Source organism: Pinus tabuliformis, chromosome 7, assembly GCF_031772625.1.
Source record: "Pinus tabuliformis cultivar Carrire ecotype Pingquan chromosome 7, CPIR1, whole genome shotgun sequence".
In the NCBI taxonomy this organism is placed as follows: Eukaryota; Viridiplantae; Streptophyta; class Pinopsida; order Pinales; family Pinaceae; genus Pinus; species Pinus tabuliformis.
Genome location: NC_142293.1, coordinates 1,931,423,114 through 1,931,495,202, shown reverse-complemented (window position 1 = coordinate 1,931,495,202; position 72,089 = coordinate 1,931,423,114). Strand labels below are relative to the sequence as shown.

Genomic DNA, 72,089 nt, shown 5'->3' with positions numbered 1-72,089 from the left:
ATGCAAATTTTATAGAAAACAACTTTCTTAGTAAAGACAATCAAAGAAACAATTCTCTTTATCTTTTCAAAACACACAACTCATGACCACTAATTATTCTACAAAATTTCGTTTTTCTCCCAAAAGTCTACAAATGCTACCAAAGCAAACTTTTTCCAAAAGAATTTTTGTGTTTTTTCTATGTTAATAAAGCATGTAAAACTATTTTATCAAATCGAATTTAACAAACCTAAGACAATCAAATCAAATTCACTCAAAAGCAAATTAAAAGGAAATTTACCTAAAAGCAAAAAATAATGAGGACAAAAGCCTACAAGGATGATTCCCGGATGTTTTACTTAGTCAAAATGCAACTAAGGATCAGTTCATGCAGAATCATAAACTAACCAAAAAACAAAATCGAAATCTTTTTGTTCTTTTTCTCAAGAATGGAATTCAAGGCTTTAACAAACAAACTTTTCGAGATTCGCAAAGAGAAGACACAAAGGTAGGTCTCTCACTAGGGTGACTTCTATGACAGGTCCGACTCCTAAGAGGACTGATCAAAACCAGGGAGATCCAAAGTTTGACAACCTCTAACGCCAAAGTCACTACAGGACCAGTTAAAAATCAAACCCTAAGACAAAATCCCTATGAATTCCACCAAAACCCTCGACACTAACGGGACAAGTTCAGGTGAAGATCTTTGACAGTAAACTGATGGATCTGGGCAGTAAAAACAAATTGAAAACAAAATCTAAAGAGAAAACAAGCAAAAAGTGAAATTTTCTCAAAATTGACAGGGGTACATAGATCATCTGTTTACACAGGCGCGGGTACGCACTGTGCACAAAGACGCAGTGCGTACAAGTACGCACTATGTTAAAACCAGAGACTGCGTACTGCTAGCAAAGCTAAGAAAAATAAAAAACTAAATTGACTCTAAGCTAACCCACCCAAATACATAGCTAGACAACCAAAAATCAGAAAACAAGCAATTTTTCTCAGACCAAAATATCAAATCAAAAAGAACTCAAACACATTAATGGAGTCCCCAGTGGAGTCGCCATTTTGTCAGGCGGAAAGAGTTGTTAGTGCGGACACAACCGACCTTCCTAGAAAGCCTAAGACTCTCTAATGACAAACAAGACAAATAAGAGCAATCCTTCCCTAAATATGCTTTTACAATATGAGAAATTAAGTGCTTAGATCCTACCTGTAATCCAACGCTGTTGTAGTAGTCCAGCTTCGTTGATCCGGATGAGCTTCTCCTTCCCTTCGAAACCTGCATTCACCAACAATCAAATGATTAAATAGCACCTGAATATCACATAAAATAAAACATATTTAACATATAGACCAAGGAGTACATGAAACAACTCATTAATAACAAATTGTTGAGAAGAATGGACTAATTTGTATTAAAAGGTAACAAAAGGAACCATTACAACCTGAGCCTTGGTGTTGTGCAAGCTCCTCCCAGGGTCCACAAGAGTTCTCCCTTACTCTGATCAGCTCACCCACCTCCCAATGGAAACAAGTAAAGATGGTAATCTCTCCTCACAAGCTTCTACTAGGAAGTCCTAATTCCAGCAGCATCTACCCTTAGGAATGTTCAGCTTTCAGCCTCCCCTCCCTTTGGCCCAATGCCTGTATTTATAGTGCTCTAGAGGAAGTTATTCAGGTCCACCATCAATGGGATAAGCCCCTCTTTGGATGGGATAGCTCCCCTATTGATGGGATAAGTTCCTCTATGGTAGGGATACATGAACCATCTGGAGGCGCTTCATACACGTCAAACATGCTTCTAGAAGACTCTAGAAATGACCACAAGTAACTTTTTTGGAGTGAAACTTGCGCCTTTTGACCTTTACAGGAGTACGCACCCATCCCTTTACATACAGAGCGTACAAGTACGCAGGTTTTGTGAACTTGGGTAGCGTACCCGCAGGTAAGGCTAAGAGAAACTGCGTACCAGAGATAATTGACTTTAAATGACTTTTCTCTCTTTCTTGAAGTTTGACATGGAGAGCAGAGGCATGAGACTTGCCAAGGAGGATAGTATGACAGTGGATGGAGCCATACTAACTACAAATAGTCATGGTGACATTTTTTAGTGTAACAAATACCTCAGGCTAGTACCTCGGACCAAATACCTCGGACTAATACCTTGGACCAAACCCTCGGACCAAAACCTTGGTTTTCCAACATGTACACTCTTTTCCTCCTGTGGGAGTGTGTGTATACGTATACACTCTTTTTGTTATGTGGAACAGCGTGTATACATTATTTTGACTAAGTGGACCTACATATACTTCTTAAACTGCTTTACATCAACCTTTTCCTTTACTTTCTTTATTCTTATCAATAGATCTAAGTTCCAGCTTCCTGTTCTTTTGTACCAATGTCCTGTTACTTCTGAATAGACTTGTTACACTGTAATTTGCCATATTACTTCTGAAATGATTCATTTGAACTGCCATGCATTCTATCACATCTCATATCTCTCCTATAGATTCATCTAGTTATGTAGATTCATCTAGTTACCATATACAAGTGAGTTGTTCTGCTACAAGTGGGTTTCCATCAAGTACAACACATGTATAATAATGCCAACAGAGAAGACCCAGGTGGAAGGTGAGGTTGGTCTGCTCTCTTTCTCTAAATGGAAAATCGATGCAAGTATAAAGAAGTGAGGCCTACGGCCCATGAGATACTATAGTACACAAATTCTCTTCAGTTTTACTCTCCCTATCCCTCCCAGCCACTCTTCTCATCTATGAAACGATGCACTTGAATAGAATGGAGATTCATTTCCCCCTAGTGGCCTAATTATAACATAACTTGATAGCCTGCTAATGGTTAGGTTTGGCTCCTTTAATAACTATGGTTATGATATCAAGTCTTATAAATTATTCTTCACCATGATCATGTGGCTATCCCCTTTTCTATGAGTAATGGGGGATGATATGGCATCCTCTCGAAATATGGTGGTCAAAACAGGAAGGCCAACTTCCGAGTGGCATAACTTTTGCATATGAAATATGATGGATGTGATTACTATGTCGTTGAGAAGGTCTTCACGTGTAGAATAGAAAATTAAGGTGTATATCTTAAGAAGCAAAGTTTTAACCCCCAATAAAATTTTGTCTGATGCCTTGAACTACTAGCAAAAAGTTTCATACCAAAATTTGTCAAACTAGGTCTCTCCCATAAAAATGGTCCTCTCAGTTGATTCACCCACTTTTTCCACTCTAAAACATCAAGATAGATGAAAATTTATATAATGATCCAATCTGGATCAATTTTCCAATATCATTTTTTATGACTATACTTCTATTGGAAGAATTTCCATTTCTTTTCTTCTCAATATGTGATTAATCGGCCTTATTGTCAATTTTCTATCTATAACGACAATCCTTGATTGATTTTTTTTGCCTTAAAGGTCTCCTATTGTAACACTCCCTCCCACCCCCTTGGATTAATCACAGATGAATTGGAGATCATACTTTTAATTAACCCAACCTCCATTGTCTCATCACAGAAATGGGATTACACATTTTCTCATTTCCTTGAATTTAACATAATTAACTTTTGACATCACCATCACATTGAGCTCGTTGAGATATTTTCAATGATATAAAATCTTCCTCAATCTGATGATCAGATCAAAAGTTATTCCCGTTTAAAGTTTTGCCCCGTTAACCTTGCCACATCAACATGGATAAACTATGTGGCACCTACAACGTCATAATGCCACAGTGCCATCACACCACTACTCCAACCTTTTAATAATGTTCTATTGCAAAACACCATGTCACGACGTAATTATTCTTGTCAATAGATGGAGAGATTCCCCATTTAGCGCTTCCATCAGGCCGCACCCTATCTCTTGACATACTTTATCCTGACCTCTGTAGTGCAATGTAAATACTCATGCTAGGTAACAGAGATAATCTCATTTTGTCTATCTACAAGTTTTGTTAACGTGATGGCTTACCATGAAATGGCACCACAAACTTCCTCTATGATCCCAAGCTCTACGAAGACATGGCCCCCAACGACATGTATCACCACGTAAGTACCATAAAGTGTCCTGAAGCTATGTGGCATCACAACCCACTACCATGTGTCATCTAGATGCCATGTCAGTCTAACCTCCACATCACCTTCTCATACTATGACATGCTGAATTCATGTTGATGTCAGGGTGATGTCATCCTTCCACTGGAATTCCTCGACGATGCCATGTGTCATCGAAAAGGGAACCCCTATAGTCATCCAAAAGGCTATATCTGCATGACATGTGTCATGCTATCATTGTTCCATGTTAGCAACTTAGCCCCGTCATTAGTACATGCCATCCATGTCTGATGTGGCATCTACCACCTCAGCTTGTGTTAGGGATCCCACCGAGTCCCAAACCTCTGAGAAAAGTGATGCTTTCTAATTTATGGATGGAGAGGGTGCCTGTGTTGCTCTCCATCAACAAAAATGATGCGTCCAATGTGGATGAACCCATCGTTACACCTCTGCAGCGTGGTGGAAAACTTAGTAGTAGGTGACAGGAATTTCCCCATCCTGTGCCTTTTGTTAACCACGCCAGTTCCCATTATAACCTTACGATGACCCTAGCGTGGTGGGATGTTAAATTCCTAGTTAAGTAACAATAATTTTCCCATCATCTTTGCACCTTTGTAGCTTTGTATCCCTTTCTTTATAACCTGTCAAGGCTCATTCAACCTGAATAAAAGACTATTCTCTGTGACCTTATACTTGAAGTCTCAAGGACTTCGTCAGCCTTGCATAGTCATTCCTGGCACATGGGATGCAATATCTTAGTGTTGGATCATGACTACAAAGAATAAATGGCCCATCGAAAATAACAGAAGTCCACACAAGCTCTTAGCATGATGTGAGCATCACTTTAACAATAGAGCTCATCAGTTCTAAGACATAGAGACTCCTTCTCCATTATAGCATATAACCCATGGATTTTACAAACACCACCATGATTTATTGGGTATTTTAATAGTTATACACAATATTAATCATAGATCTTCAACATTCTTTACACGACAATTGTTCAAGTTGCCCACGCATATCATATAATGGAAAATCATACACAACCATAGTTAGTTGGTCAAGTCAAAAAATCAAACATGAGCATATAAGGAACATTGCCATTCAGGAGTATGTCAACATCACAGGGATCTGCAAGCCCCTTACATCCATGGAAATCATTCATAAAGCATCACATTGCAACATACAATAATACATATCATTATTGGTAGGTTTGATACACCCATTATTATGTAATAGCATTATTCATCATTCATATTGCACCAACATGTAAAAGAGACAAGTAAGCAACTTATCTTAGTAGATGAATAATTGGCAACTCTCCTCCCAACCATAGTCTAAATACATTGTTATCCTTCCTTGCATTTAACCACCCATGAACGAGATTAAGATCTCGTGGAGTGAATTGCTCAAGGGATTTCACACTGGTCAAGTCACAACACATGGGAATCGATTACACACAATCTCTCCACCTGACAACCAGGAGTCCATAGAGAATTGTGTCTCCACCTAAACAATCACTTCCAAGAATCCAGAGCATGTAACACTCCACCCAATAATCACTATAGGAATCCATAACACACTCTGTCTCCACTCGATTTACACTATAGGAATCCAAATGCCACAACAACTCCCCTTGTAATCTGACAAGAATCCAAAGTACATCGTGCTTCCACTTGATAGCTTCCACTAGAATCTAGAGTCCATGTTTAGGTTCTTCACTTGTGAGAACACAAGTAGAATTCAAAGAGTGCATAATGTCTCCACCTACTAAGAAAGAGTCCAAATTCCACTATTGCTCAACTTTCTCAATCACTGCCACCTTGAATGCATTGCTAGAAATATTTCTTATTGCAGCACAACTGCCATGCTTTAATATTCTTGTGCTCTCCTCAACATGCCTACACTTTCTCTTTTCCACTCGGTAGATCTTCTCTTCTTTCCCATGTTGATTTACCCTTTGCAAGAGTGTCTCCTCCCATTTGAATTCCCTTCCTGATTTCCTCTTGTGCGTTGACCGACACCCTCATCCCATAAGCATGGATCGTCCTTTTATCAAGTGCCCATACACCAATTTTAATTCTTATACAACGTTTTTTACTGCAACAAGGATATAGGTGGAGATAAATTGAAACATTCAAAGTTTAGCTATTTCCCCAAGCCATTCTCAAACAAATTCTCCTCCCAAGCTCTAAATGTGTGTCCTCTCTCTTTGTCCAATTATTATTTATAATTTATATTGACTTACATGATCAATTCATATAATAATATTTACTTGAAGGGTGACAAAAAGGGTTGTTACACCTATGCTACTATGTATGGTCCATTTGAGCCTCATACTACTCCAGTAGGACAATTACATTTTTATTTTATCGTTTAAGTATCATGGATATTATGTAATGTTGTTTGAACAAATTGTATTTGATCCTGAACAATCAATTTGTATCATTCTTTTGAAAATTTCACAGATCTATTCTACAACTTATAGCTTTTGTGCCTTCTAATTTAATTTCATTAAAGAATGAGATCTCGAGTATGTGTCTCCTTTACATCTTAATGTGATTAATTGCATGAAACCATTTGAATTTCTCTATAAAGTATCATTGTCTTGCCTCCTATCTTATGTGCATTTCTTCAATATTTCCCATTTACTCAATTTATATTAGTGAATGGTCTTGCCTTTCGTATTATGATATACTTTAATACCTTTAGTATTAATGTTTATGTTAATAACTATAATGATGAAATGGATGAGTTATTATGTGTTCTCTAATTAAAACTTATTCTAATATTTTGGTCTTATGGCCCAATCCACTCTCGAGTATTGATGTTAAGAATGAAGAAATCAATTATTTAGAATAAAATATATTATATCATCTAAGTGCTAAAGGGGATTATCACATACAAGAAAAACGGTCTTTCCAATGTCATTGTGGGAGACTTATATGTTCCTTGCATCATTTTGATTATGTGGGTATATCTCTTAAGTAACCCTTTTTCAGGTAGACTTGACAATACAATAATTTAGGGTTTGTCTAAAAATACCCCTTTAAATCTACTGGTCATAGTGAGATAAAAGGAGAATAACACTTCAACAAAATATTTTGTGTTCCCATGGTTCAAACTTCCAAGGTGGCTAATTTGGAGAACCAACAATAGGACCCACCATATTAGAAGCAACAATAGATCCAACCTAGTCGATGCCAATAGTTAGAAACAAAGAGGCTAACATTGAGTCTACACTCTAAGTTATGAATGAAACAGTGACCAAACAGGGAGAAATCTTGAAAGTATTATGTGACCACTTGAATATCAATATATCATATTCAAACATTGATCCAAACAAGGATGAATTTACCACCTTGAAAGTCTAGGCCACACATATGATTTAGGATAATCACTACCCACACTTTTAGGATCATAATACATGGCACCAATTTCCAAAGATTGACATGAACAAATGGAACACTATTTATCCATCCATGGCATTCACTAATGAAAAAAAATGTGGGGGTATTATATTTGGATGTTGAATGTTTCCAATGTTGGCAATCATATATGAAGGCTTATAAAGGATACATTGCACATATCTGGTTTGCACTTATTCACGTTTTTAATGTGATGCTCCCCATTTGAGACGTTTGACAAAATTATACCAAATAGGCACAATTATGGAATATATTATTTCCTTTGAGTAAATGGAAATCCACATAGAGGTGTAGTCTGATTTATTTTCTAAAGAATGTTCATAAATGGTCTCAAGGAAGACATTAAATCAGAAGGCATGACACATTTCCTACAAACATGGTTGGAAGCCTATGATAGACTAAATAATCAAAGATAATGATCAATACACAAATCAAGAGACCTTTACTCACCACTCACCTACCCCACTTGCAACAAATACCCCTAGTTCTCCACAAGTTATCACCCAATGAGATGACAAAACATCAACACATCCATCTTTGATATAATTATGATGAATGATATTTCAAAGGGCACAAATGTAAATAATATAAATGATTTCAAATGGGTGTATCTCCACTTGATTGCTTAGAGGACATCCCCATTGAAGATAATATTTTACCAACTTTGGAATACAACATCAAACTCATGTAAGATGAATCCTCCTTGCAGGATTATTGTGAGGAACCCCAAATTTTTATCCATGACATATTAGTTTTCCCAACAACCCAATCCTTGAAATAAGTTGGCTACACTAATCATTGAAAAGTAATTGTGTTAATTAATAGTGGAAACACTCAACATTTTATCCATATACGAGTGGCAAAGGACACCCATAGTTATGTATGTTCAATATATAATTTTCAAGTTATAATCACTAATGTTGGTACAATGAAATGTGTGGCCACTATGAAAATGTGAAACTAAAAAATTGGTGGGTGGTTGTGATATAATTCTTGGGGTATAATGGTTATACACTTTGGGACTAGTCCCCATCGATTACAAAGAAATATACATGAGCATGATGTACGAATGGCATAAATATATCCTCTAGGGGCTTACATCTAGTTCTCTTAGAATCATAAACTATAATCATATGGAGAAGTTGTTGAAGAAAGGCCCCTTGAGTGTTTTCATATTTTAATTTCATACAAGTAGTCAAGACCACACCACAACAGATTCACCCAAATTTATAGTTGTTTTCCTCTAAGAATCAATAGGTACTTGAAATGCCACAAGGATTTCCATCTTCGCATAGGGAACATTCCCATGGTATTCCCCTTATTCTAGCTAGTCAACTACCCAATATGTATCCTTATCAACACTCTTTTCAATAGAAAAATGAAATAAAAAAGATCATACAAGAATTGTTAGATGTGGGAATCAGATGTCCAACTATTAGCTTGTACTCATCACCAATGGTCATGTTATTAAAGAAGGTATTTGTTGCATGTGTCCTAATTTATAGGATCTCAATAACTTTACCATTAAGAAAAAATTTCCTATCCCAATTCTTGATGACCTCTTGGATGAACTTCATGGAGCCATGTCTTTCACTAAACTTGACCTTTGTTTTAGCTACCACCAAATCAAGATGAAAGAGTTAGACACCCATAAGATGACTTTCCTTACACATGAAGGTCATTATTATTTTTTAGTGATGCATTTTCGCCTTTGTAATGCTCTGTCAAGCTTCTAGAACCTCATGAACAATATCCTTCACCCATTTCTATGCAATTTTATTATAGTATTATTTGATGATATTATGAGCTATAATAAAATATGGTAATACTTCATAGAACATGTTGAATCTAGAATTACAACTCCCCTATGATATCCAACTATTAATAAAAACACCGAAGTGTGCTTTTTAGGCTTCATAGGTTGAATACTTTGGTCACATTGTAATCCATGAGAGACTATGAGTTGATCATGAGAAATTTGTAGATGTGTATGATTGGCCAAACCAAAAACATCAAAGAACTTGCATGGATTCTTAGGGATTATAGGCTACTATAAGAGGTTTTTGAAAAAATATGGAAAAATTATTACTCCCTTAACTTCACAACCGAAAACTAATGCCTTTGTTTGTAATGAGGTTGTTAAGCATGTCTTACTCATTTTTGAAGGATGTCATGTGCACAACTCTAGTATTCACTATGTTATATTTTCTTAATACTTTTATCTTGGAGTGTGATGCCTTAGGAAAATATCTTGGACATGCATTAATGCAAGAAGGGCAGCATTTGCATTCACTAATAAGTATTTATGTGACCATAGTTTGGGTAAATCCGCATATGACATAGAAATGATGGTCATCTTGCATGTAGTAGAGCCTTGATGCATATACCTCATTAGGAAACATTTCAAGATCAAGACTATCCATCATCGTTTGAAGTGCTTCCTTGAACCATTCTTCAACAAATATTATCCTCACTAGAGAAACATAAGTGGGCCACCAAGATGCTAGGGTATGGCTATGAGATTATCTATGAGAAAGGTAAATAAAATGTGGTAGTTAATGCCTTATCATAGAAATTTGAGGAGGATGTGTCTTCACCTTATGTCTATATTTCCTAGGTTTGCTTGAAGTAGCTCATAAAGAATAGTTAGCAATTGATACTCTCATTAAACTCATCTATAGGCTTTAGGAAGATCCCACCCCTCCTAAGCGGCATACATGGTAGCTATATACATTGTGATATAAAGGACATAATGTTCTAATAAAGAGTTGCTTCCTGGAAAAAAAACGAAGAAGAAGAATCTTAGAGAAATTTCATCCATCACATACAATCGATCACTTTGGATTTCATAAACCATATGAATGAACTCAAAACTTATTCTTTTTGGATGGAATGAAAAATGACCTCTAGGATTTTGTGGCAACCTATAACACCTACCAAAGAAACAAAGGAGGGATAGTAAAGATATCAAGGGCATTACAATTTTTATTGATCCCAGCACACACATGGGTTGACATTGTTATGGATTTCATAGTGGTACTTCTAAGGGAAGGAAATAAATCAATGATTATGGTTGCAGTTAACCACCTTCCCAAATTTCTTCATTTTTATGCCCTACCACATCCATTTATTTTCTCCTCGATTGCCCATGTCCTCCTTGATTATATTTCAAACTTATATGGCATGCACACTTCCACTGTATCAAATCATGACCCTACCTTCACTCAAAATATTTGGCAAGAACTATTTAAATTACAAAGTATCTAGCTAAAAATGAGCACTACATATCACCCCTTAGCATATGATCAAACTAAAGTGGTCAACAAGTGCATAGAAACATATTTGAGATGATTTTCCTTAGAAAAAAACCACACTAATGGGCATAATGTCTTTCCCTTGTAGAACGATGGTACAATAACTCTTATCATGGAGCTATTAAAGTGACTTCATATGAGGTAGTTTATGGCAAAAAAACCATTATCAATCACTTCATATTTACCATGTTCTTCCAAGATTTTGGTCATGGATTACACACTTCACACTAGAGAAGTCATTCTTTGCATTTTAAATGACAATTGGGTTGTGGATTAAAATAGAACCAACCTAGATCCATGTTAACTCTAGATCCACCAAAAGTCGAGAGGGATCAAATCTTTGTTGGGTGTGGATCCTGATTATCTTGTTTATTCAAAGGTATCACCACATTGGACCTCAGTTCGTAATGTTGCGACAACGCCGCCCGTAATATTTGTGCTGCAAGGGAGGTCCAAGGTGGGGGCGACAACGATCTTTAGCCCGAAGCTAAAAATAGATGTAAAATTGCCTTAATGTTGTAATTTCGTAGTCAATCTAGGCCGTTCATTAGGTGGAGATCTGATGGTAGAAGTTATGTTTAATTTAGGGTTTTTTTTGCCCTAGAAGGCAACCCCTCACTATATATGAGGGAATTGTATTGCGTCTATGTAGATATGTATTCTGAGTGAGAAAGAGAGAGGAGATTGTGTGAGAGAAAAGAGGGAATTACAGTGGATCTAATGCAGGTTGTATCTCTTTAGTTTGCTGGATAATATAAAAGGAAGGACTGGCTGTTTCCCGTGGACGTAGCCCAAATTGGGTGAACCACATATATCTGTGTCTCTCTTGTTTTATGTGTTTTCTGTGTTTATATTTCTGCAATATATTTTATGTGTTCCATTTCTTTGTAATATATAATTTCCTAACAACTGGTATCAAAGCCGAAGGTCTATTTGGCTGATAAACTTGCAGGAGAGAAGGGTTCCTGGTTCGAGTGGGAGCAATGGTGAAAGATGTTAGGTTTAGGGTCGAAAAATTTAACGGCCAAAAATACCAGCTATGGAAGATGCAGATGGAATATTGTTTGTACCAAAAATATCTGTACCAACCATTGAGCAAAAAGGCAAAGAAGTCGATGAGTATGACAAACATAGAATGGGATATTCTCGATTGAAAGCCACTTGGAACAATACGACTGTGTCTAGCAGCGTCGGTAGTGTTTCATATTTCAAAGGAAATGACAACAGAGGGTTTAATGTCGGCATTGGACAAACTATATGAAAAACCCTCGGCCTCAAATAATGTATTTCTTATGAAGCGTTTATTTAATATGAAAATGTCAGAGGGTGGATCTGTCGCTGATCAATAAAATGAATTTAATACAGTTACTAGTCAGTTAAGTTCTGTAGGGGTAACTTTTGATGATGAAGTTAGGGCTCTGTTATTTCTGTGCTCATTTCCAGAAAGTTGGAATGGTTTAGTTATGGCCATTAGTAACTGTGTCTTTGGATCTAGTACTTTAAAGTTTGATGATGTTATCAGTGCAATCCTTCGTGTGGAAATGCGACGGAAAAGCTCTAGTGAGACATCAAGTAATGCTTTGACTGCAGAGACTAGGGGAAGAAAAATGGAAAGAGGAAAGAGCCCAAGATATCACAGTAAGTAAAGGAAAGGTAGATCCAAGTCCAAATCGGGGATAGTGTGCTAGAAATGCGGGAAGAAAGGACACCTGAAGAAAGACTGCAAGTCTCGGAAGGGAAAAGAAGGAAACGCACAGCAAGAAAACAATCCTGAAGTGAATGTGACAGGTGATGTGTTGCAAGATGCTTTGATTCTTTCATTAGAAAATATTATTGATGCTTGGGTGGTAGATTCAAGGGCCTCATTTAATGCCACACCTGATAGGAAACATTTTCATGATTGTGTTCAAGGAGATTTTGGACAGGTTCGATTGAGTGATGATAAACCATGTAAAATCATTGGAATGGGTACAATTTTCATAAAACAGCAGAATGGAAATCAATGGCTATTGAAGGAGGTAAGGCATGTTCCAAATTTGAAGAAAAATTTAATTTCAACAGGGCAGTTGGGAGGTGAAGGTTGTGTAACTACTTTTACAGATAAAACCTGGAAGGTCACTAAAGGATCCCTGGTAATAGCAAAAGGAGAAAAGGTTGGTACCTTGTATTTATGCAATGGTATTTCTAATTCTATTAATGCTTTAACCTCTATAGGAGCAGATACGACATTATGGCATCATAGGCTTGGGCACATGAGTGAGAAGGGGATGCAGATTCTTCACTCAAGAAATTTGTTGCCATGTTTGAAGCATGCTGATTTAAAATTCTATGAGAATTGTGTTTATGGAAAACATAAGAGAGTTAGATTCCTTAGAGTCGGGAAAGAAAAGAAGAGCGAAAAATTAGACTTTGTGCATATAGATGTATGGGGACCTGCTCAAGTATCATATATCAGTGGCTCTCATTATTATGTTACTTTTATTGATGATGCAACCAGAAAAACCTAGATTTATTGTATTCGAAATAAATATGATGCATTTGATACTTTCAAGAAATGGAAATCTTTGGTTGAAAATGAGACAGGAAAAAGGTTGAAGTGTCTCAGATTAGACAAAAGAGGTGAATATTTCAACAGAGAGTTTAATATGTACTATTCAGAGAATGGAATTCGCAGAGAGAAGACAGTTCTAGGAACACCACAAGAAAATGGTGTGTCAGAAAGGATGAACAGGACAATCATGGAGCGTGCAAGGTGCATGAGATTGCATGCAGGATTGCCTTTACAATTTTGGGTAGATGTTGTAGATATTGCTATTTATCTAATAAAAAGAGGGCCTTCAAGTTCCTTGGATGGTGGTATTCCACAGGAGGCATGGACAAGTAAAAAGGTAAACTACTCATTTTTAAAGACTTTTGGTTGTGAAGCCCTTGTCCACATTAATAAAGAAAATAGAACAAAGATTGAGGCAAAATCAAAGAAATGTACCTTTATTGGATATGGCATTAACGATTTTGGTTATTGCTATTATGATTATGAAAACCACAAAATCATTAGGAGAAAAGATGTCGTATTCAATGAAAAGGTTTTGTATAAGGATCAGATGCGGGAAAAGAAACAGGAAAAAGAAAATAGAGAGTACACAGTGCTTGATGAGATCACGGCAAAAGTAAAGGTGCCTGAAAATCATAATGATCAAAAATCAAAACAACAACAACAACAAGCACCTCAAACACCTAAAAGTGGTGTTAGAAGATCTACCAGGATATGTAGACCCCCTGAACGATACTATCCTTCATTATATTATGTATTGTTGATTGATTCTGGTGAACTATAATTTTATGAAGAAGCAGTGCAGGTAGAAACCAAGAAGAAGTGGGAGCAAGCCATGAAAGAAGAGATGGACTCCTTAACACTTAACCAAACTTGGGACTTAGTCAGGTTGCCTACAGGTAAAACATCATTGCATAATAAATAGGTTTACAGGTTGAAGGAAGAAGATGGAGGTAGAAAAATGTATAAAGCTAGACTTGTGGTGAAAGGGTTTGCACAGAAAAAGGATAAAGACTTTGATGATATATTTTCTCCTGTTGTTAAAATGACTTCAATCAGAACTATTTTAAGTCTAGTAGTAGCTGAAGATTTGCATCTTGAGCATTTAGATGTAAATACAACCTTTCTCCATGGGGATTTGGAGGAAGAGATATATATGCAGCAACCACAAGGATATGAGGTAAAAGGGAAGGAGAAACTAGTGTGCAGGTTGAAGAAGAACTTGTATGGCTTAAAACAGGCTCCAAGGCAGTGGTATCTAAAATTGGATAGGTTTATGTCCGAACAAGGTTATACTAGATGTCACTTTTATCATTGTGTTTATCTCAAAAGGCAAAATGATGGTAGTTATATTATATTGTTATTGTATGTAAATGACATGCTTTTTGTAGGTTCTAACATGCATGAAATAAACGTGTTCAAAATAAAATTGGCAAACTCAATTGCAATGAAGGATTTGGGTGCAGCAAAACAAATCCTTCGTATGAGAATAACTAGAGACAGGAAGAATCGCAAATTAACGTTGTCTCAGAGGAGTACATACAAAAGGTGTTGAAAAGGTTTAATATGCATAATTCAAAACCAGTTAGTATACCTTTGGCTAGCCATTTCTAACTAAGTAAGGAAATGTGTCCCAAGACTCAAGAAGAAATGGATTACATGTCTAAAGTTCCATATGCATCAGCAGTTGGAAGCTTAATGTATGCAATGGTCTGCACAATGCCTGATATTGCATATGCAATGGGAGTTGTAAGCAGGTACATGAACAATCCAGGAAAAGAACATTGGATGGTAGTGAAGTGGATTCTCACGTATTTGAGAGGTACCACAAATCAAACATTATGTTTTGGTGGTTCAAACATTGCTCTACAGGGATATGTTGATGCAGATATGGCAGGTGATAGAGATAACAGGAGGAGCACCACAGGGTATGTGTTAACTATAGGTGGAACAACTATCAGTTGGGTCTAAAAACTGCAAAGTGTTGTTGCACTCTCAACAACGGAAGCATAGTATGTTGCTGCTACTGAGGCTAGTAAAGAAATGATTTGGTTACAAAGGTTTCTGGATGAAATGGGTAAGAAGCAGGAGTTGGAAAGGTTATAAAGTGACAGCCAGAGTGCCATACATCTTGCAAAGAACTCCGCATTTCATTCCAAGACTAAACATATACAACTCAAGTACCATTTCATACGGTTAACATTGGGAGATGGACAATTGAAGCTGGAAAAGATACACACTAGCCAGAATCTTGTAGATATGTTAACAAAAGTTGTAACTAGGGAGAAACTGAGATTCTGCTAAGTTTCAATTGGGTTGAAGTATCATGAAGAAGATTAGAAACAACCAAGTCCAAAGTGGAGTCATTGTCAGGAAAATGAAGTAGTGATGGAGTTTCTGTAATCAGTCTCTAAGTCGGAGATTGTTGGGTGTGGAGCCTGATTATCTTCTTTACTTAGAGGTATCATTGCATTGGACCCCAGTTCGTAATGTGGTGGCAAAGCCACCTGTAATATTTGCACTACAAGGGGGGCGACATCGATCTTTAGGAGCCCCCCCCTAGCGGGGGATAGGGAGCAGCGTCCCCGAAGCTAAAAAAAGATGTAAAATTGCCTTGTAAAATGTTGTAATTTCGTAGTCAATCTAGGTTGTTCATTAGACTGAGATATGATGGTAGAGGTTATGTTTAATTTAAGGTTTTTTTTCCCTAGAAGGCAACCCCTCACTATATATGAGGGAATTGTATTGCGTCTATGTAGATCTGTATTCTAAGTGAGAAGAGAGAGGATATTGTGAGAGCAAAGAGGGAATTACAACAGATCTATTGTAGGTTGTATCTCTTCAGTTTGATGGATAATATAAAAGGAAGGACTGGCTGTTTCCCGTGGACGTAGCCCAAATTGGGTGCCATGTATATCTATGTCTCTCTTGTTTTATGTGTTTATATCTCTACAATATATTTTATTTGTTCCATTGCTCTGTAATATATAATTTCCTAATAATCTCTTTTCACTTTAAAAGAGGTTTGCATCTCAAGAAATTTGATCCCTCTCGACGCTTGGTAGATCCAGACTTACGATGGATCTAAGATAGTTTAATTATTAATTATAATTATAATAATTTTTTATGTTTTTTATTTTTATTAGTCAAAATGTTAGGCTAGGTTAAATGAATCCAATGACTAAGTCAACCCTGGGACAAGGCGGGGTGCACGAAATGAACCCATATGAGGTGGACGAGGGATGCGGTGAAAGGATTTAGACATTGATCTTATATACGTTGATTTACAATTTGAGGAGCTTAAAATCGCAATATCTCTACCATACTGGGATCAAATATTTACATAAGAGTTGAATTTACTTATGAACCTTAAATATAAAGAAAAAAATTAATAACAAATGGATCAGATGAGGGAAAACCTTGGATAAAATATAATATTACAGTATTATATGTTACCCAATATTTATTACCACCCCCACCCAATAAAAAGTGGCCATGGTGGGGGGAAATACTAGTTAAAATATAATATTATTATATTTTACCTAATATTTCCTGTCACCCCAGCCTAGATATTACATTTTACTCAATATTTCCCCTCACCCCTACTAATTTTATAGTTGAGTTTGTTTACTTTTAAACTTCAAATATAAAGAAAAATTGCAATAAGAAGTGGACCAGTTGAGGGCAAATATTGGGTAAAATGTAATATTATAGTATTATATTTTACCCAATATAACCTAGTAAAAAGTGGATGAAAGTAGGCAAAAATATTAGATAAAACATAACATATTTCCCCCACCTCCTCCCCTCACCCTAGCTCAGTTTCATAGTTAAGCTTATTCACTTCTAAACTTACCATCCTAGATCCACCAAAGCTCTATAGAATCATTATTACACATAAATTAAGAGAATATAAATTACAAATATCATATTAAAGTGGTTATCAAAGAATCCATTATAATGAAGAAGAAATTATTGTTTTGTACGTTGCATAATCCTAATTACCTTGCTCTTCTTAAAAACACCTTCCTAAATAACGAATTTGCCTCTAGGAGCGTGATGAATAAGTTGGGCCATTTCTGGCAAGCCACATGCATCTATAGCCCCCAATCCTCTTTTTTCTCGCCATAGTCACATGGGAAACACATGAGATGAATCCATATCCTGTCCATGCAGTAGTAACATCAAACAATGTACAAATTAGTTATATTCTCATGGACAATGTAGGGATCCACAATAGCATAAATCCACTCTCATAAGTTATATACTATTCTCGTCCCAGATTCTTGGTCTTGCTGGTGAATTTTTTTTGTAAAATTAGAGGGTATACTTTATTAAAAGCATCTTAATCACCTTGAACAAAACCCCAGGAATACAACAATTTGAACTCTGGTTTCGAATTGCTCATGTGTTTCTCTTAGCCAAGAAAAATATAACCCTTGCAAGGATGTTTGATGTATTCTCTCATCTAAGGCCTCTTGCTAATGCATACAATCAAAGCTCTCAGGCCTGATCTGTTGCTCAGGACCCTATATATCTTAAAATAATGAATCCAACTAAGAACCTTGAGGTTCTAACCCTAAACACTAAGATCTAAGACATAATTAATGTCGTTAGGGAAAGCATAGCACAGTAAGTGGTAGGTTCTCAAGGCCAGGTGAAGGGTCCTGACCAACAAATGAAATATAGATCTTTGAAAATTCTACACATATATACACATTATGTATTCATCCTTCAATGATAGAAACAAAGCATATAGTAAGACATAGGGTCACCAAACATATCCATATAAATTCCCATCACAAACATATTCATAAAAAAGTTTTACCTTTACATTCTACATGGATTCAACACCATCATGTATCTAAATATAACATCAAACTAAGATGGATCTAGGCTAGTTTAATTTCCCCTTCAATAGGTTATATTCCACATGAATACCATGGGTAATTTTTGTTTTTTTATTATTTATTTTTTATAAGGTTGTTTTTATTTTATTTTTACCAAGTAAAAATGTTTACATTACATTATGTTACATTAGGTTACACATCTCTACCATATTTTAATTTTAATATTATTTTAACGAAGTCAAAATGTTTACATTACATTACGTTACGTTGCACATCTCTAACATCAATAAATAAATATTATATTATAGTTTAAAATAAAAATATTATATTCAAAATCTAGAATCCAAAAACTGCCAAAGCTAAATTAACTATTTTACTTTAATTATTAGTTAATTTAATTTAATTTAATTGTTATTTTTATGTAATTTGACCAAGTCAAAATGTTAAACAGGACATGATAGGACATGACATGACATTGCAATATCTCTACCATACTATGATGGATAGCACCTCTCGACACAATGAATCAACAATCAAACTGATCTGTAAATTGTCAACTAGACAATTCATCACAACAAATTTGATAAAACTATATTTTAAAATCCAAAATCTATACTATCAAGATTTTATTAATATTTAGATTTATGGATATGTAGATCATTGATAATTATGTATGAATGCAAATTAAAATTATGCAGAAAATAAAAAAATAAAAACTCACAAAGCACAATTTAACACATGATATAACTTGGGAAACCCTTTCGAGAGAAAACCTAGTTGGAAGGTGAGGTCGCTCTGCTCTCTTTCTCTAAATAAAAAATGCCTACAAGTACAAAAATGTAAAGCTTGTGGCCCGTGGGCTACTACAATGCACAAATCCTCTTTGTGTGCTCTCTCTCTATCCCTCTCGGTTATTTTTCTCATCTATGGAACAAATGCACTCAAAAAGGATGAAACCCTTTTCCTCTTAGTGGTCCATCGATAACACAACCTGATAGCCTACTAGTGGTTATGCTTGACTCCCTTAAATCTTAACTAGAGTTACAATATGGACTCTTCTAGAGTCTTCTTCATTATAATCATGTAGTTAGCTACTTTTCCATGAATAATGGGGCCGACGTGGCATCTGTAGAAATTTTGAATAATATGACACTTATTCACAGAGATTATCCTGATTATACACTATTGCGGAATGCATGCATAATACATAACCTCCTCTACGTTGATCATCAATTTTGCGGAATTAAAAACAATGAAACATCAATCGCATGCGCACATTAACACAGTATGTAACCCGGGGAAAGCATACAGCTGAAAACCCCCAACTACATGTATATTATATTGATTGAGAACATGTAACAATACATAGTACAATACTCCTCACAAGTACTCAATACTATCTCCACCTGTTACACATAAACTAACTCAGATCTGAATCAATCACAGCTTCAAATCTCCTCTGCTGCTTGCCTGCCTCCACTGCACAATCCTGCATGAGAATAGATGAGTATGGCTGATCCAAACTCGTATTTCCCTTGGTTGAACCACGCAATCCTCATTGGCAATACTCAATCCATTAATTGTGCAAATCTCATACACAACTATAGTCACAACTGACAACTGTCTTGCCCTTTCACTCACCTCTAACACCTGTCTCCACTGAACTGTCCATGCACTGAGTTAACTGATGTATTCTTTAGTTGCTTTATGAGCTAATAATTAGTGAATTAATTAATAATTAATTCACAGCACTCATCACTAGTGTATTCTGCAGTTAGACTAAATACAACTAGTTCAACCAAGTCAAACTGAACACAACTCCATCAACTCCACCAAACTCAATCACTTGAGTTCTAACTGAAGTCCACCATGCAATAGCTCAACTGACTCATAAGAAAAGGGTATTTTCTTCTGACAGTTGCATGTGCCACATCCGTAGCTTGAACTGAAGTGCTCCAAGAGGATAAGATAATGTTTATAGTCCAAATGTTATTAAGAGCTAATAATATTCGACTGTTCTATTTTTAGCCTGCAGTCTAAAAATAGACTCCGCCCATATGTCTAAAAATAGAAGTCCATCTATTTTTACCAACATGACCAATCATCCACAAATAGCATCCTGCAACTCATAGACCATGATCCATATGTCTAAAAATAGACATAGTCTAAAAATAGACTTTGCGCCAAAAATAGCCTGGAGGCCCACTTAGTGAAGGCAACTCCTTTCCACTAACATCATCTTGTTGCATTTTCAACACTCCCTCTCAACAAGATATGGATTATCAGCAACCCCTATCCTGCCTTGGTGGTATTCGAACTTGCTCCTGGTGAACGCCTTCGTCAAGATATCAGCATCCTGATCCTCCGTTGGAATGTATGAGAGTAACATGATTCTCTGCTACACACAATCTCTGATATGATGGTACCAAATGTGCTTAGATCTATCATGAAATACTAGATTAGCCGAGAGTTTAATGCAACTCTGGTTATCACAATAAATCACAGTAGGCTCCAAGTATGAACCGAACAACCCGACCAGGATCTTCCTCATCCATATAGCCTTGCATGCAGCCAAACTTGCTGCCATATACTCGGCCTCTGCTAAACTGAGTGCCATGGATCTCTGCTTCCTGTTGTACCAGGAAACTGTTGCCGACTCGATACTGAAAATCCCTCCAGATGTTCTCTTTCTGTGGGCTCCCTGCCCAATCTGCATCCGTGAAGCCACATAGCTTCACCTCATCCTCCTGTCTGTACCACAATCCATATCCCGATGTGCCTCTGAGATAACGCAATACATGATTTCCTGCCTTCCAGAAGAGCTTGGTTGGCTTAACCATAGCTTGTGAAATCTGGTTAACAGCATAGCATATATCAGGTCATGTATTGAACAGATACATAAGCGACCCCACCAACTGTCGATAAACAGTGGCATCCACTACCTCCGCTGAAGTAGCATCCTCCTTCCTCCAACCTCCAGGAAGAGGAGTATCAACAGGCTTGCAACCATGCATGTTGAACTTCTCCAGTATGTCTCGAGCATACTTAACCTGAGAAACAAATAGTCCATCACTGCGCTGCCAAATTTCCAATCCCAGGAAATAATGAAGGAGGCCCAAGTCCTTCATCTCAAACTCCCTAGCAAGATCCTCCTTGCATTAAAGTATCAACAGATCGTCACCTATCAAAATCAAATCATCTACATAAAGTACAATGATAAGCAACTTACCCTCCACCACAATCTGGTATAGGTTAGGATCCGCCTCACTCTTGGAGAATCCAAGTCCGGTGAAATAACTGTCTATCCGTGTGTACCAAGCATGTGGTGCTTATTTCAACCCATACATCACTCTCTTGAGCCTGCACACATGCGACTTGCTGCTGAAGATCTCGAAACCTTCGAGCTGCTCTATGTACACCTCCTCCTCAATGACTACGTTGAGGAACGCAGTCTTCACATCCATCTAATGAATGTGCCACACCATCTGCGCTGAGAGAGCAAGAATCGTCTGTATGGAAGAATACCTTGCAACAGGTGCAAAGGTCTCCTCATAATCGATCCCCTCTATCTATGAAAAGCCTCGGGCAACAAATCTTGACTTGTACTTCTCCACACTCCCGTCAGCTGCCTGCTTCACTTTGTAGATCCATCTCGAACCCACCACTGATTTCCCTTCTGGTCTTGGGACAATCTCCCATGCACTGTTTCTGACAATCGAATCATACTCTTCCACCATGGCATCTACCCATGCGGGATCCTCCACAGCTTCCTCGAAAGAGGATGGCTCAGTCACAACACATTTTCTCACAAGAGCCATGTATCCAGTGTACCGATCAGGTGATTGTCTCTGTCTGCGTTGATCTGTAGGTGGTCCTACAACCTTCTCTGCATCTTGATCCAGTGGCTCAGCTTTTGTAATGCGCTTTTGCCCTCTGATGGTTGGCGCTGCATGAGTGGTCTCTTCCACTCCATGAACTTCGTCCTGTGGTTGATCCACATCCTGAAGCTCATCCTTAGGAACTAATAGCTCCTCATCTGCATGCAAGTGTGGCTCCCTCTCAAGTGAACACTTCATGGCTTTCTCCTCCTGAAATTTTATATCCCGTCGCACAACAGTCTTGCGACTGTCAGGCAAATACACACGATAGTTATGGGGCGTATCAGTGTACCCCACAAATATCCCAACCTCTGCGATCGGCTCCAGCTTCTTCCTGGCATCCTTCGTCACATGCATGTAAACGTTAGAACCAAAAATCCTCAAATGAGAAATATCAGGCCTCTCACCAGAATAAGCCTCCTCGGGTGTACTCATGCCAAGTATCCTGTGAGGACAACGGTTTTGCACATATACTGCAGTATTGCATGCTTCCGCCCACAAGTGAAGGGGTAGGCCCTGATCATGCAACATCGCCTATGCAGAACCCACGATCATTCTGTTCTTCTGCTCAGCAACCCCGTTCTGCTGTGGGTTATGGGGAGCTATGAGCTCTCTTCAAATCCCTTCTACGCTGCAGAAGTCCTTGAACTCGCCAGAGATGAATTCACCACCATTGTCACTCCTAAGAGCCTTCACCTTCTTCCCCGATTCCTTCTCGACCAGTGCTTTGAACTCACAGAACTTTGAGTATGTCTCTCTCTTCTTCTGCATGAAGAAGATCCAGCACTTCCGAGAGAAATCATCAACAAAGATCATATAGTACCTGTGCTTTGCTGTCGAAGCTACTGAGAAAGGTCCACACACGTTTGTGTGAATTCTCTCAAGGATCGTCGTGGCGCGACTATCCTTCTCGTGAAAGGTGGCTTTCACAAATTTTCCAAAAGTACACCCCTTGCACTGATCTGATTGCGCAAGAGTGCCTTTAGGAAGCCCAGTAGTAATCTGCTGCAGTATCTTCAAGGCTCCATGGTGAAGGTGGCCCAATCTCCTGTGCCACAGCTCGACATCATCCTGGCTCACCAATCCTTCTGCCTTTCATGCCATTGCTATACAGCCATCTACATGCAACTGATAAAGGTTCCTGACTTGAACCCCTACCTTCCGGGTTTCTCCAGTTGTCTTACTGCGTAGGAAAGCCTTTCCTTCTGTGAAAATAGCATCATATCCCTTGTCTTCTAACATCGCCATAGAGATAAGATTCTTCTTCAATCCTGGAACATGCATCACTTCCTTCAATACAAAGGGTTTACCAGACTCCCTCTCAAAGGAAATGGTATCGATACCAGTCGCACTGTATCTACCATCATCGCCCATCTCGATGTGCACTCCAAGATCTTTCTCCTCCAGATCAGAAAACAAATCTCGATCTCCTGTCATGTGAAAAGACGCACCACTATCCAAGAACCATACCGATCCCATCACACTTGATACCAAGCATGTGATCAATGAAAAATTAAGCTCAAACTGCGAGGCTAAGGCCTCTCCCACTGCAGATCCAGCAGCTTGCTTATTTTTCTTCTTCTGCGGACAATTTGTGGCATAATGTCCGTGCTAGTGACAGTGAAAGCACTTCACCTTGGACATTTCTTGCTTCTTACCTTTCGCACCAGAATGAGAAGCTTTCTTGTTCTTCCCCTTCTTTGCTTTGGCAGCCAAAGCGCAATTTTCTTCATCAGTTGCCTTTGATGAAGATCCATCCCTGGTATTCCACCTGATCTCCTCCTGCACAAGATCTGACCAAAGTCTCTCCCATCCTGGAAATTTCTCCCTACCATTGACAGAGTCCTGATAGGAATGCCAACTCTTTGGAAGACCAAGGAGAGCCAAGCTCACCTAGTCCTCATCATCGACAGTCACCCCCACACTTCCCAGCTCATCCCGGCATTGAGTGAACTTCATGAGATACTTGGGCATATTGTCTCCCTTCTCACACTTAATGTTTCTGAGTTTATCCTTGAGCGCCAACTTCCTCTGGTCGCTCTTGCTTTGGAATAGATCTGTCAACACTTTCCACATCAAGTATGGAGAAGCCTTTCCGTGTAGGCTGGACACAATGTGATCCTTCACGCCCTCCAACAGAATCCTTCGACACTTTGCTTTCTTCTTTTGCCAAGCCTCAACTTGAGCAGTATCAGTAGGCTTTGGGACCTCAGCCTCTATGAACTTCTTCAACCCATTGTCATCTAACACCGCCTCCATCCTGTCTTTCCATGCAATATAATTTGAGCTGCCTTCAAAAGCATACTCCAATCGCAATCCGTTGAAAGACATTTCAACTTTGACACCAAGAAAACACTGCTGCAAATTCGAATTCCACCAACTCAAAACTTAACCGCCTCTGATCTAAAATTCGTGAGAACAAATTATTTCTCATACAGAGATTGACTGTATGGGCTTTTACCGGATATCTCACCTTCCAAAAGAAGGATGAATCCATAGGCTACCTGGCCCGATTACAGACTCTGCCTGAAGAAATAAAATGTAAACACTTTCTGAATAATAGATCTGATGATCAACTCTGCTCTGATACCATGTAGAAATTTTGAATAATATGACACTTATTCACAGAGATTATCCTGATTATACACTATTACGGAATGCATGCATAATACATAACCTCCTCTACGTTGATCATCAATTTTGCGGAATTAAAAACAATGAAACATCAATCGCATGCACACATTAATACAGTATGTAACCCGGGGAGAGCATACAGCTGAAAACCCCCAACTATCTGTATATTATATTGATTGAGAACATGTAACAATACATAGTACAATACTTCTCACAAGTACTCAGTAATATCTCCACCTGTTACACACAAACTAGCTCAGATATGAATCAATCACAGGTTCAAATCTCCTCTGCTGCTTGCCTGCCTCCACTGTGCAATCCTGCATGAGAATAGATGAGTATGGCTGATCCAAACTCGTACTTCCCTTGGCTGAACCATGCAATCCTCATTGTCAATACTCAATCCATTGATTGTGCAAATCTCATGCACAACTATAGTCACAACTGACAGCTGTCTTGCCCTTTCACTCACCTCTAACACCTGTCTCCACTGAATTGTCCTACTCATCACTAGTGTATTCTGCAGTTAGACTAAATACAACTAGTTCAACCAAGTCAAACTGAACACAACTCCATCAACTCCTCAATCAACTCCACCAAACTCAATCACTTGAGTTCTAACTGAAGTCCACCATGCAATAGCTCAACTGACTCATAAGAAAAGCGCATTTTCTTCTGACAGCTGCATGTGCCACATCCATAGATCAAACTGAAGTGCTCCAAGAGGATAAGATAATGTTTATAGTCCAAATATTATTAAGAGCTAATAATATTCGACTATTCTATTTTTAGCCTGGCAGTCTAAAAATAGACTCTGCTCATATGTCTAAAAATAGAAGTCCATCTATTTTTACCAACATGACCAATCATCCACAAATAGCATCTTGCAACTCATAGACCATGATCCATATGTCTAAAAATAGACATAGTCTAAAAATAGACTTTGCGCCAAAAATAGCCTGCAGGCCCACTTAGTGAAGGCAACTCCTTTCCACTAAGCTCCATCATCTTGTTGCATTTTCAACAACATCCTCTTGAATGATGGTGTTGAAAACAGGAAGGTCAACTTCTAAGTGGCATAACTTTTGCATATAGACTCCGATTGAGGTGATTCTTGTATCGTTGGAAAGGTGTTTCTGTGTAGATTATGAAAAAGTTGTGTTATGATAAAGCAGAAAATGTTTACCCTCAAAGAACATCAATTGAGGCCTCAAAATTCTCCCAGAAGGTTTTAGACCTCAATTTACTAAATTGGGTCCCACTAGAAAAAAAGGTCCTGCGAGTTGATTCCTCCTCTTTTTCCAATTTTAAAAGCATCAATATGGATGAAAAATAATATAATGAACAACTTCATATCACACATCCCATTTTGGGAGGTTTTTTATCCCCAACAACTTATACTGAATGAGGTGAGGAAAATTTTCCTCCAACTTCTCTCGAGTGTACCATTTAGCGCTACCAGGAGGTTGTCCTTTAAATCAGTATACCAAAGGTAATGTTTCCCTTGTCTTGTAGTTTTGGACCTCTTCTTAAAAATTTTGTCCTATGTCAACTCTTCCTAAGCATATGGTGTCAAATCCTATGCAAAAGGTAGGACCTATTCCTTTTCCTGATCTAGCATGGAAGGCTCATAGATTTTCAAATTCTCCACATTCACACCTGAGTAAATGTGCATGTATGGGGGTAGACTAAGTCTATTGGAATTAACTCCCACCTTTTGTAGTATCTCAAAGGGACCATACCATAGAGTATTGATTCTTTTATCAAGACCCTGTAGCCTCTCCTTATTCATCTATAACAATGCTCTATCTCCCATATTGAATGACTTCTTCATTTTGTGTTGATCATGCCTAGAATTATATTTTTCCCGTGACTTTTGCAATATCTCATGTACTTATATATGGACTATCCTCACTTTTCTACAATTTTTTCATCCCTCGAGGAATACCCTATAAGATCCTCCTTCACTCTTCCTTGATGCCCATATTCAATATCTAAAGATGAAGGCAACAAATATCCAAACACAAGTTTCAAATGGGGACTTACTAGTAGAAGTCTAGATTTCCCTATTATAAGCATGTTGTATATATACTATATTTTAATCCCAGGTCTTTGTATGCTTCTGATTGTATCCCTAAAAATTTGCACCAAAATACTATTCACTACTTATTTTTTCCCATGTGCTTGAGGATGGAATGTTGTATACCTCTTCAAATTTGTGTCAATCTTCTCCTACAATGTAGTCCAAAATGCACTAAGAAATATCATGTCCTTGTTTGAAACGATGCTCCTTGGTATCCCAAAGTGCAATCAAACCTATCCAGAGAACAAGTTGGTTACTTCTTTCTCATTAATGGTACTTTTATAGGGCATCAGAACACACATCTTGCTAAACATTTCAACTACCATGAACAATTAGTTATGTCCCTTCCTGGTTGTTGGTAAACCTCCCACAAAGTCCACAGAAATGCTTTCCCAAGGACGAGTGGGTACATGTAAGGGATGATATAAATCTTGTTTCCTATTACTAGGCCTACCGGTACAACAAAGCATGCATCCTCTTATGACCCTAGCTACATCTTATTGCATCTTGGGTTAGTACACATACCTCTACAAGTTGGAAAATTGTTTTCCCTACACCAAAGTGCCTTGCAACCTTGGAGGTGTGAGCCTCTTTGATTAGTTGCAAATGCTTAACTTTAGGAACACATAACTTATCTAGTTTGTAGAGTAACTTGTCTTGGAGATGGCAGTCAACAGTGTTGTCACCAACATGCACATGAATATGGTTTTGCAACAACTGGAACAAGTCCTTGAAGTCCTTATCCTCTGAATATGCCTCTCTATATGCATCATGGGTGAATGGCTCCATGTGCATCAAATTTACAAAAGTTGTGATCTTTGATGTGGGTGGCCTTGAAAGCATGTTGTCCAACTTGTTTTTGTTGCCCTTCTTGTACTTAATCACTAAATGGAATTGCTATAGAAACCCCATCCACTTATAATGCCTAGTTTTTTTTAGCTTATTATGGGCTTGAAAATACTATAGTGGCTAGTGATCTATGTGGATTACTATTTCCTTTCCCGTTAGATAGTGCTTACACTTCTTCACAACTTGCACCAGAGCATATAGATCCTTATCATAGGTAGGGTAATTAAGAATTGACCCATGAAATGCTTTAGAATGGTAGCATACATGCCTTTGCCTATGCATAATTACCACTCCCATAACATGCCCTCACATTTATCTGCACTTCAAAAGGTTGTTGCAAGTTTGGTAATACCAAAACTGGTGCTTGACTAATCTTCTTGTTTAACTCCTCCAAGGCCTATAGCTGGCCCTTTCCCCACTGGGAACTCTTGCCACTTGTTGCTATGGCATGGAGTGTTTGAATGATCTTCTTATTTAACTCCGCAAAGGCTTGTTGTTGACCCTTTCTTGACTGAAAACTCTTATCACTTTTTGTTATGGCATGGAGTGGCGTTGCTACCATTGAAAATGGGTTTATGAATTTCCTCAGGTATTTTGCCACCCTAATAAAAATCCTAACCTCATAAAGATTTGTAGGAACTAGCCATTTCATGATGGCCTCCATCTTGGAAGGATCTATCTTTAGCTCTCCTCCACCTATCACATACCTTGAATACACCAAAGATTGTTATGAAAACTCACACTTCTTGAGAATTTCTAGCAACTAGTGCTTCTTTAATGTCTCCAACACCTAAGACAAATATGATATGTGATCCACCCAGGTAGCACTTTATACTAGTATATCATCCAAATAAAATTAACATATGAATCTATAAAAGGGCACAATATATCATTCATTAACCTCATAAACGTAGTAGGTGCCTTGCATAGGCCAAATGACATGATTAACCACTCATACAAACCTTACCTGGTTTTGAAGGTGGTCTTCGAGGTATCTTCTTCTTCGACTCATATTTGGTGACATCTAGACCTTAAGTCCAACCTACTGAAGTATTTCACTTGCTGCAGTTGATCCGACAAATAATCTATCTTGGGAAGGGGATACCTATTCTTGGGTGTAATGTTATTCAACACCCTGTAATTAATACACATCCACCAAGTCCCATCCTTCTTTGGTATAATGATGATGGGTGACCCACTGGTGATGTACTCGATTGAATGATACCTTGTTCCATTTGTTGTTGCAATTATTTCTTCGCCTCACTTGATTCTATAATAAACTACTTGTACAATACAATGTTTGGAAATGGGGAGTTGAAAATAACTTTATCTCATGCTCCACTTCCCTCTTGGGTGGTAACCTTTTGGGTTCCCAGAACACATCCCTGTATGCCGGCAATGACTCTTCTATTTGTTGTTTCTTTTTCATAGTACACCCTTCTAGGGATGCCTTGTCTTTTACCAACTCTTCTATAGAATGTTTTTCTTCTTAAAAATACAAAACAAACTTTTTGTTGGAACTGATCAATTTCTTGGCTTGGTTGGCACTTACTAGCGAAATTTTTGACATGCCTTTGTGCTTGTTAATGGTGAATGCTTTTCCATCCTACTTCCAATCCCAATTTGTTGACTAGCTCTATTTTAGTGGGATTTTCCTATGATCCTAAGTCAAACAGAGCATCATTCTTTGTCTTCTTGACCTGTATCTTTATGTGGAAGAGTTTGGTCATTTCTTTCTCTTCCTACTACCAAAGTCTACTCGAATTCACCTCCTTCTACACTAACATATAGATGATTTTCTCATCCACATTCGAGCCACTTTAAACCTAGTTGTTCAAATTGATGGCCATGCAATTCTTCTTCTTATTGTCTTTCTTTTTGTTCTTCACATTAGGATTTGGATGAAACTTCCAGTACATCTCCTCTACATGACCATTAATGTTGCAGTGGTTGTTGGGATCCTTGCACTAGTGTGTTTTGGTTGTTGTATTTTTATCATTTCTCCCTTTCCATTTCTTCTTCCATTCCTTAGAATATTCTGGTGCTCCTTCTGCTTCGATCCACTTGATTTCCCTTTCTTTGAGCCTATGTTCTCTAGGTACTATGCTTGTGCACAAGCCTCGTCCACAGATATGGGCTTGGAAAAAATCACTTGCTTATACATATGGCTATGTAGACCCCCTAGATACTTGAGAAGTACATCTAGGCTCTTTGGGGAGGGACCCAACATTATGGCCATCTTTCTAAACTTTTGGGTGTACTTATACACTTTTCCCCTACTTCTTCCCGAAGTATTACCACTAGATCCATTGGTCCTCTACATACATAATAGGGTATAATTGTGACTTTATTTAGGTTTTGAAGTCCTCCCATTTAGTCACTAGATGATATCCCTTTAACCTCAACGTGTCTGTGTGGATTTCCCACAAGGTCGTCGCATGGCCCTCTAATGTCACCCACACAAATGAAATATTATGTTCTTCCTTGATATGATGAACACTGAAATACACTTCTAAGTGTTACAACCAATGATTTCGATACAGAGCATTGATGTCACCTTGTTACAACATGATAACGACCTTCTCTTCCATTTTGAATAGGGATTGTGAATGGTTCATGGAACTCGAACTGGGTTGATCTCTTTTGGGGTGCTTCTTCGACTGGTTCTTTGTTGCTTCCCGATCCCTGATCACCCCTCTAATTGGTCCTCTGTGTTAGAACTCCCATCTTCTCTGAGTAGCCCAATCTTATTGTTCAAGGCCGAAATGAGGAGATTCACATTATGGATTATATCTATAATTTGTGTTTCTAGTTGTGAAAACCTCTCCTTTACAAGATTAGGATGGTTATCCACAAATTCATTGGCCATAACTAGGGTTTTATAAATTTTGGCTTAGATGATCAAAATGCCCTAAAAATGTCCACAATACCAAAAAAAAAACATGCTCTAATACCAAGATGATTCTTAAAATTTTTGTGGATATTCCACTCGACAATTCCTCACAAAAAATATGATAAAACTATATTTAAAAATACGAAATCTACACTATTAGGGTTTTATTTCTCTTTATATTTATGGATCTGTAGATTATTGCTAATTGTGTATACATGCTTTTTTAAAATTATGTATAAAATAGAGAGCAACGAAATAAAAAAAATCACAAGCCATGATTTAACACAAGATATAACTTGGGATATCCTATTGGGAGAAAAACTAGTTGGAAGGTGAGGCTTCGACTCTGCTTTATTTTTCTAAATAAAAAAATGGATGCGAGTACCAAGAAGTAAGGCATGTGGCCTGTGGGATACTATAATTCACACATCCTCTATGTGTGCTCTCTCCCTATCCCTCTCGGCTATTTTGCTCAAGTCTATGAAACAAATGCACTTGAAAAGAATTGGACCCCTTTTCCTCCTGGTGGCCAAGTTATAACAGAGCCTGATAACCTACTAGTGGTTAGATTTGACTCACTCAACTCTTAATCAAAGTTATAAAATGGAATCTTCTAGAGTTTTCTTCATCATAATCAAGTGGCTTGCACCTTTTCCATGAATAATGGGGGCTCATGTGGTATCCTCTCGAATTATCGTGGTGCAAATAGGAAGGTCAACTTCCAAGTGACATAACTTTTGCGTACAAATTTTAATTGAGATAATTCTTGCACCGTTGGATATTTCTTTGTGTGTTGAATATGAAAAAGAGTTGCAATACTAAAGCGCTAAAGTAGTAAAGTTCATCCCCAAAAATATCATTTGATGCCTCAAAATGCTCCCAGTAGGTTTCAGACCCCAATTTTCCAAACTAGGTCTCGTGGGTAAAAATGTTTCTATGAGTTGATTCCTCTAATTTTTCCACTCTAAAAGCATCGAGATGGATAAAAAAATATAATGATCCAATTCATATCATGAACGAATATTGCTTCAAACCTTATTTTTTTGTAGGGGATCATGCATTTCTTCACCTTTAACTTTATAAACAAAGATCACTCAAGACAAAAAATCTTAGAAATTAGCACCTAGGTTCTATGGACCCTATGGGGTCATCCATCGCAGTGGAATCTTAGCCTACAAACTAGGTCATCTAGCCCACTCTAAGATTTGTCTAGTATTTCATGTGTTGTGTCTAAAAAAGGTAGTAGGAATAAAGTTCAAAGTTCAAACTAACTTACATGAACTTGATGAAGAAGGCTCTATTTAGCTTTAGTGAGAAGCATTATTAGATACCAAAAAACATTGATTGCACTAATGCATGATCACTGAAGTAATGATCTAGTGGCAAGACATGCCACTTGAAGATGCCGCATGGGAATCAACCATGATCTTGTAGTGATTTCCTCATTTTTAGCCTTGAGGGAAATGTTATGTTCAAAGGAGGAGGGCATGTTAGGGTCCTACCCTAACCTACCTACTTTAGGTTTCTTAGGAATTAGTAAATGTTGTATGTGGCCATCTTATTTGATTAAAGATCCATTCGATAAATATTAGATATTTATTTGATGTAAAAGGATCCACTTTATAAGGCCCATTAGGTACCCATCACTGAAAGGACCATAAGTAGTTGTGGTTTTTGTGATGGAAAATTTATTTAAATAGATAGAAGGTTATGAAAAGTTTGTCTAGCGTTGCATATTTGGAGCTCTACTTAGTGAAATGTCACCCCACCTTAAGGGGCAATTAAACATTTTATTTTTCTTCACATTATCGATATATGAGGGTATTTTTACATATTTCATCTTATTGTCTCTTGTTTATGGTAAAATTTCAATAATTATACTCGATTGTGTTTAAATTTTCAAGGGTTAAAGAACATTACAAATTACCCTTTGCATTGACCTTGTTAAACAACATCTTTAAAATATGGCAACCCATCTAGGCATTCCAAATAATTTATTACCTCCTTTGTTTAGCCTTACTCTTCTTCTATTATAGACTCTTCTTTGGAATCCTTATCTCTTAGGCAATTCAATGCCCCTTTAATTGGAAAGAACTAAGGAATAGACTTTGATGAAGCACGAGGAAAAGAATGGAAAAAAGCATTGGCTTGAAATGGTCTAGAAGAAGCCACAATATCATTTTTTCTCTTTTTTCTATGCTTAATATCTATTTTAGAGTTATATGTTTGGGCATTCTCTAACAAGTATACATTTTGGAGTTTTTAGCTAGAATCTCACAATGTTTTTTGGTCAAACCTTGATATTTGTTGTTTCAAATAAGTTTTTGTTTGCATATATAGATTCAACACCCTGAAAAACCCTTGGGACACTTGGATTATGGAGAATTCACAACACAAACTTGTGATTCCAACAAATCTGTGCCATATTTTGGGCAAGTTAGACAACAAAATATATGAGAAAACTTTCGAAAACTTATAACACATATACTACGACATATGTTTGTTACAAAAATTTATTCAACAATATACTTTGATAATTTATAACATTTTTTTAAATCATAAAATTATAAACAAAATTATGAACAACTCCCTTCACTCAAATATTTTTAAATGCAAAATAAAGAATAATTATTTACTTAAAAATTTCACAACATTTTTTTATAATATAAAATGTTAATGAAGGAAAAAAGCCCTTACTCCTCACCATCGAAACCTCTAGCACTAATTAATTTCAACTCTCTCAAAAACCCCCTTTTTTTTGGGTGATATTGTTAGTTCAAATCTCAACGAGCCTTGTGTGCTATATATAAGACAACATAGAAATTATAATAACAACCTATAAAATTGCTCCAATATCACATGAGTATAATCCCAATCCCACCTTAAGTGTGAAAATCGCCGCAACTAAGAAAAATAAGAAATAACTTTGAAAAATAAAACATAAAGTCCAAAATGCAATGGAGCCCAATCGTCATTAAAGACCATTAAAAAATTAATTAATACATTAATGGTGGGCATATTGTCAAGGACGTAATTACAAACCCTCTTAAAGAAAAGAGAGAGATTCTCCCCAATGCTATTAGAGCCGTTAACCTATGCAGTGCCATAAACTCGCTTCAAACTCTCATAAATTGACGTGAGATATTATCTAAAATGCAATTGGAACCCTTTCTTTATGAAGGAAACCCCATTAAACGATTATTTAATGCGGTCCCAGTTCAGATGTATGTGACATAAAATTATTGAGAAGTAGTAATTGAAACTGGTATGATAATAAAAATAATACTAAGAATGGTTAAAAAGTTCTTAAATTCTAATTAATATAAAATAAAATTATAGTTTGTAATTTTTAAAATAAATTTTTATATTGATTTGAAAATTCCAACTAAACTTATATTGTAATTGTGAATTAAAATTAATATAATAATAAGATAATAGGATAACTATACACGCGAGTGTATGTTGGAATAGTCGGGGTGGTCGGTTTACACGCCCCCCGCCGGTATCGAGTCCTGCGGAGGCTGCGCCAGCAACATATTTGGGCCATGGCCATATGTACTATGTACAGTTGTATTATGACATATATAGCTTCTTCAGCGGAGCTCTGCCCCCCATGAAAAAAAAAAGAAGATAGCTATATTTAAACTTATATTGTAATTGAGAATTAAAATTAATATAATAATAAGATAATATGATAACTACATATTTAAAGTGGAAAATTATAATAAAAAAATAATATAATTATTTTATTAGTAAATATTTTAGAAAAACAATTAAAAATTTAAGTTAAAATGGAAATTATTTTAAATTATATATAATTTAAATTGTTGAGAGAAATGATTTTTATTCTTTTTACTAGTATTCAATCTAAAGAAAAAAGATAATATGATTATTATAATAACACGATAATATAATGACTATTAATATAATTATTATAATAACAAGATAATATGATCACTACACATTTTATAAAAAAAAATTAATTTAATTATTTTACTAGTACATATTTTAAAAAGAGAATTAAATAACAAAGTAAAAATGAAAATTATTTTAGATTATAAATAGTTTAAATTGTTGAGAGGAATGCTTTTTATTTTCCTTGCTCATATTCAATAAGGAAACAAGTTAAAATAAACATATGTTAGATATAGTTTAAGTGGTAGGGAAGAATGATGGTTACCTTCTCAACCAATGCAATTCTAAGTATATGCACAATAATGGTTCGATGGACATTTATGAGCTATGTACCTAGTGGTCATTAATTACTAGTTGACTAGGTGTTATTTTGTCTTTTATGTCTTATTCTAATCCATCTTCCTTTTTTCTTTCTAGAAAAAAATCACAAGTTCTATTTCATTATAAAATGGAAATCACATTTTTCAAGTTTCCCAGCACCATAAAAATAAAAGCAAGTACAAATGCATATTATTATTACAAGTGCATGCGAGATTTATAAGGGGTACATCATGCATCTATAAGATTAAAATTACATAATTAATGTACATGCCATTTTTCCCCTTTAAAAAATAATACTTAGTCTTTCCCTTTCACCTCTTTTTATTTTTTTGCTTCTTGTCACCCTATTGAAGAAACAGACTCAATAACAAACTATGAGTTAAAATGTGGGAGATTGAGACCCTTAGAATGGGCCAATTCCTTATCTTAATCAGGGGTATCCGTTTCTTTGTTTCCACTTAAAGGGTCTTTAGTGATGACAACATCCCTCCACACGGGAAGCCTTGTATCCATTCCTTTAATTGTATTCCCTCTAAAAATAATGGATTGCATAATCGACACATTTGATTAGTAATTTACCTTATTATGATCAATGCCAATACTTTATTGTTGATTTATTCATTTTGATCAATGTCATTAATCGAATTGGATTCCTTAAAAAAAATTCGATCTCTTTAGTTTTGATTTGGTCTACTTTTCCTAGAAGGATGAACTCCCCTTGTATCCATTTCTTTAATTGTATCCCCTCTAAAAATAATCGATTGCCTAATCGACACATTTGATTAGTAATTTACTTTATTATGATCAATGCCAATAGTTTATTATTGAAAAATCCATTTTGATTAATGTCATTAATCGAATTGGATTCCTTCAAAAAAATTCAATCTCTTTAGTTTTGATATGGTCTACTTTTCCTAGAAGGATGAACTCATGACCGTGGACAAGTAGCTAGTAAATGTTCTAGAATATGACATATCCCACACTTGAATGTTATCTTCTCATAATCCAAAGATCAATCCATTTACTTGTCTTAGTATACATTTAGGAGGGTAGGGTAGATTTATTTAGTGATTTACCTCATTATAAACAATGTCAATATTTGCTAGTTGATTCACCTCAATTTAATCAATGCCAATATTCAAATTTGATTACTTAAAAAAAAAACTATTTTTTTAGTTTTGATTTAGTCTTCTTCTTTCGGGAAGATGAAATCAAACATGAAAATGGTGTATCTTACTTTTTAATGAAATATTCTCATAATCTCATAATCCAAAGTTTATATCATTTACTTGTCTTAATAAACATTTATGAGAATTCTACTTATAATTAGTACATGTCTAAGTGATTACTAAATGTAGATTTATTAGTGCTTTAGTGGACATTCATGGATTTATCTAATATATTAAACAAATGATTTAGTTATTAATGTTGATTAAAGGATGAGATAGAGTTAATCAAATTCAACTTGGTTTTAGGTGTCTATTTGTATTTTATGACTTATTACATGTAACGTTGCTTATTTTAGCGAACATTTAAGAAGGCTTCCTCTATAACTACTGCATGATTTAGTGGTCATAATTGTACAATAGTGCTTTAGTGGACATTTATGAATTATAAGACACTATTTAAAATTGGACATAGTATATTATCCATATTACCATGAATGTAATACAACTCTACACTTACCAAATTTGACTGTGTTAGAGGTTTATTATTTGTCTTTAATGATTTATTGTATGCCATCTTTTTTATTATGAGGACATTTATGAGGGTTCCTTTTATCACTTCTATGTGTTTTAGTGGTCATTAAGTGTTTGTAGATTAGTATTTTAGTGGATACTTACAAATACTTTAGTTTGTTGATTAAAAATTGGATTATTTTTTATGAGTTAAAAATTAGATCTTCTTTGTGTGTTTCTACAACAATCAATGTTATTAAATTTAACTTTGTATCAAGGCTTTAATTTTCTTTTAGTTTAACTTAATGTTAGCTATAAGTAATTTGAGATTTCCCAAATTTTTACTTTTTATATTTTATTGTATTTTTTTCCAACTAGATTGTGTTTAGGTTGAGTTAGTTTTAATGTTGGATGAAAATGGTTTAATCACTAGGTTTAATGTGTCATTATGTATTGAGTATCTCCCCTAATAATTCTACCCTTCATTCTTCTTATGAAATTTGAATAAGTAATATCATATACACTAAAACTTTATTTATCTCTCAATATTTATTAAGATTTGTTTTATAAACATCATATATTTTAATGATTATTAATTATCATATTTTATATTTAGTGGTTATTAATTATAAATAAGTTATTTGTAACTATATATATTAATAAATTAAATTTAAAAAATATATAAGTTTTGTTACATTAGTAGATTGGGCAATTGGGCTAGGGTGGTATTTGTTTGACACATGGTTATTGCTATTATTATCACTATAACTTTCACCTTCACACATACCAAAGAAGCTAGTCACAATTTACATGAGACTAATCAAGGTTTGAGTTATAAAGCAATTGTCTAACTAAGTCACAATTTCGATCAAAAAAATAATGGAAATTCTAGTAAGATTTTGAGAAAATCCCAATTTTTGGAAAATTTTGAATACAAATGTTAAAGGATTTTGGATGCCATGGGGTTTTGGATGGTGTTGAACAGGAAAATTAGATTTCTTAAAAAAAATTTAGTAAGAATTTTGAGTCCAAATTAAATTATAACATTGTAAGACAACCAATAAATTAGAAATGTTGTATTAACAAATTAAAAATATATATATATATATATATAATTAAATATTCTTTCCCAAATAATGTAAATTAAGATTAAGATAATCTTAGTTATGTTTTAACCAGTATTAATAAATATAGATATATACTTTAAAAATAAAATAAAATATAAAAAATTAATTAAATATTCTCTTCTAAATAATATAAATTTATTATTTATATCTTGACTTTATTTATTATTTTTTATGAGATTTAAGATTAAGATAATGTTAGTTATGTTTTAACCCGCATTAAAAAATACAAATATATACCTTAATTGTTATATGGATTTCAAACTTTGAACTTGTCAATAAGAAAGGACATTGATGAGCTCAGGTAGTGCCCTAGAGGAGGTGAATGAGCTAGCCTGTCAAAGAATGGATGTGTATGTGATGGTCACATCTGTCACTTTTTTTTGATATAGAATACCTATCCAACCGCCAAATATCCCATGGCGTAGCATAGCTCTGACTGTATTTGCTAAAGGGTGTTATAATCCGTGAGAAAACCTAAGATACACAGAAGAAAGGAACGGAGGATTTGAAACTCCGTTTCCGTGCAAATTTACGTTTGACTGTCGTATTTAAACACTGGAAAAGGCTCCGGGCGAAGGACCGTTGGATTGGTTTGAACCTAGATACATATATTTGATTTTTTAAAATGATCTGACAGCCGTGGCCTTTATTCAGTGTACCGAAACGTATGCCCGGGTGAGAGGCAGGCGGTACGCGTGCATGAGTGGTGGCCGTCGATGGCCTGAAAAAAATCTCACTGAGTGGTCAAAGTAACTACGAAAGAGTCTAGGGTAGAGTAGTCAGGTTCACCGTGCAGGCAGCTGAGCTAGGTCGGTCACAGCATAAAAATATATATAGCATAGCTGGTAGCATATTATGCAGTCTAACTACACACCAACAACAAACAAGTACTGACTGCCCTTTGAAATTACATGACTAGATGAGATAAGATGGGTGGGTTTGGGTTTCACTTACGAGGCGCAGCCATATATCATCGCTCAGGGTGTGTAATTGTACTATAGTTTTTTTTATTCACAAGATCTCCTCTACCTCTGCCCTATCTTCTATATCTTCGGATAATGTAGTGTACCCTCCCTCATCTTATACATTATCCGCTGTGGACGCACACTAGGGCACGGCGTTATTTGGTTTGCACCTTGCAAAAGACAACATCAACATCGCTCAGGGGTTAGGGTTGGAATTTGAAAATAGACTAGTTACTTAAATTTGACAGTTTTCACAATATTTTCATATTTCTCTTATACATTTTCAGATCTTAATTATTCTAGTATTTTTTTTAACTGTTTTTGACGAACAAATCACCCATTAATAAACAATTTTATTCCATCCCTAATTGGGTTACATTAATAAGGGAGAGGGTCGTTGAATGGACTAGCGGCGTTAGTGGAGATGATTGAAGGTTAATGAACGGTGGAGTGGTGGAGGGATTAAAAAATTGATTGATAGAAGGGCAAGGACTGAGACGTCCTGTCTTGTCCTCAGTGATGTGGCGTTAAATGGTCTTGTCCACCGTAATGGGTGCGCCTGGTCCATCTCCTTTTTACACTTCTATAAATAAATTCACATGGAACATCAATCCCAATAATTCCGCTAGGAGATAGATAGAAGAAGACCCAAGCAGCTTCACATCTTGTTGCTGCTGATGCTGCTGCTGCCATAATTTATTGAGCAAGGAAAGAACAGTTTAGTGTTTTTTTTGCAGAAGATGAAGGGATAAGGCGATAACACATATTGCAATCAGTGGGATATCATCATCTGGTGTGTTCAATTCGCATCGATTGGGTTGCGGGTTCGAATCTCCTCGGCATTTGTTTTTTCGTGGATCATGGGTTTTCTTGTTCTTGGTGTTGGGTTTAGAGCTTCTGCGCACGAGTTTCATCTGCTTGAATAATTTTCCTTTTCCTTCCTATTTGGGAGATTCTTCTCATTGTTCCATGGTTTTGAGTCATCCATATCTATGTGTTTTTGTCGCCAATGATTAGAAAGCTGTGAAGTTCGAAGCCCGAGGGGTGGACTAGTATCGAATTTGTGTGTTTTGGGATCTCAGTCAGTCAGCCACATATTGGACCTGCTCCTTTTTCCGGGCCATCGATTTCAGAATAATATATCCAACAACAACAATCTCAAGTGTCGGTGCTGGCCAAAATCTAGTTTTGAAAAGCAGCAGAAGCCCTCGTCGGCAAGAGTTTCGAACATCTGACTGGTTAGGAATGAAACACATGAATAATTGGCTTGCATTCTCGTTGTCTCCTCATCTAGCGATTGATGTAGGAAACACTACACAGGCACAGGCACATGCGCAGGCATCCTCAAACGCAACTTGCTATTCTGTGAATAATAATAACGAAGTGCCTCAATCCACCATGGGTTATCAGACTTCAGCCGAGTGTTATGGAATCAATACTGCAAATGGGCATTTCTCATCTCAGATGTCCGAGCTACCCTTGAGGTCAGACGGTTCATTATGTATAATGGAGGCCTTGGGTCGTTCACAAAGTGCTAGTAAGTTCGCTTTCAATATCTATATATTCAGTGAATTTTGCTCGTCAATGGAGTAGATTAATATACTCGTTGCTCTTCTTAGCAATACTGAAATTTGTTATGCATATGGTATATTTAGACTAACAATGCTGAAATTTGTTATGCATATGGTATATTTAGACTAACAATAAGTTGCACTTAGCTTGTGTCCATGGTGTAGTGGATAGATGGCAATCCTGTGGGCTTGTCACTTCTATATGGCAAGTCATTAGTTCAATTCCTCCTCACCTTATTCAGATGTTATTCTGATAACCATCTTATAGCTTCCAATGCTACACTTACCCAAAGTTTACACTCAGCTTGTGATGTTCTAAAATTGCATCTATCACTCTAAAATCTTGGCATCCATATTTCTAATTTGATAACTCTTTAAATTGCAACTTTGACTGTAAAATCTCAAATCTCTTGCTAATTTTTTGATGTGTTGATGTTTTTCTCTCCATTGAAATTGACAGTACTTTGGCTTGCTATTTCTCTAGATTGGCACCTAAAACATCTTGAAGCTCCGAGAACTTTGCAAGGCGATGGTTCAGGACTTCAGTCCTCACAACAGCTACTGAATAGGGAATTGCCTAGGTTTTCTCGAAATAATGGTACCGACCATCATATGCCCCGCAGTTCTCAATATGATACCAATATGGCGCCTCAGAATGGTTCTGAGCGAGAGGGGCCCAAGCTGGAAGATTTTCTGGGCGGTGCATCTTTAGGGAACCAGTACTCCACCAACCATGAAGCCCACTCACAGGCAGGTCTCGATGGTATGTACTATGCCGGGGCTGGATTCCATAGAGAGCACAATAACGAGAAAATAAATGTGAACCTGCCATTCATGCAATGCAGGCAGAGGGAGGTCCCTAGCCCTTGGATCGATTCTCAATCTTATGAAGCCCAACCGAGGTCTCTGCAGATGCAGCAGGAGCACCATGATCTTTGCGAGTTTGTCCAAGAGTCCCAACAGATGCCTTTTCAGGTTCAGCTTGACCCAAATTCTAATGATACTATGTTTGCGGATTGTAGCCTTCAGCTTCCGCCGGGGTCGGGAATGGTGGGCTTATCGGCACTCAAGACGTGGTTGAGACAGAACCCATCTAATGCGGATCATCATAAGGTTGTTCCTTCGGGGTCTGGCAGTCCGGGGAAATCGAACCTGGGTGGTGGATTGGGGGATTTTCAGTCTCTTACACTTTCAATGAGCCCGGGGTCTCAGAACAGCTCGGCTATTATTTCTCAGCCAACCATCATCGATCAGTGTACTCCGGTTGAAACCAAAAAGAGAGGCGCAGGAAAAGCGGGCACCAGGGAACCCGTTCCTCGCAAGTCAATTGACACTTTCGGCCAACGGACTTCTCAGTACCGCGGTGTGACTAGGTAGGTTTATCGTAGCTGCTGTTCGATGTTATTCTTCAAATTGCTTTTAAAGCTCTAAAATGTTTTCCAACATTGGTTAAGGGTTGGTGAGACTGGTGGAAGACGGGTGGTGGAGTATTGGTAGTAATGATAATGGTTTGAAAGTTTACTAATAGTTTGAAAGTTTACTAATAGTTTGAAAGTTACTCATATTTATAGCTGATTTATAATCAACTGAAAACCTAAACAATGGTTTGCCTGTTTACTCATACCCACATATTTTTTGTAACCTAAAACCTCAACCATGCCTATGCCAATGAAGCAGCTACCCAAAAGCTATGCCTCTTTCAAATACAATGATAGATTGGTTACAATTGAATGGACTTTTGATGAAGCACTTGTTGATATGCAGGCATCGCTGGACGGGACGTTATGAAGCGCACTTGTGGGACAACAGTTGCAGAAAGGAAGGGCAAACTCGCAAAGGGAGACAAGGTATTTTTATATGTTATCTTTAGTTCTATGTGCTTCAGATATTCTGCTACTGAGAATAATTCCATCTATAGAACATTTGTTGTCGTTGCGATTCTACTGTATAATTCGTCTCTTGTCTGTGGTGTTTCTGCTTCATTATGAATGGTGGCGCGCTTACTTTCGGCCTGCAGTTTATTTGGGTATGTTTCCTGCTTATGAAAATCTATTTATTCAACAGGAAAACGAAGTTGGTTTTGGGTTCTGCTTGGATTATAAATTAATTGGAGCAATTTATTTGTCTCTGGACTTCAGGAGGTTATGACAAAGAAGAAAAAGCAGCAAGGGCATATGATTTGGCAGCTCTTAAGTATTGGGGACCATCAACACACATCAACTTTCCGGTATAGTCAGCATGCCATGTTGAATTTGTCTGTAAATTTAATGCAGATTTTAGGTATTTTAACCATGAAACTACTGGCATACATAATTATCAGGATGTCGTCAAGCAAGCTTGTCAGCTTGGAGTCGTAAGCCTTGGTTATGAAGTGATCAATAGCATTCCCAAATTTCAACATCGTCAAAACTTAAAGTCATAACATAAAATAAGCCTTGGTTATGTAGTGATCAACAACATTCCAAAATTTCGAGATCTTCAAAACATAACTTAGCCATTACATAAAATTCCTGATCATTGAATAGAATGAAATGTATGACATATGGGAGTATGAATTTCAACATCATCATCAGATATAAAGACATAACATCATAAAATTCGCGATGAAAGAATATATGATACATGGGATTATATGAAAAAATTAAGTAGATGTTTACATGTAAAGATCTTAAAGATGTCTTACGTTGAAATGCAGTATTTGTTAGTGTTCTAAATTATATCGAATGGGTTGGTTTATTTGTCTTTGTCTCTAAACCAACTAGGTGTATAAGCTACTTTATGTTCAAGTGAGTGTGTTTGTATTAGTTGTTTTTATATGGGACAATGTTGTATCACAGATAACCTTCTCATTCACAAGAAAGAATATAAATGGTCTTAACCTGAAATAATCTGACCTTATGTTTTATGTTTTGTAGCTGGAAACATATGAGAAAGAAATTGAGGAAATGAAAAACATGACCAGGCAAGAGTATGTGGCAAATTTAAGGAGGTAAGAGGAACTTGCATTGTTCAGGCATTTTTTTGGGCTTTTAGAACTGATTAATGTCTATTGGACCAACTTAGAAAAAAATTGAAGGTTAAAAAATGATCATGGCTATCATATGCAGGAAAAGCAGTGGTTTCTCTCGAGGGGCTTCTGTGTACCGTGGTGTTACAAGGTATGTGTAATGGGGTAATTGCTGTTATACTTTATTAAAACTAGAGATCAAGGGGCTTCAATATGCTTGATGAAATGTAATGTGGACTAGACTGATTTTGATGTGGTTCAAGTGGAGCAGGCATCATCAGCATGGGAGGTGGCAAGCACGCATTGGGAGGGTAGCGGGCAACAAGGATCTATACCTTGGGACATTCAGTAAGTCGATGTGATAAAACAAATGTCATTCATGGCATTAAGGTCTCTGAGAAATATATATGATGTATGTAGGGCTTTAGTTATGTTTTTGGGTATGAGGATTGTATATGAGATGGTTGGTTTATTTAATAGTTGGTGTTGAATTTGAATCAGGTACCCAGGAGGAGGCTGCAGAGGCCTATGATATTGCAGCCATCAAATTCCGAGGAATTAGTGCAGTGACAAATTTTGATATCAGCAAATATGATGTCCAACGGATATGTTCTAGTAGCACATTGATTGCTGGAGATTTAGCCAAGCGCAACAAAGAAATTGAACAATCCAGCGAGCCCAGTGGGGACAGCCCACTTCAGATCGAAGCAGCAGCCCCTCTCCAGATCGAAGCAGCTCATAATTCTCAGTCCAGGTCTCACAATGACAACGCCAAGGATGGGAACAATAGCACTAGTAACGATAGTCATCATAATAATAATGTTGTTGGGTCTATGAGTGATAAAATTGCTCAAGATTGGCAGCTTATGGATTCCAATTCCGAGCAAGACCAACACAAGGTGTTCAATAATTGGGTGGTGGAGAACGAGGATCGAAAGCCAGACCAATCGTTTATTGAATCACTTCAGTTGGGACCCCATTCTCATTCTGCAGTTCTCCATGATTTGATTGGGTTGGATTCATCTACAGCAGCAGATTCTGATCAGTCCAATAACGAGGAAACTAGTCGTTTGCTCACTGATATCTCTGGTGGTAACAATTCTCTTCTCACAATGAGCAATGCATCTAATACAGGCCCTGTGGAGAGCCCTGTAAATTCTGCTAGCGAGAATGAAGAGGCCCACCATCGCAAAATCCCGGTCTATGACAATATGATGCCAGCAGGAGAATTCCCCCAAGCCTTGTTCTTCTCATCCCCGCAGCAAGCTTCGAAGCTCGTGAAATATGAGAATGGCAGTACCACTCTCAGTCCATGGATGATTCCACCAAATACAGTACCACCACTACAATCAAGGCCCAATCTCTCTGTGGGGCATTTGCCCATGTTTGCATTATGGAATGAATGAATGTGATTTGGCTGTAAAATACTAGCGGAAGTAATTATCTCTGTGGAGATTGATGCACCTGAGTGATGTGTATAACCTGAAAAAATCAATTTTGCATTCATCTCATTTTGAATATCGCAGAGTAACAACAGCGAGCTGGATCGATATGTGCAGCTCGTTGAATTTTGTCAGTGTTCTGAGATTTACCAATTTCAGGGTTACTGGAAAACCTAGATGGTCTCCAGCCACTATGTTATTCAAGTCGGAAACTTCCAATAATCAGATCCTGGGGTTCTCGATTATGGGGTTAGTATCTCTCGAAAGCTTCGCGATTTGATTGATTGCATATTCCAGAAGTTTGAGGCAAAAGAAAATATTGAAAACCTTTTGTATACTGTGATCTCAAATGATATAGAAAAGTGTTTTACTTGTTTTACAGGAAATCGGACCTTTATCTTCTTATTGTGTCAATGCTCTATTGCAGTAACAAGCACTGTTGTTTAAATACAGTTTTACTGCTAAAAGCCCCACTTCACTTGAATTATCAAATGAATACTTTATATTTTGATCTTCTGGCAACCTTTACAAAATAATTCGGAATAATATAAAATATTTGTACACAGTACATCTGAACAGTGTGTGGGAAAAAAATTAAAATAGAACACGTATGGAGGCAAAATTCATCGAATTCTAATTCAAAAAATTTGTACACAATACGTCTGAACAGTGAAAAAATTTAAAATAGAGCACGTTTGGAGGGAAAAACCATAGATTTATAACTTGTCTTAATATAGTTGATGAAAAATAATAATATTTACTCCCAAAATCAGATACTGGATAGCAGCCACCTTAAACAAAATATTTATTAAAAGTTAAATCCCACCCAATTTTAAAAATGGGTTGAAGTGATTTTGTACTATGACACAGTTTGAGTATTAAAAACCAAACTTCACTAATTAACATAGGGAATCAAATAATTGTAATTTCTATGCTATGGTTGATTGGAAGTCAGTTGTTTGTTAATACTGGGATGATATGGTTGATCTGAAACCAGTTGTTTATCAATAAAATGAAAAGATCTTATTTAAAGTTAAATGTCATTAATATTTTGCATAAAAACCTTCGAGTAGAAACCTTGTAATTTCATGCACATTAAAACCAGCAATTTCATTCATTAATATAGGAAATCAAATTTTGTTCTTGTTATAAATTTATAATGCGGCTGATCTAAAATCGAGTATTTAATATAAAAATCAAGAATTTTTAATAGAAACGTCAAGAGTTTTTATGAAAATTTTAAAACCCCAACTATAATTTTGCATAAATACTTAAACTGGATTGTCTAGTTTACATACACTTTGTAGGGTATGGACGATTGAATTCAAGGAATATTAATTTCTATGATATGAGCTGATCGAAAATCAGTGTTTACTAGTACAATCAAAAGTTAAATGTGAAAAAATGAAAATGCATTAAAATTCCGATTTATATTTTTTGCATAATAAAAACCCAACTAGATTCATGGAAGCCCACTTGCTCTAAGGTTGAAAATTAAATAATTCTAAAGGTTCAAAGGTCAATATTAAAATATCGACTTCAAAAAGGTAGAAACTGTAGTTTCGTACCGTTGCACTATTAAAAGCCAATTCAGCAAAACAATATTGAAAATTAACTAGTGAAATCAGATCTTGAAGGGCATCCATTTAATGCAGCAAAAGTTTTTATTAAAGCCAACCACGTACACTTTTTGCATGAAGATGAAGATTTTAATCGGTAGAGAGAATGGAGAAAAGCTGCGTGTTTTATGAAAACCAAAAGGAAGAGACCTCTCATTTCTTTTTTATTTAAATAAAAAACTTAAATATCGATTTAGAGATATCTCATTTCTTTTTAATTTAAATAAAATACTTAAAAATCGATTTAGAGACTTCTCATTTCGTTTGAATTTGAGAAAAAATCTTGAAAATCTATCTTTTGTTTTGGTCATTGGAGATGGCAATCAATATTTCGAAGTCCTATTTAGTCATAAACACTGGGGTAATATATATCACAGTTAGATTGAAATAAGTATATTATTCAGAGATGAGCATATATTACCTTGCTTATGAATGGCTAGATAACCTGGTAAATAAACCTAGTCATTGGAAATTCCTTGGATCGATTAAGAAACTTTGAAGTTTGTATACAATTATAAATTGGAAAATGAGTAACAAAATTTTCAATTTCATTTAAAATAGATTTTCTTTTTCATGTTCATTGGAGGAATTCCGTAGTCAAGGATCTCTTTATTCCTAGATACACTGCAACCGAATTTTTTAAAACAAGCCGAGACAATTAAGTCATTATAAAAGCCAATATTTGCACTTTGTCCAGGGTCTTGGAGTCTTGTTTGTTTGTGAGGGAGTGAAAAAGCTATAATGGTCTCCATTGCTGGAGAATCAGTGGCCAGCAGGAAAATAGCAGGCAAGGGGCAGGTGTAGGTATGGGTGTTGGATGTCGAGAGGTGTTGTGGACAATGGCTGCATACCCACGTACAGATGGTACTTACTAGTATACATAATGGTGTTGCTCAGATCCTTTGTACTTTATAAGTATGGAGCTGTGAGGCTTAGGTGTAGCTACTGGCCAAGGCAAATCTAGTCTCTCAAACCCATTGGGAACTGTGCCAAATGTTAGATTCGTTCATGACTGTTTGACAGATTCTTTCTATGGAAGCCTGAGGCAAGTGGGACGTAAAATTCACCTGCGGTCATATGGAGTATATAAGCAGCAGAACAACAGGCCCATGCAGGGGCAGAAAAAGTCAAGAGAGGACGGCCCAGACACATTACTGCCAACCGGCCCGCTGCCATTCTCGCTTTTGGCAGGCAAAGCAGCACTGACCCGTTTAGGGAACTCTACTGACGTGACGGTCACATGGTCGCAAAACCTCCTCAACGGCGTTAATTCTTTGTCTTCCACAGACCCTCATGCTGCCTGCCACACGTCCTTCTGCTGTCTCTGAATTCTCTTTATTTTTTTGCCTTGAAAGTTGCGCTCCAAGTTGCTGCAGCGGCTCCTTCCACGTATGAATATGCATAATTCATGGACATTCCCTTTCCAGGCTTTGAATCATTCAAGGGAATAAGCTTTCAAGGTTGGAAGCAGACAAGATATTTGCCACCAGGGAGTGTGTATGCATTCATATGATATGTCTTTTCCCCTTAGATTGCTTCCCTTTGCATGCTTTCTGTTATTGGGAACCGTGGCGACGCACCAGTGATTCTCTCGCTTCCCAAGATTCTCACACTAGGTATGTCACGGAAATCGCCGCTTCTGCTGCACTCCTGCACCACTCTGGCGGACATGATTTAAGAAGTGTAATAATAAACTTTCAATTCGAAAAAAATCATCATTCATGAGTTCGAAATTTTGATTTTAATGACCTGGCTCGACTGACTTAGGTCACACTAACGTCTCAGAATTAGCAAAACCCTGCAACTATGATAATGTCTTATAATTCATATAAAAAGTGAAAATTTACTATTAATCTTCAAACCCTAAACTATACAGACCATCCATTATCAACCAAGAAACCGAATTACTCGAATTCCTGTAGTGTCATAATGTAGACGGGGAGATTATTCTTTTTACCATGAACATCCATGGCAGAAAATCTCGATAGAATGAAATTAAAGAGATAAAATCAAATATAGCCAAGAAAACATGGTCATGGAGATAACTGAACTATTTTACTAAAATTATTAATAGTCAGGTTCATGGTTTATAGTGATTTGAGACACTCCAGTAGGTTAAGTTATCTGTTCAATTTCCTATTAAATTGTTATTTTTGAATATGAGCATATTGTAGGTTTATTATTGTTAAATTTTTTTTGAATATGAGCATATTGTAGGTTTATTATTGTTAAATTTACAAAGAAAAATTAAATATAGGAAATTTCAAAAATGTTTTTTAGAATTTTTATTCATATATAAATCTTAGTGGATGAAATTTAAGAGTTTCCAAACTATTTCTCACTTCCATTTTTATCATGGCATTGCAAATTCTTAACATTATAAATGGGCACATAAGTTTTTTGATCACTGTTCACATTTAGAAGCCATTTAATTTATATGGTTGTGCTAGTTTAAAAAAAAATCATATTGTTTGTAAGCAACACCTTGGACACTATTGTTTTGAAGCTCTAGCACAAATTTCTACTTGAATTTTAGTTAGGTGTGTTTATTTTGGAATAAGGCTTCCAAAAATTTCAATGCCTTTAGGTGTGTTTATTTTGGAATAAGGCTTCCAAAAATTTCAATGCCTTTACTTTGAAACTTTAATTTATTAATCAAAGTAGATGGTAGGAATTTAACCTCCATACAATATTCTAGAATATGTTTAGTAATAGTCATATACCAAAGATTAAGATTGATCTCAAAAGTAATTATTCTCTTTATTTAATTTTAATTAAATAAATTAATTAAAAAAATGTCAAATAAACAAGCTCCATATGAAATGAATTATGATCTTTTGACTGTGATATTAATAAGCCATGGTACTCTTATAAAGTCTATTTATAGGTTAATAAATTTCATAGGCTTTGCTACTTATTAGCTAGATGGTAGATTTAACTTCAGCCGAATATTCTAGAATATTCACTAATCAAAGGTTAAGATTTATCTAAAAAATTATTATACCCTTTATGCACTTTTGATTAAATTGATTAATTAAAAGAAATATCATATTAACATGACTTATGGTTTTTTGGGCATGTGGTATTAGGAAGCCATGGCATTGGCCAATAATATTGTATCAAAGCCAATTTACAAGTTAAGAATCTTAGTGGGATAAATCTCCATGGTTAGAAATATTATTACATGTATATATTTTTAATAATATATTAATTCTTTTTATAATTAATAGTAATAATCTAAAATAAAATTATAATTTCGTTATTATTATTATTATTTTTATTTTTTAATAATTCCATGTAAATGTTTTGATGCCTATTAATATTTTTTATAATCAATTTTTATTTATTTATGTTTAATCTATAAATTAAAATATATATATATATTTTATTTTATATTATACTTAATTAATATTTGAAAAAGAGACCCAGAGACATTTTAATTAGTGATCCAAGTAATGTGAAATCCGTACAAATTGAAAGACTACTAATAGTTAGGTGTCAAGTAAGTGTACTAGTAGTTAACTATCAAGTAAGCACACACAAAAAAAAATAAATTTGTTTCTTTTAATTATATAAAAAATTAATATTATAATATTTTATTACATATTTTTATAATTATTAACAACTTTGATTTTTAACTATTATTTTAATAAAAAAATTAATTTTAGTTTTAATAGATTCACCTTTATAGTTTATTTAGGTCTAAATTATAAATGGTAGATATATCTCTTTCCTCTTAATACGATTAAATAAAGATTTTTTAATCTTATTTTTTAAAATTATTTTTAATTTTATTTTTTCCAAAAACATAAATTAAATTTATTAGATAATATTTTTTGGGATTCAACTTCGTTGTTGTGTTGTTAAGTAAGTCATTTATCTATGACCATTTCCATGAGAGGTAGTCGTAAGTGACTAATTTCTCATGATTTTTGAATAGTCCACTTAGCACTCATTGCATCGGGTGATGCTCACACGGGTGAAGAGGTTAGGTGTCAAGTATTCACCCATGTGAGCATAACCTGATGCAATGAGTGCTAAGTGGAATATTCAAAAATCATGAGAAATTAGTGAGTTACGACTACCTCTCATGGAAATGGTCATAGATGAATGACTTACTTAACGCAGTTGAACCCTAAAAAATGTTATCTAATATAATGCACTACGGAAACCCCCAATACTTAATTAAATTTAAATCAAAATAAATAAACTTCAAATTATATGAAAATCATTTGAAATAAATAAATAATACAATCAAAATGTTAATGATGATTAAAAAAAATAAAAAACTTCTTTCAGGAATGAAATCTTATAAATATTAAGAAAGCATAAGCAAGGAAGATATGTTGATGTTAAGTGTAGGAGTAGTAAAATATAGAGCTTAGGTGTACAACTAAGAAACTTTAATATTGGTGAAACTTTAAAGTTTTACAAAGTCTCAAGTAAGAAACATGTTACTTCAAAGTTCTACAAACATGCATTTATGGCAATGTTGTCACATGCTTCCCCACATTTGCGGGTGTCATCCATATTGAAGATGTCGATGTAGACTAGTGATGAACGCCAATATTGCAGTAAGAATGGTGCAACTCTCGGGGCTACCAACTTTACTTCATCAAGCCAGGGTTCCTACAAACTTGGAGGTGATAGTGTTGTATACATAGTAGATGCAATGGTCTACTCTTGTCACTTTTCAACTCGGGCGATAAACCACTAGAGTTTTTCAAACGAGTCTTCTATGGACTTAGAAGGAATGTGACTACCAAATGGAGAAGGGAGAATTATCCTTTATGAAAGAAAAGGAATTTTGCCTACTTTAAGGAATGAAACACTGAATTGGAAGATGGTATAAAGTAACATGAAATCATCTAGCTACATATTTACCCATTTTGCTTGCAAAAGAAACCTAGTTTAACCTTGTTTATAACATGTGGTGATCTAGACTAACTGAGCATGGAATCTGATCTAAGAAGTATTATGACCACTGCATGCATGTGTTAATTTAGGAATTGTAGAAAAAAACCTTTTTTTTGTTTTTGTTTTTTTTTTTATGAATGCAAATGCTAATTTTCAATTGTTCTTTGGGAGGGGAGACAATTATGGAGGAAAAGGTATGGATTAGTCCCAAGGGTATGGAAGTCAAGTGGAGGCCTAATCTAAGCTCAGATGACAACTTTGGCTAAATTAGGGCTTAAAACAGGGTGCTACAAGGTTTCCTGTAGTACTACTACACAGTGTCCTAGTTCTACTACACGATGCCCTATTTTACTACAAGAAACAAGCCAAAAGCTTAGGAGATGCTAGGAAAGGTGGAATGGAGTGTGGGAAAGGTGTATGATGGAGGAATAAGGCATGGAGTAGGTGAACACTATCCAAGGCTCAATGAGATGCTTCAAGATGGTTGGATTTTCTCAATGGAAATGGAAATTTTGCTTAAAAAACAAGAATTCAGATTTAGGGTTTAATGGACTTTCACAACATGGGTGGATAGGACTTGGATGAGGCGAATGAGATGAAGTTTTACCGCAAATTAGAAGCTCCTACAACAACATACACTCTTGTCTTCAATTATGCACAAATTCATCTATACATGGAAAAGATTTATTGAATGGAGGAAAACATAGTTATTATTAGCTAATGGCTAAGTTCATGAATGGAAGTACTTTGAAACCATAGCAAAACTTAAGAGAGAAAAATGACAATTGCAAATAATCCTAAGAAACTCAAAGACAATGATCTATTCATCAAGAAACCCTAGATTATGCAGTAATCAAACAAGAAATCTATTTTTGGGCTGTGTGAAGGGAACCCTCAAGTCATGATCCTATAAGGAAGATGAGGTGAAAGCCACTATCACAAGATTTTCTGGAGTGTCTACTGTTACTAAGATACCACTGATCTAACTATCCACAAATGGAAGCAAACTAATTAATCACCCAAATACTTGCAGATTAACAAAACCAAAATCACTTCAACAGCTAACTAGGAATGTAATCTAAGCATACATGTACAAAAAGAGGAATATTTGCTACTAGGGTTGGGCCCAAACCCAAGAGCTTCATCCCTCTGAGTCAACTCAGTACCGGATCAAGGGAATGCTTCTCATTTTCATTAAAATATCACAAATACATAACAGTCATCAATCACAATGTCTAAGCTGGAAAATGCCTCTTGGCTACCACAAAAAAACGGTTGAATCCTAATGAGGCTCTAGGCCTTCTTATTTATACAACTGAAGCTGCCAACAACTTCCTTAAATTTAGGGAGGCTTGGCTCGCAACTTGAGATCAACTGGTCTTCAACTATCACTCGCTTGGCTGCCAATGACCTTAATGGCTCAAATGCTTGTAACTCCGAGTTTATGAGGTCTGGTGGAGGAATCTTTGAGTGAGTGAGGAGTTAAGGAGGGAGCTCCAATCTCCTAAAATCCCTCTTGCTTGTCTACTTCGCATTCTCGCACTTTAATTAGCCAAAATTTGCTCCAAAACTTGCAATCAATGCACATTGGACCACAAGACATGACATCTCTTCTTTACACTTCTCATTAAGCAAAATATAACAAAACATGTAAAGAAATGTGAAAAAAGTTGATTTTAATAAGTTGGAGACTAGCATTAAAGTCCATATAATTTACTCATTGACGAGCCTAATCAACTAGTCTATCTCAAGTATGTGTCCCCACATTTATGGGTGACATCCTTTGTAAATTCATGTGCTTAACCTGTTGGGATTTGAACAAGTGCTTGCTTTCACAAAACTAGCTAATTCCCCAACAAAAATTGTGATAATCGATTGACTCTACCCCTTGGATATAAACATACATTTTTATACAATACATTATATGTGTTTATAAATCAAGGTGATCTAAACACTTCATCAATCCTACATGAATGAATAACATTCAGTATTTTGATATGGGCCTAGTTATGTTATTGAGGGCACATGTTCCTCACTTAAATTGTTGCCTATTCTCCCATGTTAATGACCTCGATCATGACTCCATCAATTTATGACATATTATTTTGACTTGAGTTATCATCTTTGAGTTGTCCATGGATGAATTGTATGGTCATCATACCTGAAATATATCTTATTGGTAATCAGTTTTAAGGCTTTACAAATGAGATCCAACACTAATTAACAAAAAAATAGATTTTCCTATGGAGCGTTTAAAATAATTGAGAAAGTGTTATAACTTACAGTCATCTAGGTCTAATGAGGGGGACTAGAGGAGCTCAAGGAAGATGAACAATTTTTCCACTCAAAAAGTGGGTGAAGGGGCCTTTACTACATTTAATTTTTGATAGTGCCAACTAGAAGAACCTAATATCAACAGACATCAGTAACAAGTTGAAGTTATTGACGAAATTGTAATCTCATCCCTCCATAATTGGTTGGCTAATGTTGGGGCAAAGTAATTGCTTATCGTTTAATTTTTCAACCCGGGGGTTTTGTAAACTTGTGAAGCATGCGTGCACTGTATGTGCTAGAAATTGTCTTTCAGTTTAGATCAATCTAACTACAAAATAACGAAAACCAATTCATCTAATTTATGAAATCAAATAATAAAAATGAAATTCAATCTAACCTATGAAATCAAAAACAAATAATGTATACTTAGTTACTCCAACATCCAATTATGAAGTGTTACCTTCTTGAGATGAGGTGTAAGCAACTATTTATACATTAACTTCTAATGTCCTAGAAAAGCAAGTAAAGTGTGCATAGAATAACTCAGTAATTGCATGTATTCAATATTCAACCATTCGATATTGAAATATGATTAAATCAATTTCTTGAAATGATCTTTAGGAATATCAGTTAATGCAATTAAATGAGTATTTTAAAAGAAAATATAAAGGCATGAAAAAGTAAATCTCAATGATTGCAAAAGTTGAACATTCAATCACCCAATTTGAAGTCACCTTCTTGGCCTGATCCTTAATTCAATTATACAATGAATTGATGGTTTGATTTAAGATAGTAAATAACAGAACATGAAAGGAAACTAAATAACTATGAGCCCTTGCCTCCAACTTGATCCAATTAGAAAATACATGAATCTTCCCTATTGAAATGTTTTTAGAAAGAAAAGATTACACAGTTATGCTAAAGCTAATACTAAGAAAGCAAATGAACTTTAATCTATAAAAGCAATTAAATCTCACAATCATTAGATGACCATTACAATGGTGTATGAGGATGGCAAGTGAAGAAGCTCCATATACAAGCATAACCAAATCAAAGTGAACATCACTCATGAGCATGGTGCCAAATCCAAATTCTATATTCAAAACATGAGCATTTCCCCAACTTTACACATGCCTTTCAAAGGAAAAGGCTCTCCTATTTATACAAAAACATAAGAAGCTACCCTATTTAATGAAGTTCCACTAAAATCTCATATAGTTACAACCAAATAGCTCATAATGAGACCAATATCCCCTAGGTGTCTCATAGAGTTCTAATCCAAATAGGAAATGATGAGACACCTCATAGAGTTACAATCCAAATAGGACACATATCTAAATCTCCTTTGAAGGGAATTCGAATTTGAGCATTGGAGGCCACATAAAGGTGCCTTGGAAGCTTCCAAATAACCTACACATGTCATGAAACTCAAGCCACATATATAGATACATGAAACCATGTTAATTTCCTAGTTTTTAATCATAAATTCAACTTAAACACATAAAATAAATAACTTTGGTAAATAAGGATCCTAACCCATATATTTATGAAAATGGTGGCTAATGAAAGGTTATATGGTTATGGAGATGTGACATGTGGGTGAAATGGTGGCGATAAAGGTGAAAGTGGATGTCATTTTGAAGGCATTTTGGAGTCCCAACAGCTAAGTAAGTCAAGGATAGACATTCATGCCAGTGAGTAATGTTGTCAGCACTACACATCAAGTCCTTCAAAGATGATGTATTATGTGATGTTTCCTTAAAGTTTGTGATGCTATTTTGGGAGAACCATATATGTGAATTGTCATGCTCATTTTATTTATGAGTTTAGGCTCCATATTTTGTATTTTTACTTCAGAAGTTAATGTTGTAGGCAACTAGAGGTAGCCTTGACTATTGTACTATCTTTGATCATGACAAGAACATTGTAGAAAGGGAATCTCTCAAATTAGGAGATTTTTCCTTTAGATTTATTATTGACATAAATTTTATATTTAATTAGATATTTTTAGTTATGACTTAATGGTTTAAGTTTACACTTAATTTAATAGTTTTTATTAATATGTTATACAGACTATTAATTTGTTATAGTATTTAATTATATAATATTAGCCCTTTGGATTCATATTAATTAAATACATACTTGGTAATAGATATACAATTATTTAACTAAATATTTATTATATAACTTCAATATAATACTAATTATTTAATTATATACCTTTACATAAATGTAATATTAACTTATATGTAATTTAATAGTTTTTATTAATAGGTTATGATATTAACTATAACATAACTAACTCACAATTAACTATTTAATTAGATAATATTAGCCCTTTTTTTTCTATGTTAAGACTAAACTAAGTACCCACGGGGAATTGAACCGGTGACCTATCGCAAGGAGTGCCTTAACAACGCACCCATTCACCGTCAATCCAAAGCCCCGTGGGCATAATATTAGCCCTTTTATTTCATATTTGATAATTAATTGTTTAATTACACAACTTTTTAACTTTAATATAATATTAAATTATATAGTTTGTGATATAAATTTAATACTAACCCTTTTTCATATTAATTAAATACATTACTTCATTTATATATGGTAATAGTTATGAAACTAACTTAAGTTATTTACCAATTATTTAATTAAAATATAAGTCCTTTCGGTAATTAATTAATTCCTATTAATTTAATATATGTAACTAACTTACTAATTAACTAATTTTATTTTTCCTAACCCTATCCCTTGGTCCTATCCAGTTAGTCGTTTCTTAGTCAAATATAGTCGTTGCCTGATCTAATACAGTTGGTGGATGACTTGCTCTTCTATTTAACTTGTAGCTAGGATCTGGTTCTTCAACTTGTCGTGATGATGAATCACACTCGTTGGTTCGAAATGCATCGAAAAAAGCATCCCAATGTGATTTACGCCAAAAAATCTTCTCATAAAACTTGATATGGATCACAGAAGCCTAAATTCAACAAAATGAAAGATCTTTGACTTCCAAGGCCTTCGCCAGGAGTCTCTCTATAGAGTAGAAGATGGCAAAGATGGTGGAAGAATAAGATATATCTTCACCTCACCTATAGTGGCACCTATTCCTATAGGTAACACATGAAATTTATTTGACACTAAGCACCCCTCTATCTAACAACATGGTATACATATGCCCTATTTTGGAGAATTAGGTGATCAAACCACACATTCACCATTTGATCAAGTGCATGACCTTACAAAAGCCCAATTGTGTTGGTTCATCATAAGGATGGAACAAGGAAATTTTCTATGGAGTACATATCTCTAAAAAAAATCACATTGAAGAATTGGTATCTAATTCGTTAGATTTATGTACTTCTAAATCAACTCAAGGGTGCTAAGTTTTCAGTAAGATTGACTTTGAGTTAGGTTGTTGCTAGGTGTGAATTGAGCAAACTAGTGTGTGGAAGACAATCTTCAAGTGTAAGAGTCTTTTTGAGTAGTTGATAACGTATTTAAGCTTAACTAATGCTCCGACAATATTCATGGGCATGTTTGTAAATATCATTTTGTGATTCACCACTTCTTTTATGGCCATATATTTAGATAGTATGCTTATCTTTAGTAAATTTATTAGGAAATTTTGAAGCACATTTTGTTAATACCTAAAATAGAGGGTTGAACATCAATATGCAAAAAAATTTTATGGGCTAATTAATTGATTAGAAATATACAAAATGTGATGAAAATCATCTTGAAGTACTTCACATGTGAGGGCGGGTTTTCTAGGCTCTATTCCTATCATATTCGATTACTCATGCATTTTACAAAAGTCAGAATCCTCAATCTACCCTACTATCTTTACTGGGATATTGACAAGATGTCATAAATTGCCTGAAGGAAAGATCATGATCATCAATTTCATAGCATATTTCACCATTCCCTCATCAAGATGGTAGTCCTACACCGCCTTGATTAGCTTCACATTGCATGAGACACTTTCATATCCAATGAGATTTTCACAGTCCCACCTATTCAGCATGGCCAAGGGGCACCTTCATCCTCTCATCCATCCACCTCCATTCCTCAACCTCAGTCCATACATCATTCATCTTCATCTTATGAGTCAGCCACGCCGTCACCTCCATCATCACCATTTCATGAGCCTATTCATTCACGAGGCAGAGACGAAGGCATTGGGCAAGAGCATATTGAGCATGGTGAGAACAACAAGCCCAAAAGGGCTGGTTTAGGTACCTTGGCACATACTTATCATAGTGGGCATAGGCAAGTGTTTTCCCCACTGATTTTTGGAGGGGCCTTGCCTTCTTCATCGACAAAGTAGGTACAAAAGGGTAAGGAAAAAGTTGTAGATGCCGAGATCCAACAGCAGGAGGAAGACCTCCATGAGATAGAGCATGATGATAGTAAAAGCACAACTATTGTCATCAAGGAGAAGAATGCACTCATAGGTGAGCTCGAGGTCAACTTGCAAAGGGCCAAATGGATCATTTCCCACTATAAGCAGGAAAATAGGCAGTTTGAGGTCAAACATGAGCTCATGGAGATTCAGGTCAGAAAGGCAAAGAGAGTGGCTGAAAAGGCTAAGGCCTTACTTGATGAGGCATATGGGAAGTATGGTGAGCAACTTGATGAACATGTGTGAAGAAGAAGGCCAAGGACTAGAGGCCTAAAGAGAGCATTGGAGCAAGAAAGGAAAAGGGAGGCAGAAGTAGCCAATGAGCTCACCTTGAATGAGAAATTTTCCAAGATGGTAAATGAAAACCGAGAATATTGGCTTGATAAGGTAAATGATCATCTGGAGAACCTCCTAGACAAGGCTAAGAAGGATAATGATATTCAAAGAAGGATGGAGAAGCACTATGCTATGAGAGACAAAACTGCAAGGGCCAAGCTCAAAAGAGCTCATGCAAAAACTGAGGCCTTGACCAAGCAAGAGGAGAAAACGAGGTTGGATATCCTTGCCAAGGCATCACTCCATGCCTCAAACATATAGCCAGTTTTCAACCCACAAATTTTGGCAAGATATGTTTTGTTGTGTTTTTGAAGAAATTTTGGCACAGTCAGCATGGTCAAACGCGCAAAACCTAGGATGCTGTGCTTTTGTTTGGAGCATCCAATGAGAAAATGATCAGCTTTTTTGGATTCATAATGATGAGGACACGCACCCTGTACTTTTGCTAAGAATTTGGAATAAAAATGGTTAGCCAAAAGGGTCAAAAACTACCAAAAAATCACCTTTCTGCCTCTTTTTTGGCCTGGTCGCCGCGTGTTTGAGTAGTCTTGGGAGATTGGAATTTTGGGGGGGTAAATAAATCCCATTTTGAAAACCAAGGGCAGTTTTGGAAACTAGACGGGATACGATTTCCAATGCACTATATTGGGCTAGATTTGAACATCGGGAAGGTGGTCAAAAGTCAGCTTGAAGAGGACGCTTATTCCACACATCACCTCCCTCATTCCACACATCCCCATCTCCTCCTCGTCATTTCTCCTCACATCATTCCACATATCCCATACCCACAGTCCATTCCAACATTTCCCTAAGGTTTTGATAGCAACAAATCATGGCAGAAGAAGAACACCAAAGTCAGAGTGAGGAAGAAACACAACAGAGGAGGAAATATAAGAAAGGAGGAAAATTTATCAGATATGAACCAACCAACACCAGAGAGCTCATGACATCTCTCATCACTGTCAAAAGCTTCAAACATATGGGCTGTTTTGAGTTTTGTGAGAAGATGGAAAGGACACAACATCATTCTAAATTGACCAGACAGTTCATCATCAACCTCCATGGAAACCAAGCAACCCTTGCCAATGTCACCCTTACCATATCTTCTGCTATCATATTAGTTGCTATTGGAATCCCAGATATTGGGGAAAAATGGTTTAAACAAGCATATTTGGATTATTGCTACTATGAGCCATATCTTAAACCCAACCACAAGAATGAAAGAAGGAGGATTTTTCCTTTCTCTTACCTCCTATACAGATATGTTCCTATGATGAAAATCATCATGAAGTACTTCACATGTGAGGGCAGTTTTCTAGGCTCTATTCCTATCATATTCGGTTACTCATGCATTTTACAAGAGTCATAATCCTTAATCTGCCCTACTATCTTTACCCGGATATTGACAAGATGTCATACATTGCCTGAAGGAAAGATCATGATCATCAATTTCATAGCATATTTCACCATTCTCTCATCAAGATGGTAGTCCTACACCACCTCGATCATCTTAACATTGCATGGGACACTTTCATATCCAATGAGATTTTCACAGTCCCACCTATTCAGCATGGCCAAGTGGCACCTTCACCCTCTCATCCATCCACCACCATTCCTCCAACTCAGTCCATACATCATTCATCTTCATCTTATGAGTCAGCCACACCATCACCTCCATCATCACCATTTCATGAGCCTATTCATTCACCTGGTAGAGATGAAGGAACTGGGCAAGAGCATATTGAGCATGGTAAGAGCAGCACGCCCAAAAGGGTTGGCTTAGGTACCTTGGCACATACCTATAAGAGAGTGCATAGGAAAGTGTTTTCCCCATTGATTGTTGGAAGAGCCTTGCCTTCTTCATCGACAAAGCAGGTAGATAAGGGTAAGGAAAAATTTGTAGAGGCTGAGATCTAGCAGCAGGAGGAAGAGCTCCATGAGATAGAGCATGATTTTCAGTTAGTTGACTCAGATGAGAATTATGACAGTAAAAGGATAGCTATTTTCATCAAGGAGAAAAGTTCACTCATAGGTGAGCTCGAAGTCAACTTGCAAAGGGTGAAATGGATCATTTCCTACTATAAGCAAGAAAATAGGCAATTTGAGGTCAAACATGAGCTCATGGAGATTCAGCTCAGAAAGGAAAAGAGAGAGGCTGAAAAGGCTAAGGCCTTACTTGATGAGGCATATGGGAAGTATGGTGAGAAACTTGATGAACAAGTGCGAAGAAGAAGGCCAAGGACTGGAGGCCTAAAGAGAGATTTGGAGCAAGAAAGGAAAAGGAAGGTGGAACTAGCCAATGAGCTTGCCTTGAATGAGCAATTTGTAAATGAAAAACAAGAATATTGGCTTGAGAAAGTAAATGATAATTTGGAGAAACTCCCAGACAAGGCTGAGAAGGACAATGATATTCAAAGAAGGATGGCGAAGCACTATACTATGACAGACAAAATTGCAACAACCAAGCTCAAAAGAGCCCATGCAAAAATTGAGGCCTTGACCAAGCAAGAGGAGAAAAAGAGGTTGGATATCCTTGCCGAGGCATCACTCCATGCCTCAAACATATAGCCAGCTGTCAGCCCACCAATTTTGGCCATTTTTGAACAATTTTGGCAAGATATGTTTTGCTGTGTTTTTTGAAGAAATTTTGGCACAGTCAGCATGGTAAAATGTGCAACACCTAGGACGTTGTGCTTTTGTTTGGAGCATCCAATGAGAAAATGGTCAGCATTTTTGGATTCATAATGATCAGGACACACCCTGTACTTTTGCTAAGAATTTGGAGCAAAAACGGTCAGCCAAAGGGGTCAAAATCTACCAAAAAATCACCTTTCTGCCTCTTTTCTGGCTTGGTCGTTGTATGTTTGAGTAGTCTTGGGAGATTGCAATTTTGGAGGGGTAACAAGCTAGTTTTGAGAGCCAAGGGTAGTTTTGCAAACTAGACAGGATAAGATTTCCAATGCACTATCCTGGGCTAGATTTGGACATCGAGAAGGCAGTCAAAAGTTAGCTTGAAGAGGACCCTATGCATTTGACCAGGGTCATTGCGTGTTTAACCAGGTCGCTGTGCATTTGATAGTCTTCCACAATTTTCACTGTTTCACTCCAAGTTGACTTTTACCTATGGGGAATTCATGTTTTACTTATGTAATTGATCTAGATGATGTAATTATGATGGTTTTACTTCTATCTATGGTAGATACATCAGTTAAATGGCCTATGTGGCATGTAAGGAATCAGTGTGCTGGAGTGAGGGATGAGTCACTTTGACCACCCTATACTCTAGCTATTAGTTCATCCTTTCTTGTAACTGCTCCTCCTCTCATGGATTCGACCGCTGAGCCTAGGATGAGTTGGTTTCAGGCCTATATTATGTATTTTCTTAGTCATTTTACATGTTGGATTGAGTTGAGATGTTATACTAGTGATCAGAGACTATTGTATCAAATTTTGGCAATTTCCAATAGATGAGTTGCAACTATTTTTCTGTGATACATGTGGTATGAATTTTTAGCATTGTTTCTTCTTTGTAATCATTTGCATGAATGTTTTATCAGTTCATAAACCATTCCATGTCTGTTATATGGTAATTTTCAAGTAGGTAGGCAGAATACATGTTTGCTTATGCTCTGTTTTGGGTAATTTATCATACTTTGTCCATCTTTCCTCAATTTAGGAAGAATACATCTCTTATGCTCTTCCTAAATCCTCATTAGTCTTAAACCATCTCATCAAATCACCTTTTAAGTGTTAATATTCATACCTACCTTTCCCCTTTTAATGTTTGCAATCATATCTCATTCACACTGACCTAGTCCCTCTAACCTAAATCACCAATCTTTGTGACTACCCAACCAAACCCCCTGCACTTTACACCTAGACTAAAACCCTAATCTATCCAGCACTCCTGGCTGTGATCGTTTGGAGAGAGCCCTCTCCGGAATGGTAGGGCAAGCTACCAAGTCAAAATATTGGTCTTTGGTTACCTCAGCTGGACTCTTTCTCAGCCTTGGAGATCTGTAGGAGTGATATTATACTGGCGCTATTGCCGGGGAGAGAAAGCTCTATCTTCCCTAGGAAAGAATGACAATGATTTATATCTAATTATTGATTGTGAACAATAGTTGGATACATAGGAAGGCTGTACCATTCACCTAGTGACTCCATTTACTGAAAGATATAGAAAATCAACACTTCATGGCGACTCCACTTTTCAAGAACCAGTAGTTTGAAAACCTTCTTGGTGACTTCATTTTTGTCAAGATGAGTTCTGCAGCAAGAAGAAATCCCAGGTATGCTCCTATGGATCGATCTCAGATCCCTGGATTTCCAAATCCTATTCCTCATGTTGGCTGGTTTACAAATCTTTCTATTTTTAAAAGTGAACAAGAAGATGATGCTACTTTGCATTTAGTAAGGTTTCATGTACATGTATGTAGACTAAGAGTTGAGTTTCCTAAGGACTTCTCATGAAGTTGTTTAAGGGTACCCTTGAAGATAAAGCTAGGGTATGGTATGAAGGGTTACCAGAAGGAATCTTATGTTCTCTAAAATATTTCCATAATGTGTTCTCCAACCATTATGTGAAGTCTTATCTTTATTTACAAAGCTGTTGTGATTATAGTGAAGGTTTCATTACATATCTTGAATGTATTGATGATATCGAATGTATGTATGATGAAGAAATCATTGAAGCCTTCTCTGATTTTTCCCTTCAACAATAGTCTGAAGAAGCCAGTTACTTTGATACATAGGATCATAGTCAGCATACAATAGCTTCCTCTTTGCTTGAAGATGAAGGAATTTTGCATCTTGATAGTCAAAAGGAATCACATGAAATGAATCAGCAGTTTGATGAAAATTTATACACTCCTTTGCTTGAAATTAATGAAGATATTCAACATCCTTGTAAAAATTTAGGAGGGAAAGAAGACAATTACTGGTTTAGCAAAAGAAAACAAAAAGTACTATCTCCTCTGTCTAAAGATGAGATAGATCAACTCTTGAAAAGTCATGTTAGAACCCAAGCTAATGCAGGTTTGTAGTGTTCACATAGTCAAGAAGGTGTTAGTGAAGCTTCTTCCACTTTTGAAAAAATGAGGACAGTAATGAAATTAGATTTATAGATCAGCGAACATATATTGTTTTCTTTCATGAAGATAATAGGGCTATCATGTTTGATAATCTTGAAGAATGTTTTCTGTTTAAGAATGACTTAGACTATGAATATGAGGAGTATGAGCCTGAGAGAGACAGTGTGCCAGAAATCGAGTCAGAATTTCTCATGCTCAAGAAATTTAGAGCCAACACTCAGATAGAAGAAGCTTATACTTCCCTATGCCTTCCTATCAATCAAAAACCAACTGCTCTTTTAGATCAGAATGAAGGGAGTACTTGTATTTTTGCTGCTGGATCTCAAGACAAGGTAATGCTTCAGGATTTTCAAGATCGCTTCGGCAGTATTTTGCAAGCATTGGAGAAGATGAATGTTTTCTAGTTTGTTAGCATAAGCCTTGGTTTCAGTTGATATTGTGAGTTGCCTACATGTACATCGTTCTGCTTGCTTGGGGAAAGTGAGAGCAGAATTTCAGTAAGTAGCCATCTGCTGGATTGCTTACATCGTAAGGCTCACTTCACATTATTGTACATATTTCTTCAGTAGGTAGGTGGTTGTCATCAGTATTTGACGCCCTCAAATATCGCTGGTCTATTGCCATTAATAATCTTTGTAAGTACTTGTTTCAATTAAATAAGTCTTGAGTCATTTTTCAGTTAATTTCAAGTCAGTTTCTAGTTGGTTTGGATTGAAGTTTTTAGTGTTCAATTTGGTTCTTATTTTTTTACCGTATTGGCCCATATGGTTAGGCACTTGGTCTATGGTGTTCTTGACATCTCCAAGGAGCTACCATCCCCAATAAGGCCGATGATAGTGTCAGTATTTTCATACTGCCATCAGTCATCAATAATCCTCTTTTCATATCATATTAGGGTCCCATTCTAATTTTTTATCATTCCACTAGGTCATGCAAAAAGTTAGTCACTGATGGTAGTCCTAGTCCAAAACCATCACTCTTCCCTAAATGTGATTACTTGCTAGGATAGTTTCATATCTTGTTGACTGTACATCATGCATAGAGTTATTTTTATCATGCTATTTGTATCAATCATGAGGTGATTATGTCATCTTGAAATTCAGTCCTTCAAGGTCTCATTAGGTCTTTTAGGGTTTTTCAAGGTTTCATTAGGTCATTAGGGTTGCCAAGGTTCCATTCCATTGCATAAGACCAACAAGTAAAGGGTGAACAAATAACATCCCTTCATCATGTGAAGATGATTTGTAAAGAGAGATGCTTATTTCATTATGTAATTTTATGTCTATTATATGTAATAAGTTTCTTTTTAGCTACATACTCAAGTCCATTGCCAAACGAATCCCAAACAAAAGTCAAATCAGGATTGCCAAAGCATCATCCACCTGTTAAGAGAAAAAATGTCAAAAAGTAAAAAAGCATTAATATGAAAATTTGAAAATGACAAGAAACATTAGAAAGAGGGTGTGAAACTCATAAATTAAATTCAATTCAAGTATAAAGCCCCTCAAGAAACCCGTGAAACTTCATTTGCACTCTAGTACTCTCAAACTCAACAAAAGAAAATTGGCGATTTTAAGGCGAAATTGGGAAAAAAAGAGCAAGAGGACACGTTTAGCAGGGTCGTTGTGTGTTTATCCTGGTCGTTGCACTCCTTTAGAGGTTGTTGCGCTTTTGCCAAAGATCCTAGTGTTATTTACAACGGTGCTGCGCTCCTGTAGAGGTCGCTAAGCGTTTGATGAGGTCACTGCTTCTTTGCCTGGGTCGTTGCGCGTTCACCTGGAAGGAGCCAAAATGTCCTAGAAACCCTCCATCACCACCAAGTTTCCAAGTTGATCATCATTTACTTCATAAATTTAGATTGGTGGAAAAATTACTCACTCCTTCCCTCCATTATTCACCTACATAGGGTTTAAGTTGTTTGTTGTTATTCTTAATATCAAACCCTAGTAATACATTCCCACCATCTCAAATCACATTTCCTAGATTTCATTACAATTCCCCCCTCACTTAATAACTATCCCCTATCACCTCCATAATTCCACACATCCCCATCTCCTCCTCATCATTTCTCCTCACATCATTCCACATTTCCCAAACCCACAGTCCATTCTACCATTTCGCTAGGGTTTTGATAGCAACAAATCATGGCAGAAGAAGAACACCAAAGTCAGAGTGAGGAAGAGACACAACAGAGGAGGAAATATAAGAAAGGAGGAAAAATTATCAGATATGAGCCAACCAACACTAGAGAGCTCATGGCATCTCCCATCACTTTCACAAGCTTCAAACATATGTGCTAGTTTGAGTTTTGTGAGAAGGTGGAAAAGACACAACATCATTCTGAATTGACTAGATAATTCATCATCAACCTCCATGACAACCAAGCAACCGTTGTCAGTGTCACCTTTACCATAGCTTGTGCTATCATATCAACTTCTACTAGGATCCCAGATGTTGGGTAAAAATGGTTTAAACAGGCAGATTTGGATTATTGCTACTATGAGTCATATCTTAAACCCAACGACAAGAATGAAAGAAGGAGGATTTTTACTTTCTCTTACCTCATAGACATATATGTTCCTATGATGAAAATCATCATGAAGTACTTCACATGTGAGGGCAGGTTTTCTAGGCTCTATTCCTATCATATTCGGTTACTCATGCATTTTACAAGAGTCAAAATGCTCAATCTACCCTACTACCTTTACCGGGATATTAACAAGATGTCATACATTGCTCGAAGGAAATATCATGATCATCAATTTCATAGCATATTTCACCATTCTCTCATCAAGATGATAGTCCTACACTGCCTCGATCATCTTAACATTGCATGGGACACTTTCATATCCAATGAAATTTTCATAGTCCCACCTATTCAGCATGCCAAGAGGCACCTTCATCCTCTCATCCATCCACCTCCATTTCTCGACCTCAGTCCATACATCATTCATCTTCATCTGATGAGTCAACCACACCATCACCTTCATCATCACCATTTCATGAGCCTATTCATTCACCTGGCAAAGATGAAGGCACTAGGCAAGAGAATATTGAGCATGGTGAGAGCAGCAAGCCTAAAAGGGCTGGTTTAGGTACCTTGGCACTTACCTATTAGAGAGGGCATAGGCAAGTGTTTTCCCCACTGATTTGGGGAGGGGCCTTGCCTTCTTCATCGACAAAGCAGGTAGATAAGGGTAAGGAAAAAGTTGTAGAGGCTGAGATCCAACAGCAGGAGGAAGACCTCCATGAGATAGAGAATGATTTTCAGTTAGTTGACTCAAATGAGAATGATGATAGTAAAAGCACAACTATTGTCATCAAGGAGAAGAATGCACTCATAGGTGATCTCGAGGTCAACTTGCAAAGGGCCAAATGGATCATTTCCTACTATAAGCAGAAAAATAGGCAGTTTGAGGTCAAACATGAGCTCATGGAGATTCAACTCAGAAAGGCAAAGAGAGAGGCTAAAAATACTAAGGCCTTACTTGATGAGGAATATGGGCAGTATGGTGAGCAACTTGATGAATAGGTGACAAGAAGAAGCTAAAGGACTAGAGGCCTAAAGAGAGATTTGGAGCAAGAAAGGAAAAGGGAGGCAGAACTAGCCAATGAGCTCACCTTGAATGAGCAATTTGCCAAGATGGTAAATGAAAGCCTAGAATATTGGCTTGAGAAGGTAAATGATCATCTGGAGAAACTCCTAGATAAGACCAATAAGGACAATGATATTCAAAGAAGGATGGTGAAGCACTATGCTATGAGAGACAAAATTGCAAGGGTTAAGCTCAAAAGAGCTCATGCAAAAATTGAGGCCTTGACCAAACCAAAGGAGAAAAAGAGGTTGGATATCCTTGCCGAGGCATCGCTCCATGCCTCAAACATATAGCCAACTATCAGCCCACCAATTTTGGCAAGATATGTTTTGCTATGTTTTTTGAAGAAATTTTGGCACAGTCAGCTTGGTCAAACGCGCAACACCTAGGACGTTGCGCTTTTTTTTGGAGCATCCAATGAGAAAATGGTCAACATTTTTGGATTTAGAATGATGAGGAGACACACCTTGTACTTTTTCTAATAATTTGGAATAAAAATGGTCAGCCAAAAGGGTAAAAAACTACCAAAAATCACCTTTCTGCCTCTTTTCTGGCCTGGTCGCTACGCTTTTGAATAGTTTTGGGAGATTAAAATTTTGGAGGGGTAAATCAAATCCATTGTTAGAACCAAGGGCCGCTTTGGAAACTAGACAGGTTAAGCTTTCCAATGCACTATCCTAGGCTAGATTTTGACATCAGGAACACAGTCAAAAGTCAGCTTGAATAGGACGTTGCACGTTTGACCACAGTCGCTGCATGTTTGACAATCTTCCACAATTTTCACTATTTCACTCCAAGTTGACTTTTACCTATGGGAAATTCAAGTTTTACTTATGTCATGATCTAGATTATGTAATTATTATGGTTTTACTTTTATCTAGGGTAGATACATCAGTTAAATGGCCTATGTGGCATGTAATGAATCAATTTACTAGAGTGAGGGATGAGTAGTTTGACCACCCTACACTTCAGCTATCAGTTCAAACTTTCTTGCAACTATTCCTTCTCTCATGGATTCAACCCCTGAGCCTAGGATGAGTTGGTTTTAGGCCTATATTATGCATTTTCTTAGTCGTTTTACAGTTTGGATTCAGTAGGGATGATATACTAGTGATCAGAGACTATTGTATCAGATTTTGGCAATTTCCAATAGATAAGTTGCAGCTATTTTTCTGGGATACATGTGGTATAAACTTTTAGCATTGTTTCTTCTTTGTGATCATTTTTATGGATGTTTTATTAGTTCATAAACCATTCCATGTCTGTTATATGGTAATTTTCAAGTTTATAGGCAGAATACATGTTTTCTCATGCTTTGTTTTGTGTAATTTATCATACTTTGTTCATTTTTCCTCAGTTTAGGAAGAATACATCTCTTATGCTCTTCCTAACTCCTCATCAGTCTTAAACCATCTCATCAAATCACCTTTTAAGTGTTAAGCTTCAGACCTGCCTTGCCCCTTTGAATGTTTGCAATCATATCTCATTCGCCCTGACCTAGTCCCTTTGACCTAAATCACCCATCCTTGTGACTACCCAACCAAAATCAAATCAAGCAACCCATTGCACTTTACACGTAGCCTAAAATGCTAATCTATCTAGCCCTCCTGGCCGTGATCCTTTGGAGAGAGCCCTCTCCAGCTTGGTAGGGCTATCGACTAGGCTAAAAGACTGGTTTGTGGTTACCTCAACCAGACTCTTCCTCAGCCTTGGAGATCTGAAGGAGTGATAACACGGTGGATTCAAATTACCATAGTCCTTGTTCCGAGTGGCCACCATAACATCAGATTTCAGCTTTGAGGAGGAACACATCAAAACGATGTTAGAGGAAGAAGGGTCCGAGTCAACCATATGTTCTCCTAATTGGGAAACATGTCAATCAACATAGCGGGATAAGTGGAATTTTTAAGAAATGAATTCACTTCAGCACGATGTGGAAAATCACGTGTAAAGTGATCCTCATTGAAAATGAAGCATGGGTATCGAGGCTTTAGTTTCTCATCAGAGGACTGATTTGTTTGTTTATCTTGTGGTGATGTATCTTTCTTTTTCTTACCTTTTCCTTTCTTCTTGCTTCCAGGTTGCTATTGAGACTTGCCTTTATAAGATGAAACACCATTTATCTCAGAAGTAGAATCTGCCAGAGGATGGGATTGAGGGTTTTGAGTAGCTGTGTTAAGAGAAATACCAAATGGTTTACTCGTTGACTGTGAACTGGTAAAACCAATCACACCATTAGCGGCATGATATTCTTTAGCAGCAGGAGGAGAAACAATGTTCGAAGGTTTTAGAGCATTTGGTATCTTATCATAAAGTGTGCCCGATTGGGTATAAACAAAGTCCAAATATTGTGCACGAGTAATAACTTGCTCTTCAGTCATGAATCCACCTTTAGCCACGTCTTCTGTTATAGGGGCTAACATAGATTTGACAAACCATTCTACTAACAATTGATCGAGAACATAAGTCTTGACCAATCGACGATGACTTCTCCACTCATGAATGTGATCTAAGATGTGAGTGAAATATGATTGTTTGAAGTTGGTCAAGAGTTTCGTTCCAGTTTCGCATCTTATGGGTAATTGGAAATGTGTGAGGAAGGTGGTGGCTAAAGTGTTGAAATCATGAAATGAAGCTCTAGGTAATTTAATATACCATTTGGTTGGGTTACTTGTAAGTGTTTGTTGGAAAAGACAAGTTCAAATAGAATCATTGTTAAGGGAGTTCGAAGAACACCATAAATGATACATCATAACGTGCGTCGACAGGTCTTCTGCTAAATTCCCATTCAATTTTGGGCTATCATAAGGACATTTAGTGGGAATAATCATCCACCATGGTGAATGAGCAATGGGGTCATTAGTGAGTCGAGTTAAGTCTAGAAATTTGAGAGTAGCCACCAAATGAAACTACCAATTAAAGTTTGGAGGAGGATGACCTTATGAAGGAATAGCTTGGGAAACAGGTACTTTCATCCCTCGATAAGGAAGATTCTGATAATAAGGAACCTGGGTACCAAAATAGGGAGGATTCTGATAACCAGTATACATGTGTCCTTTCTGTCTAGTCCCAGGATGATAGTAAAGCTGCTAGAATGGTTGGGTTTGTGTTTTCAGGCCTTGAAAAGGCACTTGAATAATACCTTGATATAGTCCATACTATTTCCCGATGGGGGTTTGCATTGCCCCATGATAAGGTGGGTTCAATTGGGACTACGCCATACTATGAATAATATGACCTATCGAAACTTGAGGAGTACCTTGTCCAAGAGGTTGAGAATGTAAGGTACCTTGTACAGGTTGGGTAAGAAGAACCTGGGAAGTGCCAAATACCGAGGGAAAAGGTTGTGATGGAACATTAACCTATAAATGTTGGCTCACATGTATTTGATCTTGTTGGGGTGCTGATGGATGGATATGAATTTGAGATGAAGATGGTGCAGGTTGAGGATTCAATAATCGGTACCAAAATGAACCAGGTTGAAAGGGAAAAGTAGGTTTCCAAAAACTTGAAGCCATTCCAGGATAAGGAGGACTATAATGTGGCTGATTACCAATTTGAGGTATACCACCAATAGGTTTCTATGCTGCCAAACGAGGAGGGAATGATGCAGGAAATTATGATCTAGATGTAGGGTACCCAACATAAGAAGAGTTAGGTTGTTGGAGGTGGCCTTTCCCACTTACATAAGGGAAAATCGGCTACTTGATCGTAGGTGTAGATGGAGGAAGAGGAACAAATTGTGAGGTACTCATAAGAGAAGTAACATATATTATTCCCGAATTAGATTACATGGGAGAGGTTCAAGGACTGGAAGATGCACCAGAAAGGGTACCGGATAAAGTATAATAACCAGGTGGGAACGGTAGGCCACCATACAATTGTGTTTCTGGTGATGTTGAAAACATAGATGAGGAAGAAAAATTCAATGTATCAACCATAGTGGTGGATACGAGTTGAGAGGTCGGATTAGTTCCAGTCATGGTTAACAATACCAATGAATATTGCCTTAAGAGATTCACGAGTAAGTTCAAAGAATCTTGTAAACGAGTTTGTATTGGAGTATGAAGAGAAGGAAAAGGATTAATTTGATAAAAATGGAGTCCTTCCCAATGAACAGGAGTAGAAGGATGAGTCTCTTCCTATGGGATCTATTGAATACTCACAAGTCTATGTGGAAGAGGTTCACCGTCTTGTCAAAGATATATTGGTCCTATCTCAGACAAAGGAAGAGAGGAGGAAGGTCTTGAAGTAACAGGCGAAGATGACTGGGGCTCCTCAGGTTCAATAACCTCAGGAATCAAAGTGTCTAACTCAGGAAGGTTAGGTTCAATGACCTCAAGAAACAAGGTTTCAAGAACTTCAGTTTGGATTGTGTTAGTGTCATTGTTAAGAGTAGATGTAATCTTGGGCTCAAAACTCAGGGGGATAGATGACTCTGGTGGATCAATATCACGAGGACGTCTAGAAGTAGTTCTCAAAGTTTCTAGTTCGATAGTTTGTGTTGTATTATGCTTATGATGATAGCCAGGAGTAGCCTATGGTGGAAGAGGAGGCTTATTTTGCATTCTACGTGAATGACGTGGTGGGGGATTTTGTTCTTCCACATTGGATAATAAATTATATTATCACAAAAAGAAATAAATAAAAAATAGGGTAATCTAGGCATAAAGGATTACCAAGCAACCATGAACTACAATAGACACCTTGGCGAACCAAGGACTTAATGTACGGAAGCCAATCTCCTCGAATGTTGTGTTCGGTGTATCACGATATACAAGGCGGCAAACTCAGTTACATATGACTAGATAGCAGGCTATAGGGGACTACCAAAATATACTCGATGATACGTGGGAGTGCAGTTTGCTGTAGTGTTGTCTAATGCATAACCGTTCGATGAGAGAATTCCCATATAATTTACATGCATGGAGCGTCGTTCAATATACTCAAAGGTACATGGAGAATGATAATATACACTCACATACGTGGAACAAAATTTCACCCCTAGGACGCAATGCTGGGAAACAACAAAAACTCATACGTTTAATGACACTGGAACACGTCTTTAGCCTAGGCCTCTAAATGTTTGCATTAATGTTACAAATGATCCTTAGGTTGATTCAATAAATTTTACTGTTTATCTTAGATTAAGTTTCAATTTTGGGCTCATCACGAATGTCACCTAAATATCCTAAAATGCAAATCTAGCATGAGAAAATGGAAATATTTCTCCTTCGATGAAAATATTGCTAAGGAAGGTAAGAAATAATCAATATACAACAC

General features: G+C 36.5%; 1 protein-coding gene across 1 annotated transcript; it reads left to right on the top strand.

Moving 5' to 3' along the window:
- The first annotated feature begins 39,167 nt into the window (after positions 1-39,167).
- LOC149256219 (uncharacterized) lies at positions 39,168-44,955 on the top strand. Its single transcript, XM_089460692.1, has 9 exons — positions 39,168-40,086; positions 40,605-41,493; positions 41,885-41,967; positions 42,138-42,146; positions 42,259-42,347; positions 43,036-43,109; positions 43,228-43,278; positions 43,399-43,475; positions 43,629-44,955. Exons 1-9 carry the CDS (start codon positions 39,795-39,797, stop codon positions 44,531-44,533), a joined length of 2,469 nt encoding a protein of 822 aa, XP_089316818.1. The 5' UTR covers positions 39,168-39,794; the 3' UTR covers positions 44,534-44,955.
- The last annotated feature ends 27,134 nt before the right edge of the window (positions 44,956-72,089 follow it).

Coding starts and splice junctions, on each gene's coding strand:
- LOC149256219 (XM_089460692.1), top strand. CDS start 39,795: ATGAAACACATGAATAATTGGCTTGCATTCTCGTTGTCTCCTCATCTA. Junction 41,494..41,884: donor CAGTACCGCGGTGTGACTAG/GTAGGTTTATCG, acceptor GTTGATATGCAG/GCATCGCTGGACGGGACGTT. Junction 43,279..43,398: donor GTGTACCGTGGTGTTACAAG/GTATGTGTAATG, acceptor CAAGTGGAGCAG/GCATCATCAGCATGGGAGGT.